Here is a 72,089-nt window from a genome sequence, read left to right on the forward strand (position 1 = left end):
AAGGCATGCAGCAATACTTCCAAGTGCTTGGAATACATTTTTGGGTGCCTGAGGAAGCCAGACACTGAGTAGGCCTATGGCACTTTTGCAGAGCTTTTGAAGAATGCTGCTTTCAGGTTGTTAACTCACTCCCAAGCCTCTGAACATACTGTAGTTACTTTGTTCATTACACTACTTCCCTGTGAAGCAGAGGATTGATTTTAAAATTCTGTTTCTGACCTGTAAGACCTTCAGTGGTCCAGTTCCTGCAAACCTACATAAGCTCCTTTCCTCACTTGCACTGCAGATATGAGTTCACTGTTCATCATCTGCTATTAGCTCTAATACCAAAATACCAACGAATTTTACAGTTTTTGCATTACACATCTGGAACACTTGGCCAATTTGTAGTCTGCTCACTCATGACAAGATTTTTTTACACGTGAATGCTGCTCTGGAAAGCTGCAGAATATACTGGCCTGTGGCTGACGTAATTACATTCCGATTGCTGCTTTTGTGATTTTGTTTTTCAAACACTTTAGTGTATATTAAAACAATGTAGATGAAATCTTAAGGTACAGTACAAAGATGAAAACGTCAAAACTACTCAGAGTTTTTTAAAAGGAAATACTATCGTCAAAAGACCTTTATTGTTAAAATTCTTTTTAGTATGTAGTGGTTAAGCAAAGTCACAACACACCACAGGCCTTTCTAGCTCTACTACACTGCTCAGCAAGAATGCACTTTCTGCTGAATAATTTGATTTTTTAGAAAAAAGAAGGAAATTCTTATTCACTATCAGAAAGCACATTTCAAGTTAGCTTAACTGAACAATAGAACTTCAGAAGTGACACAAGGCAGATAGGAGTGCCCTAAGTGGCAAGCATGAAGCCTACAAATCTATTGTCTTCTCATTTGGAAAAGCATGAGCTTTAGATAACACAAGTTTTTCATATCTATACATATATGTGTGTGTGTGTTTGTAGGTGTGTGTGGTGTAGGTGTGGGAACCAATATATGAAAAGAAATATTTTCATATATAGTTAAAATCACTTGCTCAGAATTAGAAAATATGAAAGATAGTTGCAGGGGGAGGAGGATTAATATCTAGAAAATCCAGGCCAGACTTAGGCCGTGTGATGATACTACACACACACACACACAAAAATGAATCCACAGGCTTTATACTGATACCATTCTGTTTTATGGCATGGTAAAACAAGTAAAACAAACATACTGGTGGCACAAACACAGTTTTTTTATCCTGATTTCCCAAGGAAATAAGTTCTACATTGTCTTGCAGTGTATCTGTACGCAAATTCGTATTGATGTGTGAATTCGCCTGTGTGTTTCTTGGTAAGTGCTTTTTCATTAAGTTTCAAACACACTGGCCTGTACCAACCAAATTAGCGAAGTAGAGTTCTCAAAGATAATTACAGTGCTATACGTTTAATGAAAATAAGTGGCTGTGCGTAGGACAGAGACGCCATAAATGCCCCAACTAGAAAAACAGTTAAAACAGAAACTTGCATTTTAGTCAAACAATCATGAGATAGAAATCCATAGGAAACCAAGCTTCATTAGCCCCACTATTCACAGAACCAGTTTAAATAAGCTGAGCAGCCACCTGCCTAAGTCAAAAGAAATGCCAACTAAATCCCCACTCACACATTTTTTATGCCTAAATGCATGTATTTTTACTTTAAAATGTTGGGAAGCTATTCTTGTTTTACACAGAAGATTCAAAATTATTTGTCTAAATAGAAACTGTCCAGTCTGACATACTCCCCCAAAAAAAGAAACTAGTGAGTCCTCTCTGGAATACATTTTAATAGTTTTATTACCGTTTTTCTTCAATGCCCTTTTGTGTGTCAGATTAGCCTTTAAGTGAGTATCTGATGTTCTTTATTTTACAGAAATGGAAAGTAGCCAACAAAATGGAAAGTTAAAAATTAACAGAACATACTGCAATTAAATTTGTTTTCATTCTTCCCTTCACAGAGAAAGTATGTTCTATTCTCTTCTTGCTATGGGCCCTAGTCTGGTAAATTCATCTATGTTTACAGGTCTGTATTCACCTATAGAGAAACCTGGTGATTTTAAAAGAACTTCACATAAAGAACTTCACATGACTTCATCTCAGATTTCCCTCCACAACCTAATAATGAGCTTCTTTACCTAGTGGGTATACTCCGATACCAAATACATGAGATATCCTAGTACTGGTTAGGGAAATTAAGCCCTATTAGTGCACTCGGAGCTCTGCCAGTACCAAGGAAAATACAGGACAATTATCAGGTGGCGGAAATTCCACCCAAGTTCCGGTGGTGAGTAGGGGTTAGGTTATTCAGCACGTGACTTAGACCTCTGAATGAATTTCAGAGCCAGTTAGACCTCTTCATTAACCAGCCAGAGAGACTTAGGTGGAATCTGGGCCATCCAAATGTGAACCATAAGATTTATACATACACTGTAAGTGATATATTTGATGTTTACACTTTATATCAGCTATTAGAAGTCTTACAAGCTCTGCTTCACTACTTGGAACAAATTCTTCTGAAACACCAGAGCAAGCAAAGGTGCTCTTCAGCTCTTCTATTGCCTCATAGTACATACATGCCATGAGAGGCAGAACTTTTATAAATCTAGAAAAAATAAATAGGAATATTCCTTTCTTTAAACAGCTCTTGTTTGTCCTTTCATGGAATAATAATGGTGCAGTTGGAAGACATTCCTTAAATACGTCTCTGTGCTTGTTCTGCAAGAACGCAGGTGATTTCCATTACACGTTAGGTTATGGTATATGCTAGACAGCTCGGCTCCTGGCATATTCTGGGATGTGGAGCTCTTACTCTTTCCAGTACATCTTCCTGCAACTTGCTCTAAAAAGCTACTAAGCAGCTGCAGGGTTTTTTTAGTTGGTAACTTGGTTTTTGTTGAACTAAACTCACGTTCTGCTTATCAGTCCTGTACCCTATGGGTTGTAGATGGTATTATTATATATACATATATTCACTGTATATTTCAGCAGCTCAGATACCTTGCTTTAACATTATGATGCAGACTTCTCAAACTGCCATTTGTATGCACTTCCACTACTTCCTGGCTTGCTTTCCACAGGTAGGTTTCTTGGGCACTTTGCTATGTGCGAAGTGAGATAAAATGTATCTCCAAATGGGTTTTTAACATTTTATCAGTTTCAGTCACTAGGACTTTCACAAAGTCACTGAAATCTCCCAACTCCTTCCAGTAGAGTACTCTCCTACAGAGAACTATGAGATTAGGTCTCCTTAGTGCTTGACAGGAAAAAAAGAGAATCTCCTTGATGGACGTTTTCCTCCTCCCTGTTTCCTTTGGATTCTGCCTTCATCTAGACCAAGATTACTGCCATATCAGAGAGTGCAGTTACAAAGTGGTTATTTCATGATATTGTTGTGATGGAGACCAGAAACAGTTGTGTTGTGGTCATGTTGAGCTTCCTTAAATTTTAGACTTACTCAGCTCATAGTAGTCCCAGTGATGTAAGGGGCCTGCTTCCATTCAAAGCTCTAACCGGACATGAAAGTGAGGATGATGCCTGACAACACTTGTTAATTGTGTCACTCTGTTAGATATCTTCTTATTAAATGTCATGGAGTTGATTAAGATGATAATGTCTCCCTCAGCGTCTGTGTATCCCTCTGCTGGAAGTTATTACCCTTGTAGCCAAGGCAGGAGAATGAGACTTGTGGCCTGGCCTTACTTCACTCATACTAAGTTCAACGGCTGATGAAACAGTTTGTCTTGAATCACAGCAGGTGAAATGCTCATCATAAAGAAGGTGGGTCAGAGATCAGCTCTTATAACAAGCTTAAAGAAGGAACCTGTAGAGATTGTAATGAAAATGTTCTCAGAGCTGGTCAGAGATGTGAATCCTGCTCCTTCCTGTAAGAGGAAAAAAGTCATAGAAAATTTTTCTGAACCCCAAATGGTGTGATCTTGGCATACCTGTTGCAAGACTGGCATGCTTATATCTACTTAGATCTAAAGCTGAGTTTAAGTCATGTTAGTAGAATGCATATTATGCAAAGATTTGATTTTTTCCTTGTAGATGTCAAAGAAACCTTGGTGAGGGAAAGGAAACGTAAGTCACAGGAAAAGAGGGTTTAGTGGTATGGAATAAACAGAACTGAGGGGCATAAAAGCAATTGAAAAATGAGACTGCATTTGACTCTCTAGAATAATGGCCAGGTACTTTTGGGAGGTCCTGCCTGTTTTCTAAAGAATGAGGCATATGTGTTTTGTTTAATCTAGCCTTGTATCCAGATGGCACTGGTAGCAAGGCTATGTCTACTCTGATGGGTTTCTTAAATTTTGCCAGCTGTGCAGTATCAGAGGTTCTAGAGTCAACACTAGTATAGGTGAGATGGTGCTTTTGTCAGCAGCACTTAATAATGCATGGTACAATCTTCTTTAGCTTGCTTGCTGTAAAGGTCCTACTCAGTCCATAGAAGTCCTCCTAAAAAATCCATTTTTGCATAGTGATTACAAATTTGGCCTCCTTGTTTTTGTGTGAATATTGATTATTTTTGTTTAACATCCTTTAAGCAATACTGGAATAAAAATACTAGGGCCCTAAAACCATGTTTGTTAGAGAATAAAGCCAACCCTTAAGCCATTCTGATTTTAGTTAACAGAAGAGCTATACTTGTTATCAATTTAAATTGCATGTTTTTTATAAAATACCACCAGCTCTTATCAGCAATGAAAACTCATGGCAAAGAGCTCCATAGGAAAATTTAGAATTTATTTTAAAAGATATACATCTTTGGGGGGGGTCTTAGATTCAGAAGTTTTAAATTTGTTTTGAATTGATGGCTTTCCAAGCGCATCAGATCTCCTACTGTTCATATATTAAGAATAAGATTAATGTTTTCAGTTATAACTCTATTTTAAGAACTTACTAATTTTCTTTGGTATTCTCTGAATATCATGAATATATGATTAATGGTTTAAATAGAATGCTTTTAGCATTTTTTACTTTTGTAAATTGACAATGCTCTGCTTTACTGTGCTGTATTTGCCACAAACTTCATTAAATTAGTGCCAATAAATTGTGAGGCCCAAGACTTGTTGATTAAACGATATGAATAGGCCAAAACCATCTTGTCTCAGCCCCTGGTACTATAATCTCTTGTATCTGAGTGGATTTCCTTTGAAGTCTTTTTTCTCTGTTTCTCTGTTGTTTTATCACGGTAATGTTGAGTGTTTTTTGCTGGGTTTTTCTTTTAGCTGCTACATATTTCAAAGGAACAATTAAAAATGTCAGAATGTCACAGTTTATAAGTCTCCATGACAGTTGTTAAGATGTTATTAAATTATCTTTTCCTAGGTATTTGTGTGTGGTGTGAGATTTAGAGTCACTCTGAATCCCCCTCTTGGGATTCTGTGAAAGGCAGGTAAAGTTAGTCAAAATACCAATAGATGTAGATAAATATTTTCTAAAAAAATACTATTTATCCATTCAAGCAGAATATTTGTGCTTCAGTTTCCAGTTCATGCATGAAGTACTGTGATGGTATGTTTACAATAGTAGGATTTACAAGAAAACTATTTTGCTAATTTAGTTATAGATAGGACAATTTAAAATTGCTCTTTTGGGATGCTGGAACATCCTGCATCCTGTGCATGCAAGGCACATCCTGTTATGAGGGAGGCTCTATATATAAGTGGACCAGGGATCAAAGGGTGAAATTTTTTTGTCTTGAAGAGCTGCTTAAAGGCAAAAACACAGTACATTTTTTCCAGGTCAAATGCCAGTAGCATACATCCTTTTATGCTCATGCAGGGGCAGTGCCACAATACAACAGTCACACTCGTTTTTGTGCTCAGGGAGGAGGACCACAGTCTGAATGAATCTGTAGGCACTCTTTAAGAGGCCATTTCTAGGCTAATTGAATTCTCTTAAGTAAAAGGCAGGTCTTTGTCCAAGTTCTGATATACACGCTGGAAGACATGCCATCTTTTGAGTACACAGCATAGGCCACTGGGCATTGGTGGACTAGGCTGCTTTCCATGCATGTCTTGTTGGTAGGCTGTGATCTCTTCAGGCTGGCTGACTGTGATCCAGAAACCTTCAGAATAACCTAACATATGTGAGGCAGAAGGTAGTTATCTTCAATTTCCCTGCCTATTCATCATTCACAAGAAGACAAGAGCGTACAAGCTCTTAGAGCAGTGCCACCTGCAACCAAGAGGTAGGGATCACCACCGAAGAGGGCCCTGCGGGGTCACAACACAAGGGTGCAAACCCTGAGCCGCCCTAGGGCTGCAGATGGAGAAGGGCCTGGCTTCAAGGCAAAACGGATGGCTCACGGGGGAGAACCGTTCCTCCACAGCCAGCGCCGCCCAAATGCGTCTGACCCAACCCGGGCTGTTTCAGCCGCGGCGCGAAGTCCAGGCGGGCAGCTCGGCAAAACCGGCCGGGGCGGCAGTTGGCCGGGGCGAGTCGGCTGCCGGCGGAGCGGGCCGGAGCGAGCCCGAACCGTCCCCCAACCGCCGCCGCCGCCTCGCACCGGGGGAGTGGCCGCCGCCCCGCCGCGCGCGCAGGCACCCGACACACCCCGCCCTCACCGCTCGCCCCGAGCGTTTCCGGGTTCAGCCCCGAGACGCAGGACGCGGCCGCGCATGCGCCCTGGGGATTCCGCCTCGCCAGCCCAGGTGGCGAAGCGGGACCGCCGGGCGCATGCGCAGAGGCGCCATCCTGCCTCATGGCTGAAGCCGCTCCCCCCTCCCCCCGGGCCTGTGTTGTTCCGCGGCGGACGCCTCCTTCCCGGAGAAGGATGCCGCTGCCCGTCTCCTCCCCAGCGCCCCTGAGACCGCCTGTCCGCTCCGGCGGGCAAACCGGCCGCACGCGCGCCCGGATGGTCATCCCCACGGCTCCCCCAGCTCCCCCCGGCGGGCTGAGGACCACCGCGCTCGCCCCGGCGAGGTCAGCGCTCCGGTGACCTCCCATGTCACGTGCGCGGGGTCACGCTGCCGCCCTGCGCCGAGCCGGCTGCCCGCGCTGCGCCTGACGGGGAGAGCGCCGCAGGCCGGCTCGCCTTCCTCCCCGGTGGGCGCGTTTCCTCCCCGAGTTTCCCTCCGCATGCGGGAAGCGGCCCGGCGAGGGAACGGCTAGCTCATACTGAGCAGCCTTGGTGCGCCGCGGCCCTCTCTGCACAGGCACTTCGGTGGGCAGCTTAGCTGGGTGTCTTGCCGGCGGGGTCCTGGCGTGACCTCTGCGGGGTGAGGTGTGCGCCGGTAGGAGCCGGCGCGCGGTGGTGCCTGGCGGGCGCTTGGCCGCCGCGCGGAGGCGGCCGGGCCGGGCGGCGGCGGATTTATGAGCTCGGAGCAGGGCCAGGCCAGGCCGGGCCGGGCGGCTGAGCGGCGGCGGCGGCGGGCGGGGGCGGCTGGAGCACCATGGTGAGCGCTGGGGCCGCGGAGGGGGCTCAACTGTGGCGGGCGGCGGCGGGCAGGATCTGGGACGGGGGCGCCCCTGGGCCGTGGGGGCTCTCGCCGCCCGCCTGCGCTGGGGCCTGCTTGCCCCTCTGCCCCCGTGTGACTTGGGCGGAGGTCCGCCCTTGCTCCCCCCCCCCCCCCCCCCCCCGCCTTTGCAGGATCTGCACTAGCTTTGAGGACGATGGGTGCGGAGTGGAGGCAAAACAAACCAGTAGAAGTAGTTTTGCAGCTACTACGGCTGCTAGTGTTCTTGAAGAAGGTACAGTGCCATTTTCAAGCTAAGACTTTATACTGGGGTGATTTTATGTCCCAGTGGCTACTTCCCTCTTTGCTTCGTTTCTACTGAAAAATAGGCAATGTTACTGCATTTTACGGTCTGTGTCATGTTTAAGGTGTGTTTTTTCTAAATAGGAATATGTGCACGTGACTATACATATATTCACAAGCTCTGTAGCCAAAACCAGAGCATTTAGTGATTTCAGTTAGTTATTAACTTGAATGTATCTAAAAACTTTATCAAACACTTTTGCTACTATTGGTTCATTTCCAGAGCTCTAGGATACATCAGTATATGCTGTGGTAGTATGTGAACGCATTGGTTTTGTGAGAATTGCAGCTTCAGATGACTCTTTGATAAGTGTCTTAGCACAAACACAAATTATGGCACTTGGCATAATTGGCTGTGAATGAGCTTCCTGTAAAATAGACAGAAAACGAGAGGAACAAACTTGACTGGTATAATTGCTGTTAATAGCATAAGCTTGTTGGATAGCTGTAGTTTAAGTAGCAGAGCCTTGAGCATGTTATGAACTAATCTCCTTTACTATAAAGAAAGATATGCTGAACTCTGTGTTCAGGTCTTAATTACAGCTTGCAACATCTGGGTTGGTCAGATCCACTTTTAGTATACTTAGTCTACAGATAAGAGATGTATGGGGCACCACTTGTAATAGAGATATATGTATGCTGGTCCATGTATGCTGCATATCTTCTATGTGCCATGAATGCATGCATTTCCTTTCCAGATGGGTATAGATACCAATACGTTATTTTAGCTATGATGGCACTACTGTTGTTTAAATGATGCAACTGTTGCTTAGGGGCCGTAGCTGAGAGTCTGGCTTTGAGTAAAACCAGATTTTTAATCTCAAACTGTTATAATATTTAAATATTGAATGGTCTGATTCTACTTGTTTATATATTACTTGTGTACATTTTGGCACCTGCAAGGAACTGTGTAGTCTTTCAGATTTTTTTCTCCTTATATCTTTTCCTCTTCCCTTGTTTTTTTTTTTTCTTTTCTATAAGGGTTACATTATTGAATCGAAAGGTCTTGAAACACTCATACCATTTGTAGAATACATGGGTGCTATCACCTAACATTTCATTTGAAACTGATTTTTGCAGGCAAATATAGCTTGTCTACCCAATGCAGATCTTAATAAATAAAAATCAAGTGCTTGTTTCCGTTGCCTGGTGGGCTTGAAAAACCAGAATCTGTTTTCTTTACTAGCTGCTGGAAGAACAGCCAAGTAATCCTTGCACATGATTCTATGACATAAGGAAAGAAAAAGTTCTTTTTGATGTTCTTTCTACTCATACACTGTTTGGAGGCTGTATTCTCCAGTTCTAAAGCAAGAGTAGAGTGAGTAGAGTTCATCAGTTTCTACTGGATTAGAAGGCTTATAAATTAAATCATCAACACAGTTTGCTAGCTGCAGTCTTCCAAGTTATGGCCGCCAGGGCTCATCTGTGTATGCCCATTAGGCTAACAACTCTAAATTCTGCACAAACATCCTAATACTACTGAAGGCCATGATGTTCAGACTGTTCAGCAGAGGTATTAAAGACTATGCTCTTATTTATATTTGTAATGATCCTTGTGATGGCAGAACTTCTTATTTAAAAAGTAAATGTTCTAGAGAGTGATAGCTTCCATAGTTCTTGTTCATGTGTTAATGGGGGAAATATGGGTACACTGGATTTTTACAATCTTGTAATAATAATAATAATATAATCCAACCTTGTTTTTTCCTTTTTAGTAGATCAGATTCTCTGGACTAGTTCTACTTGTAATTTAATAAAACACTGAATATGTATTAGCATTCCACATAATAGGCATTTTCTATTGGTTGCTTCAGTGATAATGATAGTTGTATGATTTAAAAAATGCCTTTGTTCCGGTCATGAGATTTCTACTGCAATAACTTGATTTGCCTAATGGTCACTAGCAGAGAGTTCTAAAATCTTTATGCTTAGAGAACTTCAGTGGAAAAAGAAACAGGACTGCTTCTGTTTAAAATACAGTTGACTGACTGTAATGTAATTTTGTTTTTAAACAAAACACCTTATCTCAAAGGGAGTTATACTGCTGTTGACTGCTTCCATCTAGCAGTTTGTTGCCCCCCACCCTTTGAACATATGGAGAGACACTGACTGGTCAAGAGGGAGGTAACCTTCAGGTGGGAGGACACATGAAGGTGAGGAGTGTAGTGGTAGTCCTGGATTCCTTGTGTGTTCTTGATGCCACTTTATGCATTTGTTTGGTCTTCTCTGCTGTGTTTTAAACAGTGGCAGGAGTAGGAAAAAACGAATTTAGGAAGACTTGGTCGTGAAAAATGGCGGTGGGTGAGTAGTGGAGAAAGCAAATTTTGAAGAGGCCGCTTGATGCCGGCATCTTTCCCAAAACTAGCTTTATGAATACTTGATGCTTACAGACCATGAGATTATAACTGCCTTAGAGTCCTTAAATATCAGACTGTCAACTGTACGAGATGATATTCTGACTATAGGTATTTTGTGAAATTAGTCTTTTTTCACAGGAAGCATTTATTTTAAGGCTTTGCTTAGTCTCTTTTCTTTGGCCATCCTACATAGTATCTTATACTGTGTAGTAAAACATTTTGAATTACATTTGCATTTCAGCAAAGCACTGTCTTCTTTTTCCAAGATGCCACTTAAGCATGCACAAATACATACGGAAAAAAGATTTTTTGCATATGGAAAAGTTCAATCTAATAGCAAGAGCAATAACTTCTCACTGATTAAATGCATTTCAAATATGTTGTATCCATTTAGCTTCTAGACTTTACAAATACCATTGCACTTTGGAGATTGTAGAAGATAGGAGAATTTGTTATATTCTTCTAGAGATCTTGCTGTTTGTTGCTAATGTAAAAGCTTTTTCACTTCTTCAAGATTCACAACCTTTTAGTATATTTGTGTGCTGCCATTGAAAGAGATGGATACGCTCTGAATTAACATCTATAGAATACTGCAATGCTCTTATGTAAAAAATATCTTGTTTTTTCAAGACTTGCCACTTCAAAAAGTAAGTGGTTGGCATTGCGCTTCTGAAGGTAAAGTTGTAAATTAAGTTCTACTAGGTGCTTTTTCAGGCCTGCAGTTGTATTGCTGCTGTCCCATTCTGCGGTAGTCCTGGTGCATACAAGTGATGAGCTCAGATTAAGGCTCTGGTCTTGTGGTGGCGGACATGGTTATTATTAGAGTGCAAGTAGCTTCGAAGTCCTGTCTAAGACTAGGTGTTGATTTATTTGTAAGATCTAGGTACGTGATAAAGTGAACGTCTGGAGGACAAAAAAGAGACCTATTATTGTGGGAGTATAATCTTGAGCAAAGTCAAAATGAGGAAACTAAAGTGGTGCCTTGGCATAAAACTATTAGTCTTGGTTATCTTTGCTTTGCTTTGCTTCTTTAAATCAATTTGTGCTGTAAAGAAAAATGTCCTTTAGGAAGCGGTACTTTTAAGAACTTGTTTGTTTTGTCATTATTATGCTGAGGTAGCTGTAGGTGTATTAAAAGTATAGTTTACTTATGGATAAGTGGTATTGTAACTTTATCTTAATTACTTATTCTTACTTTTTGTTCTCCTAATTATCAGCAACAATGTCTCCAGGTATGTAGTGTATGTAGTGTAAAATGTGTTGACTGTGAAAGCCAAAGTCTAAGTTATGCTTTGTTCAATCTTCTCCAATTGCTTTTTTTGACCTATCATCTTTTTTCAACGTTGTACAAAAGTCTCACTATCTTACCCTTTAATGTGGCTGATAGTACTTGTGTTGGAGACTAATACTATATGGAGACTGCTTCTCTGTTAGTTTAATTAAAATCTTTATTACAAAAAGTGTGTAGTCATGTTGCACAAGCAGAAATCATAGTGCCTTACTTATTAAGAAGGTTTTGGAGTTGAGCACAGTGCTCTAGACTCTTAAGACTTTCACCAAGGACTTTTCTCTGTAACAGAACTATAGCAAGATAGTAACTTTTTAGACAGTGTAGTCCCTGTTTGGATGTAGTATTTCAGGCTTATCTTTGGTGATGAGGTTGCTTGCCAGCCTCTGTTTTGCAGAGAAACTGAACTATCTTACTTAGTCGTCTCTTCTTTGGGCTGAGTGCTTCTCAACATTATATGGATTGACAGAAATGTCACTGTGATCAGCAAGAAGCTGACTTCTCTCTCCAGTGTCATGAGTTTGGATTTCAAATTCTGAGCTGTGAAGCTGAAGCATGCTAGGGACATGGATATATGTGAAATCAGAATGCTGAATTTCCTCTTATGAAATGAATCCAAATTCGTTTTCCCCAAACTGTTTGCAACTTTGGACAGTTTATTCAGTCCATGCAACAGTTCCTCATCTCTAAGAGGTGGATAGGTAGATTTCATTTTGAATACACTTCCCTTTAGTTAGATAATTATTTTGGGTAGTCTAATGCACACAACTCCAAGAAAACAAGAAAATGTAAAGTATTTAAAATTATACTTCAAGCCTGATCTTGATCCCTGGTGTTGATGACATGGAGCATAAACAAAGGTGTGAGGTCTTACTTTCTGAGGTGTCTCAAATTGCTGTGGGCGGAAATGTAGAGGAGCAATTGAAATTTCAAGGAGACATGAGTGGTTGGCAAACAGGCTTGAGAACTGAAAAAACTTCATGATATCTCAAAAAAACCCAAACGTTATTTCAGCTTGTAAAGAAGTAACAAATACTTCTAAATGATAGTTGACATTTTGTTATGGGATGTTTGGTAGTGTATTTATTTTAATTATTTACAAATGATGAAAATTTATGCTATCATAATCTCTCTTTCAATCATGTTTCATTAACAATGATACTGGGCATTGCCTACGACATTTGATTTGTCTACAATTTTCCCTAAAAACGGTGCTGACAACACCACTTCTGATTTATTTAAATGTAAACATCGTTGAAGGGAGAAAAGAGAAGAACTCCCCTTACTGCTGTGTTTAAGACTGAAGGGCATCCTGCCAATGAGGGGGAAGGGCATGAGGAGTGGATGGGTCCTGCAAGTCAGTAGTTGGTTGCACAGCTGGTGTCAACAACAGATATTTGGCTTTTATGACCATGGGGCCCTCTGAGGATTGGGGACTGCTAGGAAGAGACTGGATCCACCTGGCCAAGTGGGGCAAAATTATCTTTGCCAACGGTCTGGTGATGAAAGCTTTAAACTAGGCATGGAGGAGGAAGGAGATGATTCCTACAATCAAGTGAAAAAGTGGTGGATTGGGTTGCTAAGCAAAGGGTGCAGGGTGATGTGGACAAGAGCGACCTTGAAAACAGAACAGGGCAGAAGGGGACCCACTCAAGTGTGTGCACACAAATAAGGAAGTGCCAGGAGGCCAGTGTGATGGGGGAGAAGTGCTCATACCTTTGGGAAATCAGCATAACTGAGTGCCTCCATGAAGTGCCTGTACACTCATGCATGCAGCATGGGGGAAAAAACTGGCGGAGTCAGAAGTCTGTGATAAGTTGCAGGGCTATGATCTCGTTGGGGTCACACAGATGTGGTCAGGTAGCTCAGACAACTGGAGTGCTGCAATGACTGGGTACAGGCTCTTTAGGAAGGACAGGCTGGGACAGTGAGGAGGGAGTGGTGCTCTTTATGTGAGAGAGCAATGGGAATGCATGAAGCTCTGTGTAGGGATGGGTGATGAGCCAGCCGAGAGCTCATCATGCGGCCTCACCAGTGCTGAGTGATGAGGCGCATCTGGAGTGCTGCATCCAGTGCTGGGCTCCCCAGTACAAGAGAGAGGTGGATGTACTGGAGTGAGTCCAACGAAGAGGAGATGAACAGGGAAGTGGAGCATCTGTCATACAAGGAGAGGCTGAGAGAGCTGGGCCTGTTCAGCCTGGAGAAGAGAAGGCTCAGGGGGATTTTATCAATGTGTATAAGTATCTGATGGAGGGGGAATAAAGAAGCTGGAGCCAGGCTCCTCTCAGTGGTGCCCAGTGACAGGACAAGAGGCAATGGGCACAGTACCAGAAAATTCCACCTGCACATAAGAAAACGCCTCCTTGCTGTGAGGGTGGCCGAGCACTGGAGCAGGTTGCCCAGAGAGGTCGTGGAGTCTCCATGCTTGGGGATGTTGAGACCCCGACTGGATGCTGCGGTGGGCAGCCTGCTCTGGCTGACCCCGCTTGAGTGGGCTTTGGACTTGGACGATCCACCAGAGGTGCCTTCTAACCTCAGCAGTTCTGGGATTCTATGAAAATTGCTCTCTCCTTTTTCAGATTATCTGTACATTGAAAGAAACGTCTGAATAAAAAAATAACACCCTCCAAACATATGCTTAAAGTTCCTCCAACAGAGAAGATACACTAAGTGGGAAAGGATATATTGGAACTGTGACAGTATTGCATTCTGTGCTGCCAGTACGGTATTATCGGGTAGTGAATCTTTCTGTTGTGGGGAATAAGATGTAAAAGTTTAGGAAAATGTTTCTCAAATATATAAGCTAATCTATGTTTTATTTGCCATTGGTTATTTGTGTACTGCTTACATAAATGGAAATATGTTTTACCCCCGATCTTCTGTGGTCCATTGTATTAATATAAACCTAACAAAGTATAATTCTGAACTTCTACAACTACAGAGGGAAATGTTTTGCCTTTAAGGTCATTGTTAGATTACTAGCCAAGACTGATGTCTAGGAATGAATGTACATATAAACAGTCATATGCCACTACTTAAATGTGGTGTTTTGTGTGCTGCTTGAAAATGTGTATACTCCTTTTCATGAGAAGATGTTCTGAAAAACATCCATTTAAAAAGAAGAGAGGGAAGTTCATTTGCTGTCTCTTTGGTGCCTTTTCTCTTGCATGTTCTGGTAAATGTCATGTGTACATCTGTGTTCAGTATTTTTTCTTCTTACTATTGCTCTTGATGTTTTAAGCATGAAAATGTTATATGTAAATAGAGCGAGTATAAGGTACAAGGTTCATGCTGGGTTTTAAACATGGTGTTAGTATGAACTGATAGCTTTTCATATGCAAGATGGAGGTAATATGATGCAACACTTCACTCTTTGCTTGTTAACTTTAGACCTTTAGAGATGTTGCTTTATTTAAAAAGAGAAGAGAGCCCACTGCTAGGGTATACATGTTTTCCTGACCTTTAGACAAGGAAAAAGAAAAGCGAAATGTGAAATAACTTGTTAGCAATTAAACTTCTGTGGCACTACACTATTCTTTTTTAAACAGTCTGAATTAAAGCTTGTTGAATGACTAGGGATCGGAATGCTTCTGGCCCCTCTGAAGTTCCAGATCTTGACTGGTGAAGAATCAAACATTAAAATTGAACTATGCTAATTCCTCTGCCCCCTCTTCTCCCTTCCCTGACTTCAGTAAGGAGCAAATATTGTATACTAATAGAAAGCGGTAATTTTAAGACACAGATGTTATAAATTGTTAATTCTAGTAGGTCTGTGTAGTGTCAGCTGTTAGATCATGTCAGAATTGAAGAGACCACAAAAAGCAAGATTGTAATCAGTGATGTAATTTTAAGGCATAATGTCTTATGAAATGTCATGTCCACATGTGGCTTTAACATCTGTTAAACAGAGAAACTCTTGTATTTGCGAGCTGTCAGATAGTGCATATGTTACTAGCCCTGTGATCTGGCAGTGCCTTTTTTGGATAAGATGTGTAAGTGACTATAACAAGTTCCAAGGAATTTCTTGAAAACTGATGCAGTATTTTTTTCTCCAAATTTAAAACAAATAAATGTTATCCCTACTATAGGAAAGTGTTTAAAATATTTAAAAATGATATTTCAGCACTTTTTAAAATACATATTGACTTGTTATTAATTTATTCCTCTACAGGGTGTGATAGGTGTACAGTTGGTGGTTACCATGGTAATGGCTAGTGTGATACAGAAGATCATACCTCACTATTCTCTTGCTCGTTGGCTTCTCTGTAGTGGCAGGTAAGACAAGAAACAGTTCTTGCACCGTGTATCTACCATAACGCATTTATGTATTAGAGTACAAACAGCAAAACAAACTAATTCAGATGATGTTTTCTTGAAAAATAATTGATCTGCTATTCTTGAACATTGTCAAGATTACAGTATTGTGATATCTGATTTACAGGCTCAAAGTATAAAACAATGGTGGTATAAAAGAACAGACTTGACTTTGTTGCTACAAATCACGTCAGTCATAAAGTTAGCTGCTGTCCAGCTCTTACCTTTTCAAAGGCACAAGCTACACATTTTAATATTGAAAAACTAAACTGAATACAAGACACTGCAAGAATGGAGGGATTTTCTCTGTGTTGCCTCAGTATTCTTTATAATCCACCGGCTGATTAGCCTTGCATATGAAAAGTGCTTAGGTATTACTAAAAAATTACTAAAAAAAAAAAATCTTTTTTTTAATACTTCATGGGGCAAGATCAGTGTAAATTTCAATATACTACTGCTTCATAACTGTAGATCAAACAGACATAATGAGTTGCAAGGCAAACACTCCCTATGTGACTGTATCAGTAATAACTAAAACCAGCAGCTATTCTGCATATAAAGCAGTATCTTAAATATTAAAAAACTACAGACACTTTTTTTTTTCTTCCAGGAAGAAAAACACTGTCTTGTTAGAAGGTAGTGTGCTGTCTTTTATAATTGTTAAAATTTTGATAATGCCGAATCTTCACTCCCTGATTTCTGAAGGAATATCCTTGAATAAGTATGTGCTCCTTAGGAGTCTTGACCAGTGTTATGTAATTTTCCACTGCTTTTTTTTCTTCTGGATCTTGAAATTACCAACTTTTCTCTTTTTAATTTTCCCTGTTTACATGTTGGTTCATCTCCCAAAGAGCTGCTAATCAAAAATGGTTCTAATGTTGTTTAGATATGTGGTAGGTATTACTGGGTAGGTAGAATGGAAAATGTAGTGATTGACAGGTAGATAATATAAATAGGAATGATAGGCTTAATCATTGTGCAGCATCTTATTGTTGACCACATCTATAGAGTAATGATCACCTCTTTTGTGCTCTAAAAATAACTTAAATTTGTAAGTGAACTCTTGACAATTTTTAATGAATGTGAAACAGCCAACTTTGTTTATTTTTTAAGAGATGTGCAACTACCATGGTATTTTTTATCAGTGATATTTCAAATGACATTTTCTACTTTTTATTGTTCTATTTAACACAAATAAAAAATTAAATATTTAATTGCTTCTTTTAGAGAATTTTTCAATATTATGTCTATATTCCTCGTTCTTGTGAAGTTTTCAGTTTCTGTATCCTCGTTTAAGGCATGCCTTTTGCCAATGATAGGGAAAAGTTTGCTGTTCAGATGTTTCTCTTCAGCATCCTTTCCCCTTTAAATCTTTGCACACCAATAGTTGATAAATACATAAGGCATGATTTGTGCACTTTTGCTTACATAATTCTGCTCCCCCTGGAGTCAATGGGAGTACTATTGCCTTTCATGTTAGTAGCCTTGAAAATCTCACTATTGCTTTGCAGTGTTCTTCTGTTTACCTGGTAATTATTCGAGTGCATTGTAATTTCAGTCATTGCGGATAACCCTCTGAATACAAGGACTGTGTAAAGATTCAGAAATAATTCTGTGTTCCAAAAACAAAAACAAGTCAAAGTTCACTGAAACAAGAATCTGAATCGTAATGGCAGAAAGAAGAGCACTTCTTTTCTTAGTTTAGCTGACAAACAATCTTTTATGTTAACCCATTTTCCATAGTGCTGTCTTTTTGCTAACAATGTCTTCTTTGATAAATCTCTGTGGGTGGAGTGCTGGAGGGTTTCATACGCTCTCACTCCTACTTCACTAGGTATACTTCGGTTAGTCTTTGGTTACCAAAACTGGTTTAAGTTATTTGGCTTAAGGATTTTTTTCTTGGTAGGCTTTTCTAGGTAAGGCTGTCTAAAATATCTATATGGGATAGAGGGGAAAAGGGGAGCAGGGATAAACACATTACCATTTAAAAACAGAAAAGCCAGCTGATTTAAATATTACTACTATGTGTACTTTCAAAGCCCATTAAAAGGAAACACAGACTTTGAAAATTTAAAAGAGTTGTTAGAATAGATATAAGGTAATTATTGAATGAACAGATCATCGTTGATTGAAAAGCTATTTACCTAAATTTGAAAGCAAATATAAACTTTCAACACCATGTGCTGTTTTCAAAGCTTGAACAGAATTTGAATATTCATGTTTATTGAACTCAGTTGGCAGCTCAGGTATCTGTGTAGGCCTTTGGATTTTAACAGGTAATCAGGCTTTACCAACATACTGCTTTTAGGTTGCTCAGCTACTTCTGTCCTTCTATTTTCAGTCCACTTTGGGAAGAGAGGAGAAGACTGATGTTTTGCTGTGCATTCATTAATGACCTCCATTCAAATTAACTAGGGCATATCTGTGCTACTGTTCGTCACTTGAATATGTCAAAGCCACAGGGCAACCAGTTCTGGGACCTCAGCTTAAAACAGACATAAGCTACAGCAGATATCAATTACAAATTTTTAACTCTGTCTTTATTAAAACATTTGTTCAAATCTCCTTGTTTTAAGATTCTAAACACAAGGTGTGTAGGATTTATTAATTAAAAAAAATTGAGGCTTATGTACTGTTAGCTTTCAGTATAACTCACTTGCAACATAGTCCTGTTGAGAAATTAAGACCTAGTTGTGATTTAAGCATCCTTGATTTGCCCTGGTCCTTTACACAGAACAAGAATTTTGTCTATGCTGCTGTATTAAGTACTATTTGTCCATCTGTGCAGGAAAGATTGTGAAAAATTAGCTTCCAACACAAGTGAACTTTTTCATACTTAAGAGATCATCATTACTTGTACTGTCAGTATGTAAAGTTCAAATCTGGGAGATGGTGAATGACAAAGCAGGAGACTATTTTTGTGCTTTCCCACACTTGTTTCTCTAGATCATATAAGGATGGGAAGAAATTAGTATCCCTATAGTTTGTCATTTTGAATGAAAAGGTAGCTGCTTTGATTTTTATTTAACTCTAGATCTTACAATGTCTCTGTTTTGCATTAGAGTTCTTTTGCAAACAGAAAATGTTTCACATGGGACCACATATGATGAAAATGAATGAATGAAATAATTTTCACTCTGCCTTCAAAAAAAAGTCTCCTCACCCCACAAAATCCTTGTTTATGGAAAGTGTCTAGCTTTTGCCCTTTTTCAGTGTTTCAACTCATAATGAATTTCTTCAGGGGAAATTTGTTGTGCAATGTTTTGAATCTCTGTAGTATATTAGCTTGTGCTTTTTCTCTTGATCAGTTGATGCTGGGATTTGTTCATGTAGTTTGTGTCAGTAGGTACTGTTCTGCTATATGGAAACCCCTGTTAGCCATAATACATTCTATATAACATAACATTACCAGCTTGCACTCTTAATTATCCGTTAGGTTTGGTTTTTTTAATTATCTTAAGATGATGTCTGTGAGTTCTGTGCAAGTGCCTGTTTAACACTTCATTATGCCAGCAATCAGACTTCTGAAATTGGGAACTTTTCCTGTAACGTGTATTGTATTTTTGCCATACTATTGTTATTGTTCCCATCAGTTTAGTTTAAGTTTAGTCCAGTGTCAGAGAGGATGTCAGGACAGAGAAGCTGTGTCTCCTGTTGATAATTTGCCAAGCAAGCATATGCGCAGCAATACATACATTTATTCTACCTATTCTTCCTCCTGGTCTTTATCTTTTGTCTCTTGTAGCACATGGGTATGCGCACAGTGTCCATGCCATCATAAGGAAGATTGGAAAATGAGTAATATTGCTTGTTATGGCTGCCTGGACTTAAAAATGTTTCTGCTTTTCAGATGGGAGTCTCACTGCAGTGGACCTCCCTCTGTATTTGCGTAGGCACTGTTGCATGAAGAACGACAATTTTTTTGTGCTTACCCAAAAGTCCATATTCTGCAAATATAAAAGATCTGTGGATCTGACTTCTGCATGGGACTGGCAGCCTTTCCCAAAGAGAGATTGAAAGTGTTACCCAGTGACAGGTTTACTTCCGTTTGATGATTATTTCCCAAATTTGCCTTGCCATCTTTTTGAAAGGGTATTTAACAAAGTCCCTCATTCAGCATGTAGGTTTGAATTACCCTACTTGGTGAAGTTTTCTTAACTTGGGAAATACTGACAGTCATGGATTTCCTTACTGACTCCAATTATCATCCTATGCTAAAAGCTGAACTTTGCATTGCAAACCAGTGGCCTTCTACTTGAGAAAAGGACTTCTAGGTAAATGCAGATAAGCTTCCAAGGCTGTTCCCATTAATACTTGGACTCCTTTACCTCAGCATTTCAGAGTGGAAATGAGAGTAACAGTCATCTTTCCTCTGAGGGGCAACACTCCCTTGCCATATGTGGTAAAGGCTTTATTTCAGCTACTAAGGTTCTTGTCATGCTTAGAAGGTAGGGTAAAATGTACCACCTAGAGACTTAGCCATCTTCCCCCCTCCCCCCCATTGAGAATTTCCTTGCCACTGCTTGTCTCTCAAATAAATGGGCAACATGATGGAGCATTTGCTTGTGAATGTGGGAAAATGTACAACTTAGCTGCATATAAATTAATGACTTCTTACTAGTGTTTAAATATTAAATTCCTAAAAGCGATAATGGAGCATGCAAATGTTTTTCTAAGTTACAGTTAAGTACCTTTAATTTACAAATATCTATGCTTTTGTTAGCTGTGGTGTTCAGTGTTTCCTCTTTCTAGTGAGAGCTGAAAATATCACTGAGGTGTTGTGTAGGACAGGATTGTAAATGTTAAGAGCATGTCTGTGAATGAAAAAAGACAGGTGAAGGTTACTTGATCACAGCTATTCCAGATCCTGCAAAATTACTGTTTTTTGAGAAGAATAATTATCCTTAAGAAAATCATTTAGAATATAGTTCTGATGGGTAACTATAATATAGTTATTTTAGTGAACTTTTTCACTAAAATAGGTACAGCGTTATTTGCTATATTTGTTGGCAACTTGAAAAATCGGAGTTTTAAGAAACATGAGCTTTCACTTGAATGGTGTGTTGATAGTGGCAAACTTTTCTGATTACAACTATCTTGCATGCTGAAGAGAATTGAAGTTCAGCTGTAATTGTTCAGTTCAGAGCAGTGTTGGTACTTAAAAATGTGTTTTGGTTAGGTGCTGCAAATGACAGATGTTTTAATGTGTGTATGTGTGTGCTGTTATATAGATTAAAAAAACCCTCTAAATGCTAATATTGACATTGTTTTACTTGAGGTTTTTTTTTCTTTAGTTTACGATGGTATCAGCATCCTACTGAAGAAGAACTGCGGATTCTTGCAGGAAAACAAAGAGGGAAGAGTAAAAAAGATAGGTAAATACTTATTTTAAGGTGTGGGGTTTTTTTGGTTGTTTTATAGCCTAATCCATATAATAACTTTACAGGATAATTTTTTGTCTTTGTGTGAGTCTAAAACTTTTTGTTGCGTGTGCATGCCCTGCTTGCTTTGATTGCTGCAGCTCTGTACTCAGCTGTATTCTTTTGGTTTAAGCTTAACATGGCCGAATTGTGCAGGACTGTATGATTCCCAGTCCACAAAAGTGATCTGTAAAATTGTTAATTTGGTGGCGAGATTTTTTTAATGAATGTCTTCATTTGGATGAAGACTGAGAATAGCAAATCTTCTATAGGATTGAAGCTCTTCATCTGGAAGCAAGAGAAGAAAGATTTGATTATATTAGTTGAACACAGGATTACTATGAGCCACCACTCTTATGCAGCTGTGAAAAAGGTAAATGTGCTCCTAGGAGGTATTAGGTGAGGTATTTCCAGTAGAAGAGATAGGGAAATGTTAATCCTCTTGCACAAGGCACTGATGTAGAACTTTATCTGGATTACTGTGTACAGTTCTGATCACTCATGTTCAAGAAAAATGAATTCAGACTCAAACAGGTGAAGAGAAGGGCTGTTAGGATGATCCAGGAAATGGAAAGCCGATCTTACAAGAGGAGGCTAAAAGAGCTTGACTTGTTTAACCTAGCAAAAAGAAGGCTGAGAAAGGATAGGATTGCTGTGTGTCAACTTAAGCAGGAAACAGATTCCTAACCATCAGGCGTGAAGTTCTGGAACGGCCTTACCAGAAGGATAACTGGGGCAAGAACTGAGGCTAATCTTGAGGTGGTAGAGCTTTCAATGTTTATGCATTATTTCTGAATCGGATATAGAAGGGAAAAAAAGTGTGTGTGTATGTGTGTGTGTTCTTTTTCTTTTTTGGGACAGATTTCTTTTAGTCCTTTCCTTTATTCCACTATGAACTACTCTCTTACAATTCTTAATATCCAACTTTTATGTTAATCCACAGACTGCATATATTGTCTATTCCTCATAAAATCAAAGCAAATTTTTTCAATTTCTTATTTCTTAAGCTACATGGGTAGCAACCTCATTTGCCAAATTTTGGGGTAAAAAGTAAGTCTTTCCTTTTAATATTTAATGACATTACTTGTTTGTCACAATACTCTTCTAAATTCAGAAACTCATTTTATCTAATAGTTCTGTAACAAATTGAAGTAAAATAGTTAATGTGAATAGCATTATAATTTATAACTGTCCATTTAACCAGTGATATTTAGTCATGCATAAAATAGCTTCAGTTACATATCTATAAGTGACACGTTCCACCAATATGAGCCTTAAACAGAAAAACACAATCACATTACCAAATAATAATTGTACTCTACTCCTAATGCCTTCCTTCTTGTTTGTAATGAGGTAAATTTTATTTATGGGTACGGGACTTCAGAGAAACCAGGATGGTAATGTTGAGACTTAAATGCTGCTTTCTTTGTTTACCTATTATAACAATAGGATGTGTAATAACCTGACTTTTCAGTCAATGAATATACTTCTTTGTTCTTTGAAGCAGCTGCTGTTATTGGAGGAGAGGCCTGTTTTAAAGTAGGAATTGTTCCTATTTACTTGTTTCGGATATGCTTTTTTAGGTCGCATGCATTAGAATGCAGTGCTCATTTGAGCCAAGGAGATGTGAGACTGAAATAAAGGTACATCTATTGACTTTTCCCATGTGTCCTCAAGATAAAGAGTTTGATTTTTTTCAAGCCTCAAATCTAGTAAAATATAATACCTGCTCCTTACTTGAATACTTTTCCAAATTTGAATTAATAGAGAAATGGCAAAAGGGGATCCAAGGACTTGCTTGGAAATTAGACTTGGAAACAACTGTAGTTTGAACTTGTGTCTTACTAGTCCATTTTATTCAATGCATACTACATTTCAGTATATCATGCTGTAAGTTATAATAGCACATGAATATTAAATAGTTTTTCTATTTCAGAATGGTTTGTTTTATATTAAATTGTTAGGCTAATGAAAAGGTCCATAGCTACTATGAATTACTCTGAATTAAAGAATGTCAGTGATGCTAGGTATGTTCTGAGTGTCTCTTGGATTATGGGTCCCTTGGGATAGTTAAAGTATAGGAGCACCAAATTTTGTTGAGCTGAGATGACTTCAGTTATCAAAATGCTCATCTCACTCAATATGATGGTACTCCTGGGTGCACACAGGAGGAAAACATAAGAGTATAACTAGGGGAGGAGGGGGAGGCACAAAAAAGTGCAGATATTCAAGTGGCTATGCAGTGCTTGGGAATTCTAACTTAGACTTAGACACATGAATTTTTTGAGTAATTCTTTAGGCTTTTATCTCATTTTTGTGAATTTGTTCATTAAAAGTTTTGTGCTTGAGTTGGGGAATATTAAGAATTAAGATGATGTGAAAAAATATTTATTCATGCTTTATGTTGTATTCTCATCTTACACATTAGTTGGTAGGACATCATTCTTCAAGAATAAGTTCACAATTGATTGAAATTCATTTTCATCCTTATGTCCTGATGACAGTTTCTTTCAATGGAAAATCCACCCCTCTTCTGATTTCAGAGATACTATTCTAAAATGTGGCAGAGATTGCTGCTTTTCTAACTGTTTAGAGCTTTTCAGTCCTGTTGCGTTTGTGTGTGGGGATTTTTTTTGTTTTTTTGCCTGTCAAAACATTTTCTGGTCTGCTTTAATGTTGTGTTGTTGTGTGGTGTTTTTAACATAGTAGTGAAGTAAGGTGTTTTTCGTTTTTTTTTGTTTTGTTTTCTGTGTGTTTTTGTTTTTAAACCTGGCTAGTAAAGGTGATCTTTCAGATCATTTCCATACTAATTAATTAATTACCATAACAAGGATATAAATTGAAATAATTCTATTGTATTTTTACACATTTCCTTTCAGATTGGAAAACTATCTTAAAAATATCTTTGCTTGATGGCTAGTAGGATAGATCTGTCAAGGATCTAGGTTCCTTCAGCTCAGGTGACATGCTTACTAAGCACTCTGTTGTGACCAAAAGACCTAAAGCTGGACTTTGGAAACTTTGAAAATTTAGTTAGGTTTTGCCTAACCACCTCAGTTATCTTCTGAGCTGGATTACAGTTTGTTAATTGCAGTACATGTTCAATACACTGACACTCCCAAGTCTTGCTCCTTTCAGTCCAAAGACTTTAACGCAGCTGCCTTTTAGTGTCCCGGCCTAGACCTCAATTGCAAAGTCTCGATTTAGCTTTGATTTTCTTGTATATTTGTATGGCAGGCTGGATATATTCTGCACTATACCTGCAGTTGTATCACGAGACTCTTGAGATTGGGGGAACCCGTTGAAACACCCCTATAGGTTATTGCCTGCCTGAACTGAACTGTGAAGTTCCCTTTCAGAGGAAACCAGTGTGCTGGAGTAGAGGGTGCCCACCTGATACTGCCCTAATACATGCTCAGGATGTGGCATACAGATGCTGTTTAGACCTCTATGTGTAACAACAGTAGTATTTCAGAGCCTTGTGAGGTAAAGCTAATAATTACTGACATACCCAGTTGTTTCTCAAGATATGTGCGCGTTTGAACTTGAGTTGATGCTTTTTTACCTAGATAAACATGTTTGCGTTTGGGGAAAAAGTGATCTGCATGCTTCTTAAATTTGAAATGTCATTATATAATTAAGAAGTTGATTTTGTTGTATCCGTGTGTTTTATTTACCTTTTTACAGAAAATATAACGGTCATATTGAAAACAAGCCTCTAACCATTCCAAAAGACATTGATCTTCATCTGGAAACAAAGTCTGTGACTGAAAGGGACACTCTAGGTAAGAGTAAGTGGATGCAGACAACAGTATATTGTGTCAAATATATTCTGACATTATGGTACATTGTTTTCTATCAAGTGTTTATTTGCAATAAACACTGGAATATCTCTTTTGATAGACAATGAAGGAATAAAAGCACAACTGATTATAAAGTGAGAAGGCAAGAATTAGGGTTAAATCTCCTTTGTTGTTCCATGGGTGACATCTTAATAGCAGTGTTACAGAAAAGGATGAGTAGGTGAAATCCAGCATAAAGCACATCTATTGTTGCATCAGGCATCCCTAGCAATATGAGACAACACCAAAAGGATCACATCACTCAGTGTGTTTGAAACAGACATAAAAAAATGTGATCATAGCTTTGTACAAGAAAATGACAACTGGCAGATGTCGAAACATGCGCTTTCTTTTCAGCTAAAATAGGAAATGTACTGTAGCATTGAAACCTAGACCTTTCACCCACACATCTGAAACTTTGAAGTAAAATATTTGGAAAACAAAAGTGACACTGCAGAAATAAGCAGCGTTAAATGTTTGGAAAGTTAATAGATGTTTTTATAATGCTAATTTTTGATTCTTTAAACATAACCAATTTTCTGTTTCAGAGAAGTCATACATGGATATGTAAGTATGTGTGATACGTATTTTCTCCCTAGCTATGTTTTTACATGCATGTGTTGTATGCATGAATATGGAAAGATAGCATAGTGCTGAGCCAGAGATTTCTCAGCTTAAACTATCCAAAACAGTGCTGAGAAGACTTAATCTGTAACAAAAATACAAAGCTTTTTGAAACTAGTGTGTAAGCAAGCAAAGCATTCACAAATTTCAGTTAGTGTTAGTTGCTTCAAATAATAGTATTAAAACCTCTCCCTGAGAGTAAAACAAGCATCTGCTAATAGATACTGATACAGTGTAGAGTTTAAGTTATCTTTAAAAAGCTTTATGTATACAAATATACATTAAATCTAACCAAATAGTTGTTTCAAAATAAATACCAGCTTTTCACTGAAATACTAGGATTCAGCCAGTTTCTTGTTTTTGGCATCAGGTGCCTTGTAGACAAATGAGAAATGATTAGTAATTTTTTTTTTTAAATGTGGTTAATACAGAAAGCTGTTTGAGACGGTCGGACTGCACTATATTATCAAGAATTGGTCTTTGCAGTTCCTAGCATCTGTGGGAGACAGAAAACTTTTCTCTTTGCAAACCACCTGGCCTGCATGGGGCACAGTATGTTCCCCAGAATTTTCAGGATGGAGTTTACACAATAATTTATTGCTAGACGGGAGATGTGAACAGAATCTTGGAGAACAAACCATCAATGTTTTAGATTTGAGTTTTTTTTAAGAAAAAGAAGCAGCAATTATATATAGTACATTAAATGATTGTCAATGGGCTTTTAATCTTAAACAGAGAAACAAAATTCTTACTTTGAACTGTAGTTAAATTTAAGTAGAGGACCATTTTCTACCTTGAAGTTGAGATCTAAATTAGCAGGTTGATGTAGAAAAGCTGAAACAGTAAAACAGTAATGCCTTGTAGCCTCATAAACTGCTGAACAGTAATCAAGTATCAAGCAACAGGTGAGGAGCGAAGTTCAGGTTGAAAGAAGAGGTTGCTGAGTGAGGAAAAAAAATGTTGCACTTTTTGCTGTTGCTCTTAACTTGGATAATCTAGACCTCAAGAAGCAGCTTTGAAAATAATTTGTAATTGTCACCCCTTTCTGTATATGTCAGTAATTTCCTTTAAAATATCATTATACTTCTAAGATTTGCAAATTTATATTTTTCAGCATTGCATTATTTTCCTGAATATCAGTGGTTGGTGGATTTCACTGTTGCAGCTACAGTTGTCTATGTGGTGACTGAAGCCTATTACAGTATTGTGAAGCCCTCACAAGAAATGAATATCAGCATAGTGTGGTGTCTGCTTGTCTTGGCCTTTGCAGTGTATCCTTTACTGTTTTCTTGACTCAATCTATCTGTTCCAAATAGCTCTTGCATCATTCTGCAAAAGCTATGTATTGATGATTTGCAGAATAAATACATGTTTAACATTTGGATAAAGGATATGTATGCTAGTGCTGATGTCAGAGCATGTAGAAGTAATTCATAAATCTTAATACCAGACCATCTATGGAAGAAAATGCATGTGAATGTGAAAAAAAGTCAGTGCTCACCTGTAATATGTATTACAGTTATAAATTAATTTCGTTTTGCCCATCTGGACAATCAGGAATGGATTTTTGTACCTGCAAGTACTTAAACATTTGCAGAAATTTGCAATTTACCACACGCTTTTTGTTTTTGATATGTTTAGTATGATACTTCCTTAGCTAAATAATCACTTATTGCAAAGATGCATGCATACATTCATATTTTTAGAGGAAATTCAAGATACTCTTATAACGAACCTTATAGGAAAATAAAATGTGTAGAGTTGTAGGAGCTGAAGTGGTGCTAGGTTTTCAAAGTTCATTGAAGAGCTCAACTGTCCTCTGAAACTGAGGGAAACAAACGCAGAGTATTTAGGAAAAAAAGCAATATCAGACCATAGAAAGAAGCAGCTGGAATGTTTTTATGTACTGGAGAAAGCAGTATTGGACATAGATGCTTGTGTGGTAATTAGCTGTTTTTCACAGACCAATCCAGACTTATACTCTGGGGAGGAAAGTAGCCTTTTAAAGATGTGAGAGGTGATGAATTGACGGAATTGAATAAGGGCCTGGAGGAAAGCAGATTGTGGAGAGGTGAGTTAGAAAATGAATTTGTCCAATTCTTTTGTACCCTCAACAGCTAATACCTGGATGAAGTGCTAAGTTAGACTTAATATAGCACTTGAATATTCAAAATTGATTCCTCTGTGAAAACGCCTCTTCTTCCATATAGAAGATCATATTGTGACCTTTTTTTGGTGTTGAGCACTAACTAGTGATCTCCTGTAAAACCCTTGACTTCTGATGTCTGGTTAGATCTGTCTGACAGTTCTGGATATGCTTACAGCTTGTCTGTGCCTGATAATTCTTAAAGTGTGTGCTGCCGTTACAGTAAGGACAGTAATTCCTTTTCAAAGTAGCTTGCAGTATAAATGAGATCTAGAATTTTCCTGGTAGTGAGTAAGAACTTGTTAGATGGGAGAATTGGCTCACATTATGAAAGAACAGTGTTTGGCAATAGCTTGCTTTCCACACAAAGCATTTTTCCATTGACTTTTATCTGTCAGTGGACAGAACAATGCAAAGGTGGTTTTCTAATCTACTAGGTGGTGACAAGAAAATTAGTGCCTGACTCTTGCGCACTTTAAATGATACTATACCTATGATTTTAAGTAGCCTTTATTTTACTTCTTGGAGTATTTCTGTTTTATTCATGACATAAGGAGAGAGAGAGGCAACTACTGATTAAGAAATCGAGATGAAGGCCAACACCTTCAAATCCCATTTTGAAAATGAGGAAGAGGTTAATATAACTCATGGAAAAACAAATTTAAGACACTATAGCCATAATATGTTCTTAAAGGTATGGGTGGCAACACCCTCTGTTTGCTTTGGCTTTCAATAAAGTCTTGGGTGTAACCAACTTAAGGAGTACTACAGTAATTGCAGCTCTAGGTGACAGAGTTGTAAGTTATTTATTGGCATGGATTATATGGGGAAATGGACTGAAGCATTGCTTTCTTACAGTGGTATTTAAATGCAGTCCTAATCACAGCTTTCATTTGGTCATCTATTGGTCATGCATTCAGAGGCAAAACCAAACTCAGATATTTAAAAGGATTGAGTTGCAAGCTTTCTTTTTCAATAGCGTGAAAATACAAATAGCAATTAGGGTCTTTTTCTGATTCTTTCTTTCTGACATGGGCTGCATTAGGCAGAGTGTTTCCAGCAGGTCGAAGGAGATGACCCTTCTACTCAGCACTGGTGAGGCCACATCTGGAGTGCTGCATCCAGTGCTGGGCTCCCCAGTACAAGAGAGAGGTAGATGTACTGGAGTGAATCTAGCAAAGGGCTACAGAGATGATCAAGGGACTGGAGCATCTCTTGTATGAGGAGAGGCTGAGAGAGCTGGGCCTGTTCAGCCTGGAGAAGAGAAGGCTCAGGGGGATTTTATCAATGTGTATAAGTATCCGATGGAGGGGGAGTAATGAAGCTGGAGCCAGGCTCCTCTCAGTGGTGCCCAGTGACAGGACAAGAGGCAATGGGCACAGTACCAGAAAATTCCACCTGCACATAAGAGCGAGGAGGTGTTTTGTGAGGGTGGCCGAGCACTGGAGCAGGTTGCCCAGAGAGGTCGTGGAGTCTCCATGCTTGGGGATGTTGAGACCCCGACTGGATGCTGCGGTGGGCAGCCTGCTCTGGCTGACCCCGCTTGAGTGGGCTTTGGACTTGGACGATCCACCAGAGGTGCCTTCCAACCTCAGCAGTTCTGGGATTCTTGGTTACCTCATGGTTAACATTGTAGATTAGTAATATCAGTATAAAATCTCTCTTATTATGTTAGCAATACTTTCAGGAAGATTTAATGACAGTATGTTCCTTGGAGGCAGCACTTTAGTAGGCCTGCTGTACCAACCTATATTTTGTGTTTTTTGAAAGGTTGCAGGAAACTCTGTCATTTCATTGATGGTTTTTCATGGTGATAGTCTGCACATACTGCACTGTTTCCAGTAGCTAAAGAGGAGAAGAAAAGATACTACAAAAGTCTTGAGTTTTTTTTATTGATTATCAGTCTCCACCTGCCAAATGTGAATTTTGGCTTTAAAAATGTATTTTGCAATATTGCTTGCAAAAGTAGCTAATGTTTGTGAGAACTTACTGTGTTGTAGGTCACCTGTTCCGGTTACTGAATTCTTTTATTCTTGCTATACGGTTTTGCTGCACATAGTTGCTAGTCAGAGATGGCTGATTTCCATTATTTTGAAATTTGGAATGGTGGCTTCTTGGCAGAACAAAAATTAAAAATTAGTGAAGTAAATAATTGTTCACAACTTTAAATGTAGCAGTTGCAACCAGGTTGCTTGTGAAGGGATGAGCTTGTAAGATAACAAAGCACTTTTCTGAGGGAGGGAGAAGGGGGAGAGATGTGTGAGGATAGAGCGAAGGTGGATAGCTTTGAGAGATGATCCATCTTAACAATAGCATGTGTTTAATTTAAATTACTCTGCTTATGCAGCTATTTAAGATTCATCATTGAGAGCAGTTGAATGACATTCTGAATCAGTTGTCTATCTACAACACACAAATACGTGACCTTACTTTAATTTTTTTTCTGTTGTAAACCTTTAAATAGTGTTGTGTACAATCCTTTCTGTTGCAAAGGCAAGGCATTTAGGAAAATTAATGCAGAGTAGGAAAAGTAATGTATTCCTCAGGAAGCTGTCTGTCATCTGAAAAGATTATCATTAGAGTTACCTGGTTAGGAATATTGGGAAACTTTACTGGCTACTTTTGAAAAATGTCTTTGCATGTAGTTATATCAATGGGATAGAAGAGGAAAGCAATAGACATTTCTTCAGCTTGATTCAAGATTGTAGGAAAAGTTATTATCAGACCTCAATATAACCTCTGGAATCCTTAAACTCTGTATTTTTTTCTACATCCTTACAATTAGAAATAATTTAGATGGTTTTATTTGGTTTTCTATTGTGAATCCAGAAGTTCTAGCTATCTTACTAGACATGCAAGTGGACCTTTTTAATCATGCATAAATACTGATGGACTGTTTAGTAAATGATTCAAAAATTCTAAAATTATAGCATCTTAAATAAGAGATAGCATACATTTACTAGAAATCTATATATTCTACAAGTTTACCACCTTTTGTGAAATAAATGAAATAAAGGAAAAAAACCTACTGACATAGCACTCGTGGTTTATTTCTTCAGTAGATCCTGAAACATAGGTCGAGCATTGAAAGGAAGTCATAAAAATAACTCAGATTTCCTTGAGATAATGCTTCGACTTTTCTCCACCCCTGAAATAATAGTGATGGTGATTATTCACATGTGACGTGTACTCTCTGTTACGTGGTTTGCATAATCCTTAATTTGTCTAGAGGTATCTGAATCTGCACTGTAATTGGAACTTGTTATCAATGTGCTTTCTTCTTCCCAGTTACTTTTTTTGGATATTTTAGGCATAATCCATAGTTGAAAATATGAAGTATCTAGGGGCCTTAAGATCTGTTTGGAGGTCACAGACTGTTATGAAATACTTTGTGTAACTTCAAGATTTGACTTTAATATATTTTTGATTTGTGCTCAATGTCCCTAACTATGTAAGGATACATAGTTTAAGAGTAAGATATTTCACCAAAAATAATACAAAGTTACGTTTTGAGAAAAATGTTTATAAGGGTAGGAATTATCTTGCTCATCCTAACGTTTTTTTAATGGTCAGTGTAGAGAAACGGACCTTTTCAGAACACAGTCTATATGAGGTATTATGTGCCTGTTTTTAGGATGAGGTAAGCATTCCTTTAGAGATGCCCATTCTTTCTGTTAACTATAATGGGAGCTTAAGCTGATTACTGTGAACTTAAGAGTCAAGTTAGATGCTGTGGTTAGGCCTCTGTAATATGCATACATGAATACTTCTCTGCATATAGGTGAAATACAGCAATACATATACTAAATGTGTGCTGCTTAATGAGGTATAGTATTGCATAATCATATGCTTTCATGAGAGATTAACAGATGGCAGTTGAAATGTTCTATTGAATAGATCCCCTAAAATGGATTTTCACGTACTCTGCATCCTAAAATACACTTCCAGTATTTAAAAAAGTACAAATATAAATGACTATGTTATGATGTAGTGGGAAAATGTGTATAGTTTACACAGTCTTTTTTTTCCCTCTTCCTTTTTTTGGTTTTTCAAAGCAAGTAATATCTGGAGCGATCTCCAAGTATTTTATTTAAATATGAGCTTGATACCACTTGCCATTTGGAAAAAAACAATTATAATAGGCTGCAGATTATATTAATAAGAGTTGACAATGTATTATGAAAAATGTACTGTATAGTTTTGGAGCTAATTATGTTTAGAAATGCATTAAAAATGAGAATATTCAATGAACGTTTTTTAAACAGCTCGATAACAGAGCAGGCAACCTCGTAGATGTTCATATTGTGGCGCTGGGGTTACATGAAAGGGCTGAAGGTATACCAGAGCATATAGTCTTTTTTCAGAATGGGAAAGGAATAGATTGTATTTGCTAGATAAAACTAAATGTGCTGTTAGTTGAGTGATTAGTTTTGATAGCTGAAAGATCTTAAACACATGCACATGAAAGTAGAGAAACACAAGTTTCATCTTTTCTTATGTTTCTTAGGAAATAGTCACGTAACAATCTAAGCATCAATGCCGTGCCGCTGGTCTCTGTTTCTTATAAGTCAGGTCTGCAGTCCCTGTGAAGAGAAGTTTTCATATTTAAGAAGTTTTAACCTGTTATTGCTAGAAGTGCCTGTTCTCTGTACGCCTGCTGTCTCCTGCCCTGCCTCTGCAAACACCGCACAAAGTTACTCTATCTGCTGCTTGAATATCTGCAGCTGTCTGAGAAAACTCTTTGTGTAAAAACAGAATTTTTTTTTTTTAAATAAATGTCAGGAAAAGACAAAATAGATTTTTTGTTTTAGAACCACTGAAAGGTTAAGTTTTTGCTGCTTCTAGTAATCATCATGGTCTGAAGATTAAGAAAAGGAAATCTAATTGAAAGGATACAGACTTTTATAAGACAAATCAGAGGTTCATCATTTAAGAAAGCTCAGCAGACATTTGAGAGAAAAGCTTTTGGGTTAAATACTTTTTGTGTGTTTCTGTGTTTCTTTTTTTCCCCTTAGTTTATAAACAAACAAGCTCTCTGTCCTCACCTTAAGTCTCATAAAATGTCTAGCCTTTAAACCAGGAGGGAGGACAAAATTCGATGCCTGAATTTTTCAGGGAAAAAATACTGGGATGTGTGTGAGGAGGAACACCTTTCTACCTTTTTCTTCCCAAAGAAACAAAAAGCTCGTTTTGTTATATACATGTATTTTTGTGTGTGGGTGGATGTGTATGTCCACATTCACATACAGTTAACTCAAGATTGAAGCAGTGTTTTGACCCAAGTGATTTCAGTAACAAACATGCAGTGATTTGAATGATGCTGTATTTTTGCTTTTGAACTCTGGATTTTTGTTTCTGCAGAATCTTGAATGTACCCATTTGGGGTTGTGAATTCTGGCAGAACATGAATAGCTCCACTGTGGTTTAAAAAAAATAAAATAAAGGAAGTGAATACATACCTGTGTTCAGTGTTGTTATACTCAAAAGTAGTGTTTTGAATTTTGAAATTAAAATACATGAAATCTTGAGTTGTGCAGCCAATGAAATATTTTTCATTTAGCTTGATGTTTTATATTGAAGATGTACTTGTCTTGTTTTGGTATAACTTCTGTAAGTTATTATAATTATGACATAACTGGTTTAATTTTCCCTGGTTGATAGTGAATGTTGTCATATTTGGCTATCAGTGAGCCTAAATCGAAACAAAGCTATATTCCAGAATAGTGTATTCCTAGCTATCCATTATGTGATTGTGTGTCTCTGCTTATTAAACTTTCCCAATACTGTAAAGCGTAACTAACCTCAGATTGCCCTAATATGTATTTTTTTTTTTTTTTTAACATTTGTGCATCTTGGAACAATCTTAGTATAGCTGACCAAAATACAGTGTTAAAATTCTTAAATATAGTTATTTTATAAATTCTTTTCCTTGACCTTTTTCTTGTATAGTAAGATACTGTTTTCATTGACCACCCATTATTTCAAAGTAGAGGATGGAGGTGAAAGATCAGTGTGTGTCACCTTTGGCTTTTTCTTCTTTGTGAAAGCAATGGCAATTCTGATTGTGACAGAAAATTATCTAGAATTTGGACTGGAATCAGGTAACTACTTTCTTCAGTGTTTGCAATAGCGCTATTGATTGCATGTCCTGAAAATTTAATTTTAAGCCTTTAGGTGTGTTTGAGAATATTTGTATTCAAATGAACCCTGTGATACACTTTTAGGAAATCTTGCTTTGGAATATGGATTCTGAAGGATATTCTATATATTTTCCCTGCTTTGTTTTAAATAGTATAGTCTTTGCCTAGATTGCTTGTTTTGTTAATTATATTTGCCTTCTAGTTTTATTTTTAACCCATTTTGCTTTGCATAGTAAAGTGAAGCTCCTCTACAGAAAAAAAAAATATGTTCTTAAAAAAATTAATGTAAATTTTATTCACGTTCATGAAATGTACAAATATCAAAGAGATGTTTTCAAAGACTGCTCATGTTAATAACCAAGTTTTATTGCATTGTGGCATGCTAATTAGCACATGAAAGAGCTATGCTAGACACGAAAATTTGTTTCAAAGATGCTAGGTAACAGAACATTTTATTTCAAATAAGAGATTCTGTGTTTGTACTGTGATTAAATACATATAATATATGTCTCTCTGCAGGATTCTCAAATTTTTCAGAAAGTGCTATGCAGTTTCTTGAAAAGCAGGGTTTGGAATCCCAGTAAGTTTCTGGAAATATATTGATTTTCATTATGTTGCATTAATAATTGAACCACTTGGATTTTCTTAGCAAGCATTTGTGTTGCATGCATTGCTTTCATATATGCTAGTACTCTTGTGTTAATGTGAAGGGGTAGATTAATGAAAATAATCCATCAGTATTTGCAAATAACTTAAGTTCCATACGTCTTTTCTCTTTTTAATTCTGATACAGTTTCTATCCTCACAATTTGATTGCAGGCCATGAAGTATAGTTCAAAACTATGAACCTCTTTCTCATCGTAATTCTTAAATAGTTCCGTCTTCTTTGAGAAGAGTGCTTAAATCAAGAGAGAATTTTTTTTTGCTGTTTGTGGTATGCAAGAGCATGAGAGGGCAAAAGCCTGTGATGGAGCCTGTGATAACGTCAGAATTAGAAGTAAATGTTGGCTTTAAGTCATGTTTTCAGGCGGTAATAGTATTTTCCTCTTAAGCAAATACATCTGCTTGCTATAGTACATCCAAGTTTTGCATAGACTGACAAAGGAATGCTCCATAGCTTGTGATGTTACCTATATGTACAATCACTGTCATAGACAGCCTATGTATGTTGTAAAACTGACTTCTGTTACAGTCTTTGCCTTACACGTGCTCTAAAATGCTTGTATGGGATATGTCATCACAGTGGGCATACAACTTTAAATTTCTTATTCAGAAGTTCTCAAGTATTGTATAAGAATTACAATTTTTTTTTATTTGTGAGGAACAGAAGTTTTAAATATATATAATTAGAATAGTTTGTCATTTATAGATATGGAAGTTTAATCTACTGAGGAAGAAGCCCTTAAACTGAATCCCATGTGTTTCTTAACCTTTCTTTGCTCTGTTTTTCTTAAACTATTCAGAATTTACTAACTTCTGTATTAATTTTCCTGTTAGTGCCTGTTTTCTCTCAAACTTTTGCAGTGCTTTGGCTGTTTACAGCAGTGACTGAGTTGACGATATTTCCTCTTGTTAGTTTGAATGACACAGATTAAGAAAGAATCTGAAACTTATGTGGGTCACTAGACTTGGTTTTATTCCTCTGTGATCTGTGTTTGTTATTTGCTGCTTTTTTGTCTTTTGTGTAAACAGTGGTTATTAATTCAGTAATTCAGTTGATCCTGACTTTTTTTTTCCAGTTCTATTATGTACTGAATGGATAGTTCATTAAAACAAATGATATTAGGTGCTTGGAAGAGACATGTTAATTAGTCACATGTATGTTATCAAATATGTGGATAATGGATAACTGGATTAATAACAGTTTGATGGAGCTATTTAATCAGTAAAGGTTTAATGCAAGAAGCAAAAAAGAAAAAGGAAATCCATTTTTGTCTTTGAGTAGTTAAAACTTGCCATGTATCTGTTCTTTTATTAAAAATATCATTGTTAAATTCATTTTACTAGCTAGTTTTATTAAATAACTCATTGTCAATTACAATATTACAATATAAAATTTTTCATTTTTGCTCTACTAACAAATTTAACACCTTGTAAGAGTGAGTTTAGGTTTATGTCTTCCTACACTGAAGAGCTTTCTGTTCTTTTTAATAAATAAATAGGTGACTTGATTGTTTTTTATTTAAATTTCCTTAATTGGTTATAATAATGCTAGTATTCTAGAGTAAAACCATAGAATACTGTTTGCTTTTTTGATTAAATATTAGATAATGTTAAGTTGAAAGTAGTCTCTGATTTGCCCACCCCAACTCCCCCACCCCCCTCAGAAAATGCTTATTTCCTTTCTTTTCTTTTAGGGGTCCTGTGTCTAAACTAACCTTCAAATTGTTCCTGGCTGTTCTGTGTTCACTTATTGGTGCTTTTTTGACATTCCCTGGCTTGCGACTGGCTCAAATGCATCTGGATGCTCTGAATTTAGCAACAGAAAAAATAACACAGTAAGAGAAAATATACACACATAGGTATATGCTATCCAGTCTTAAATCTTTATTTAATGTCTGAAAATAAACAAAGCAAACTATTCCAACAAGAAGGTAGTGACTGACTAAGACTTGTGTTGCTGCCTGCTTTTCATATATCCAGCAGACTTGCCACCTGCCTCTTTCTGCTCAACCTGCCCTCTGCCAGTCTGTTACATTCTTTGCCTCTTAACTAGAGTACTCTAGTAAAGTACTAGAGTAAAGGAGCACTCCTTTCCTTTCCTCCAACATGAGTGTTTCTGCTCCAACATGAGTGTTTCTACTTCCTGCTTTCTTTTCCCCATCATATTTTTTGGGAAATTCAAATAACTGTGTGGAAGAAGAGGTGCAGCCCCAACTTTTTTTTTTTTTTAATTCTTCTTTTTCCAGGTGAGCATCATGTCTTTGTTGAGGAGTTTAGGGTAAGATCCAGAGGAAAAAAATGAAAGGGAAGAAATAGCTTCAGAAAATCAGTAAACTGGAAACGCATTTAAAGGGATTCTAAAACTCAGTAAAAAGTTTTGTTAATAAATGTTGAAATTAAGTAGCATATAGGAAGCGAGTTCAACTGTCAAAAATTTTTGTCTTTAAAATGAAAGGTAAATTAAAATTGTCCTTTTCAGTATTTCTGTGTATCTTGCATTATTATGAACTAAAATATATAATAAGGGTCAGAGGTTTATACCAGCTTAAAGGAACATCTTCATTTTCAGCTGTTCTAGAGGTTGGAAATAAAATGTTTTCTTATATTTAACTATTTCTCTTCAGCATTTTCTGGTAGAGGGAGCAACTCCAAATGTCTTTCATAAATCACAACCTCTAAATATTTAGTACATGTTAATGACATTCTGCAGCGTAGGCCATTGCGATCGTTTAGTGTAGCCACTTCCATGAAACCTGTTAGACTTTCTGATGTGAATTTGTTTCATGTCCAATTATTTCTACTCAAACTGAAGTGTGTGTACATATACACACATAGTTACCCCCACCCCCAAACGCCCAGTTTAAAAATTAATCTGTGTTCAGAATGGATCCTTCAATCTTGGTAGATTATTAATTAATTAATTACTCTGTATTAGACTTGCACTCTCATTGTAGCTGAATGCATCCAGTTACAGCTGCAAACTGTTGGCTTTTGTTGCATCTGCTCCTAAGTTTCTGTCTATGTGTAGACTGTGATCAAGTCACCTCTTTAGTCTTTTATTCTTTCACCTAAGTAAATTAAACTCCTGAGCTTTTCATTTTTATAGTGTTCAGTACTTTAAAAGTTCTTGTGCCTTTTCTATAACTATCCTCTAATTTTCCAACGTCTGTCTTGATCTGTGGATCCATATCACAGGATTCTAGATCCTAGCAGAAATATAAACTGTCTGAAACAGGGCTTTTTAATCAAGAACTAAGAGGGTAATTAATATCCAGTAGTTTGGGTTTATGAAAAAAATTTCGTCTAACTTAATTTTTAGGGAAAATTGGAACAGGTTATTAAAGAAAATATTGTGCAGAACCAAGCAAATTTTTTTGAAAGTCTACCAATACTTTGCCTATTCAACTGGAACAATATAAAAATGACATTAAATGGATTAAAACTTGGTTAGATATCGATGTAATTGGGTAATACAATTATAAACAAAGAATCATTGCTGAGTGATTGTTTCTAATGGGCTCTGAAGAGATCAGTATTTGCCCTAAGTGATGTGTTTTTATCAATGAGTAGATCATTATTGACTGTTTGCAGTAGTTTGACAGTGACTAAAGGGGAGTAGTAAATGAGGATGACATGTCATTGATACAGAGCTCTCTAATTTGGGTGCAGGAAAACAATGCCTTTCCCTGCAGTCAAATATAAGGTCATACATTTGTGGACCGTGAAAGAGACAAGTCATAATTACAGAATGAGAGACTTAACTTATAGGGAGCAGTGACCAAAAAAACTGGAGGTTAGGTAAATGGTAAAATTTCAGTTCAGTAATTTGGCCAAAATGATAACCATGATTCTTTCTTACATAAATATGCAATAAGTTTTTGTGCACAATAAAATAAAAATAACCTGATGTCACTCTTAATTCCAGTAGCCTGTTTGATTTTCCTCTAGCAGCAACTTTCTTCCCTGGATGTATTTTGGAGTTCTCTTAATCTATTCGTACCACTTCCCTACACATTCACTCTTTTTTCTGAGCATGCTTCGAGTGTCTTTCAGCCTTTCTTCCTCTACTCAAATAAACAGAAAGCGATTCTTGCCACGCTTTGGCACATTCCAGTCCATTAACCCGGTAGGAGGTCTTAAATAAGTAGAAGCTCAGGTAAAATCCTTTTGCAAGTTATTGAAATGCTTTGGACTGTTCCTTGGTGCTGTAGTGTTCCCTAGCAACACTGCATAACTAGCAGTGCTTCTTTTTTCCTATGAAACCAATGATTTAAACTGTGTGGTGACATCTTCTGAAACATGCAAATATTTTAATGGGTTTAGGAAGCTTGATAGTTTGAAATCAGTAAGGTCTTGTGTTTTTAGAATAATTTGATTACTTCATTATTTTCTCTATAGTGTGGAAGCAGTCTGGCTGGAGATGGAAATATAGACAGGCTGAAGCTGTTAGTGAGGAAGTGCTACTAGCACAACACCATATCTGCAGCACTGAAGTCTTTAACTGTGTTTTCATTTCATTTGAGTAATGCAAAATGACAGGGATGTGGGATTCAAATGATAGGGGTTCAGATGAAGAAGGATGTTAATTTCAAGAAAAACTACAGAAAACTATTTCCTCTTTTTAAATGCTAATGTCTGCTTTGTACTTAAAGAGCTTCTTCTGCATTAACTGAGTAGTCTAATATATGGGGAATACAGTGTTTTTGAAATGGAGTAGCTCTTTCTTTCTTTCTCTCTCTCTCTCTCTCTCTCTCTCTCTCTTTCTTTTTCTTTCTTTTTTTTTTTTTTGCCAGAGTATTTTTAACTGGACGCAAGTACCAAGTTCCCTTTAGTCAAGGTTCCTACATAAAAATCTTCAGTAAACTGGAAAATCTGACCTGTGAGAAGTGTTTCCCCTGGTCTGTATAGATAATGGAAATTAGTATGAGTATGTTTTTAATTAAGCAAAAAAAATTTCATTAATATAGCAGCATATGTTCCATAATTATCCATTTGAGATACTGACCTAGATTAAAATTTTAATGGCTACTGCAATTCTGTGTTATGCCATCGTATGCAAATTTTCAACAGGTGACTCTAATGTGATAGAATGCGTGTAGTTCCTTTTGGTTAGTTTGTTGGAATGTCTAAAAGCTTGATTTATTCCAAAGAGCACTTTTTTAACCACAGCCAACGTGACTTCATAGTATGTTATATTCCTGTTTTTTGAGACTTAAGTCCTACTTATAAAAATAGGAAAGTAATTTTCTTATTTTACCTTTCCTCAGTATTTTAAAATTGGACTACTCCTTTTGAATCTGTACCACCAGTTTCAACAGAATGGTAATTTTCTGTATTTAATAACTCCCCTTTCCCTTCCCTCCCCTTTTTTTCTTCTTTCAGAACATTGCTACATATAAACTTCTTGGCGCCTTTACTTATGGTTCTACTGTGGGTAAAACCAATCACTAAGGACTACATTATGAACCCACCTTTGGGCAAAGAGAGTGTTCCTTTGTAAGATTCCCTTTAAAAATTCTTTCTGGAGTGTTTAGAATAAAACCATGAGTGCAAGTAGTATTCTGTAAAAGTTATAACAACGCAAGAGACTTAAAATTCTTGGTGTGACTAGTATCCATCTTGAAAGGTACTGCAGAAATTCCAGCTGAGCTGTAAAGGGCTTCTGTAATTAAGGAAGAATGTGAATTAGTTGCAGAGTGTTAAACCTGATTAAGAAAGGTAAGGCTATGGTTCCCAAAGAGCTGCTGTCTTCTGGCATCTGCTTGGTGGAGTTCTGCCCTGTTCTTTCTAGGGGCAGAATACTACTTTATTGCCAGCATCTAATACCTTACATCTTACTTAGAGGTGTAAGAGAGAAGTCACTTCACTGAAGACAATTGAGATACATTGGTATGAGAACTGACCTAAGGCTCTTAGTACCATGAGATTTGTCTTAAGATCTATGTGTAGATGAAATGCATATGAAATTTGATAGCTAAAATATTTAAAAGCATATAAGAGAGAATTTTCAGGAAGAACAGTATCTGAAATTAATATTGTATAAGTAGCATAGGTGATTGTCATTGTCATTTTATTAATCTAGATAATTTAATTCAAAATAGTAAGACTACTGACTTGAAACTAATGTGATTGGTTGTCACTTTTATTGCTTTCTAGGTTTAAAAGATGCTTTTAAGATAACTCTCTGACCACTGAGCTATTATGTAAAATGTTGAAAATGTAAAATTTTTGTGTTTCCATTTCATTTTTCAGTTTTTCTTAAAATGAGAGTTGTGCTATAGCAATGTATCTAAGGTGGCTGAAGTACGCATCAGGTATCTACAAGTATATATCTCAAAACTTGAATTATCTGAAAGAGCTTGTTTTTAGCATCCTGTCTTCATTACTCAGAATTCAAGCATTTAAGAGTGTTCTTGTTTGCATATTGCATACAAATAGGTACTAATTTGGATCCAATACTAAAACAGGGCTACCAAGAAGTACCAGTAAAAGGGGGGGGGGGGGGGTGAGTATTACTTGCACATGAACTCCATAACTGTGAATTGTGTGTTAAGTATTTTTGACATTATGCTTGAAGATTTCTTTACAGATAATACAAACAAATAACTCTCTAGTGGTAGGTGACCTTTGGAAAACAACAGTACCGTTCTTTTATCCGCAGAATGTCAGAAGATATGTTTGACACCATGCGGTTGTGGATTATAATCCTGTTGTGTGCTTTACGGTTGGCTATGATGCGCAGTCATTTACAGGCCTACCTGAATTTAGCACAGAAATGTGTGGATCAGATGAAAAAGGAAGCTGGCAGAATAAGTACAGTTGATTTACAGAAAATGGTAAGTGTAACGGCATTAAGCTTGTATGTATTTGGAATGCTCTGTCTGTGCAAATTTTTTTAATAGGAAAACAAACAGCTAGTTTGTTGTGTCTTTGTGGCACCAGAGCTGAAATCTGAATGAAGCTTCCTAAACTATATCCCTTATAAAAATGGCACCATTACAAAGAAATTCTGGAAATCAAAATATGCAGAGATGTGTTGTCCGTATTATACAGATGCTTTGTCTTAAGTTGTTCATCCATTGTTGTTCTAAGAGATCCCTTCATGAAATATTCTTTACAAATATTTTGGCAAGCCTTGTACTTATCTTGATGATTGCTTCTGCTAAGCATGAATAGAACCTGGCTAGTGTGTAGGGTGAGTGGTGATTTGTAGTTATAGCATGGAAAAAAGCCCAGGTTTTGATAGAATTGCAAAATACCTCAACTGTGATTTTTAAATTGGGGTAAAGTTTAAGATAGGATGGTTGTATTTTGGGATAAAATGAGGCAGGTTTAGTTCTGTAAGACTGCTCTCAAATGCACCAGCCTAGAAACAAAACTGTCTGCCTATCTTGTTACTGTGGCAAGTAGTAAAAAGGAAATATTTGAGTTGCTAGGTTTTTTTGTTTTTTCTTTTTTATCAACAAGCTGAATAGGCAGAATTTTTTTTTTTTAAGCTTGCTATAAAATAATAAAATGCTGTTGCATGTTGCCTGCAAAATAAACTTACATTTCTGGTCTTTCATGATAGTGGTACCCGATAATCTTTAATCTTGCTGAGTCAGAGTATGTTTCTGAAGGAGTATAGAAGTATGTCATAGGATGGAGCTTCTTCTCTGTTTTTAGATCCTCCCTACTTCTTATAATCTTATATTTGTCTCCACAAATATGTTAAGGTTGTAAATAAACTGTGCAGTAGTTATTTCAAATATTTATCTACAAACAAAGTTGACTAGCACTGGGCTTCAGAAAAACAGTTAGGAAGTACAGCTAGCAGCAGCTGGCTATGACAGAACTGTTGTAGTTGTTGTGAATGCATAATTTAGTTTGGGGAGATTTCATGTTATCTAAAAAATGGGAATGTCTTCTCTATGTGGAGCTTCCTAAATCTGTTTATCCAGTAAGAAGCCCAAGGCCACAAAATCCTGTCTTGTTTTACTAGCTTTCTTTTCTTCTGATGCTTTTGCCAGTAAAGTCCTTCTTATCTGTCTGTCTGTGCTGGTCATTACTTTCCTATTTGCTCTTGTAAAATAATTGATGCCATATGATAAAAATATTTTTGTCTCATGCTTCTTCTGTCAGTGTTTTACTACTTTGTTTTCGTCATGTTAGTTTTTGATGCTTGCTCATCTCAAAGCCCTTTGAGGTTTTAAAGCTATTTCCAAAAATGTCATGTCTGCCTTCATCTTTTTTGCCACCCTGTATTCTGTTCTTTTCTAAAATCCAGTTAACTTTATTTCATTGCTTGCTTGCTATTGATTTTATGACTTTTTTTCCGTCTTTATTTGATCTAGTCTTTTAGGTCAACAGCTTATATAAAATATGTAATGTAACAATCTTGAGAAAGATGGAACAGATTGGGAGCAGGAGGAGGGATAAATCTGAGTGTGTTTCAATGAACCATAATGTGTATCTGAAATAAAGACCATTTAAATGCTTTGTTATTGATTAACTACTAATGAAAAATCCCCTTGTCTTTGTTTTTAAAGTATTGGTATTTCACATTTGGAAATCTTACAAATACCTCACTTTGAAAAGGCATTGGAATATTAACCAAAATTCGATTTACTTTTGATGAGGCTTTGGGCTGTGACTACTACTTCATTTCTGAAATGGAATTTGAACTCTAAAAATTAACCATATATTTATCTTTGAGATGGCTTAGCAAAATTCTAAGTGTATTGAAATATGAAGCTTTGAATGATAATTTTTAGTTAGCATAAGCAAAATTAATCTTGTTTAACAGAACCTGATATTTGTAATTATTTTCTTTCAGTATTTCCTCTTAGGATTTCACGTCCTGCAACTAGAACTCATTTTAGGGATAATTTCTTTATTAGGCCTTTTAACATACCAAAACATGCTAGAAAGCTTTTAAAATAGTTTTTGTTTTTTCCATAGGAATATTTTTTAAATAATTACCTGTTTTTTCCTAAACATGTACATAAAGGTTTGCTTTGGTCGCCCAGAATTCATGAGTTACTTTTTTCTGTTTTCCCAGGTGGCTCGGGTTTTCTATTATCTTTGTGTTATTGCACTGCAGTATATTGCACCGTTGGTAATGCTCCTTCACACAACTCTGCTATTAAAAACACTAGGTAGGCAAAATTTGATGAACAAAAATGTGTTTTGTTCTATATAGGGCTTTTATATTTTCAGTCTGCTAAAGAGAATTGGAAGGTATGGGTACTCATAACAGGGAAATACTTTGCTGTTTCCTGCCATTTAAAACTAACTGACAAACAACTTTTAAGCTGTGCTCATCTATTGCTGTTTTTGACATCTTTCAACAATATGCTAATTTGATTTATTTCTGATAAGTTATTTAATACAAATTAATACAAATTAAGCTGTTTACCTTCATTGAAATATTCATCTGCTTAAAAGTACTTTAAAAATGAGCTATGAAGAGCATTGTTGATTTAACCTTGTGAATATCTGTTAATTGTTTTTTCAATTTTTCAATCTTCAATGAACTTTTTGAACACAAGCTATAAGGTACAGGGTTTATTTCATTATTGGGAGATCTGCTGTCACTCTGGGTTTTTTCTTCTCTTTCTTGTGAGGGATGTCTTTCACAGCCTACCACGCAGTGGTGGCATTCATTTTGCCAAATGTCAACAGAAAGAAATAGGCATTATTAGGCTGTGATTCATTCCATCCTAAAGTAGACATCTACAACTGGTGAGATGAATCACACCCAGCACTGACAGGGGTCCCAACGCAACTGGTTCACATGTAAATGTCAGGATGTCAAAAGGTAAGATGAATCCTACCCTAATGGCTTGTTAGTATTAGCAGAAAGCCATGTGGATGGATACAGTTAGTATTTACTAAGTTATGAGTAAAATTTTCCAATTTTTATATGTGGAAAAAAATATATAAGATGATCTATGGAGTTGATAGAAATAGCAGAACTTAAAGTCTAGTTCTACAAATATCTTATCTGTCACTCTGTTTTTTAACAGGTAACTATTCTTGGGGCATCTATCCAGAATCTAATTCTGACACTCCAGTAGAAAACAGTCCACTTCCCAGTTCGGTTTATTCTGAGTCTCCATCTGCTGATGGAAAGATGAAAGTAACTGTAGTACAGATAACAATGGCTTTGGGAAGCCTAAAGAATATTTTCACTCCTCTCCTGTTCCGGGGACTCCTGTCTTTCCTCACCTGGTGGATTGCTGCTTGCCTCTTTTCCACGAGCCTTTTTGGGCTTTTCTATCACCAGTACCTGACCGTGGCGTGAACTGAGCAGCTGGCAGAGCAAGTGTGAGGTCAAATTCTAGATACAAACCCAGGTACCCAAGAGGAGATGAAGAAAAAAGAAAACTATATATGAAGAGAAAACATATCAGAATTTATTCTTAAACACTTCCTCTGCGTTCTCAGGGTGAATATTCTTACAATGTTTAAAATCAGAACTGGGTTTGTTACTGTTGTTACCCGAATGGTAGGTAACTCATCGAATTATGGTTTGGGGACTGACTAACATTATTGTGTGGCTGGTATCAGTGGGCATGTTGAAAAGATAACACCTTTGAGTATGTTGGTTTCCACAAACAGCAAGCCACCCTCAAAACTTTGTATTTCAAGAATCGGAGTCAGTGTCTGAACTGTGCTACTAGGGTGCTGGCTCTGCTGATGGTGGCTGCCTACTGAGTAAAATCTTGAAACTGAGCCATAAGGTGAAAGGGGAGGGGGAGAGGAGATGAAAAGAAAAACTTCTGTTGGAAAGCTATTGATCACTTTTCCCCATGGAAGATGAAGTAATCCAACAGGACAGGAGAGATACTGTATATTACAGTAAAGAAAGTTATATAACATTTAAATTTAGCATAGGAAGCGATGTGTAGATCGGGCAGGTATTGCTGCCTAAATATATGCAGGAGTGCTTGTGCAGTGGGAGAGGTGTTATAAAAATATATATTTTTGCAGTCCCTGCAGTCATTTTGAAGTACTGGCCGTGTGTATTGGTGCTAATATTGATCCACAGATTCCATTTGGGTCTTTTAAATTTCTTCTTTTCAGGTAATAGATAAATTCCATTGAATTCACAAAATAATTGAAGTAGATTAGTGATACCAGTCAAACATTTCAAAACAAACCAGTTTAATCCTGCTGACTGAGAGTGTATGTATCTGTGTAATGTACATATAAATATATATTATATATTAAATATATAATATATATATGAAACCTATAAAATATTGAATCTTTATTTTAAATTACTGAATGTATGTTACAAGGCAGTGGGACAGGGATATATGTGTATCTAGTAATTTCAAGATCCCTTTTGAAATGAAAATTAAAATTTTTTTGAAAGTTCAGTTTGAAAGGGCTATTTGTTTTTGGTGCCTCTACAAAGGTACTTAACTATACTAACTAACTTTTGCTATTTTCGAAGAAAAGATCCACTTAAACTGTTGAAATTTCTGCTCTGTCAGATCATCATCTTTTGCCAGATTAATCTTTAACTTGGCCATATAGTAACGACTAATGTCTTTTTGGCTTCAGAAATAGATTTTCTGTACAATAAAACAGATATAGTAAGGAGGAGCAAAGCATCGACATTACAAGTTTTGTTTAGTTGATAGGATAGATACTAAGTATAGAAACATTGGGAAGCAAACTAGAATGACAATGTTTCGGATGTTTTCTGTAATCAGAAAACAGGAATGGAAACTTAAATGGAGTAGCTTTTTTTTAATAAGCTGATGGGAGTTCTTGGTGTTTTTAATATTGCCTATTTTTTATGTTACTGTTCTTTTTCTCTTGAAACTGTGTAAAGCTTTGGCATATAATAAGCATTTATAAATGGAAAAGCTTAACAAGTATTTAATCTGTTGCAAACCTACCGTATGGGAAAACAAAGTGTCAATGGATGCAGAAAGTTAAGGATGTAAGTTGGTGATAACTGTCCTGCTACTTTGAAAGCCTTTAAAGTTATTTATTAGTTTATTAAATTGCATTTACTGATACTGGGAGAAGGCTTGCATACACCAGCTAGTACCTAGTGCATGCGTTTGGGATATCTGAGAACACCTTGCATGATTCTAGCAGTTTCATTGCAGTATAGTATTTCAGTGCTACTGGTGCTGCAAGCTTCATTTTTTACACCAGCTTTTCATAACTAATGGTGACGAAGGCTTGGCTGTATGAATTGGCTAAATAATATTTTACTTCAGAGATTCAAATCTTGAAACATTCCCAGGAAATGTCAATTCAGATTAGTAGAATGTTAAAATATGACAGGTTCAGCAGTACTGGACCTGCTTTCTGTTAGTTTGAGATATTAATTACATTACTAATCATATAAGGCCAGGTTTTTAAGTGGTTATAGTTAGGCATCCAAGTTTTGTTCAGCGAAAATACCCACAATATAGTGCAGTTTTATTCTGATTGTGAACTTTGCCCAGAAAGCTCGTTAGATTAGATGTAACCTATCATTGCAATCTGAAGGATAGAAATGAACTGTAGATACTGGAGAAAATTTCAAAATAATGTTAGGAAAGCTACTTTTCTGTTAAGAGATACGGTTTCTGTTGCTATAGACTTTTTATTTTGAAAGCTCATAATTGAAAACAAGCTGTATTTATATAAAATCAGCAAGTTTTCAGCAATTCAGCAAAGGTAGTTGATTGTGTTGTAGTTGAGCCTAACTGAACTTTTGATAAGTATATATGCTGTCTTATTCTTCAGAGGTCATGCTGATCATACTGCAAATACGCACCTGGATGTTGCTGACATTAAGATCATCACTTCTGGCCATTGCTGCTCCACAGAACTTAATCGTTGACCTTCTGGTCAGAAGTTGGATCTGAGTAGGAGATGGTCGGTCTTTGGATTCATTTAATCCTTACATGAGTCCAGGAGGCTTATTTAAAAACTACAATGTAGCAATAAACGTCTTTGAAATGTGAGGTGACACAGGAATTAGAGGGAGAATACTGCTCTGATGGTGAGCAGTACTTTGTACAACTGCCTGATATGCTCAGAAGTGACTTGCAAAGAAAAATAGCAGGCTTGATAGTCCTGACTTCACATATATTATGTAAGCTTCAAAGAAGTATCTGCTCACTTCTTTAGTAAGTTACTTTAAAACAGCAGCCAGCAAATGCGTTTTTCTTTCAGAACTTTATCAGCACAAGGCAGGGAGAGGGAAGTAGCTTACAGAAATGAAAAAGCAGGTAAAACCTGATTCAGAAGGTGGTAGTTTTTATTCAGGATTCTTAAGCAGTTTGTTTTGCTTTTTCCCCCACTGCTTGCTTAATTTCTTAGAATTTTTAAAAGAAAAGATGCCTTTGTCAAAGAATCGACATTTCTTCCTTCCTTCCTCCATTTCAGTCTCCCTTTCTCCCTCCAGTAATGTGCTTGTTAGCCTGACTCTCTTTCCTATCCACAGCTTTCTCTAAGTTAGGAACTCATTGTGGTTTAGAACTGACCTGGCTAAATTAAATTCTATTTTGATTTTCATTGTTTTGGTTTTGATTTAAATTAATCTGTCTGTGAAGGATTAGTTCCTTCAAACAGTTTAAATAACTTTGAATTCTAGCTGAAATATGAATAGCTAAACACAAACTTGTTATCGGTTGGTTACACACTGCACTCCGATTTATAGCGGAAGTCCCTTTAGACAAAGTATTAGGATAGCGATAAATCCAAGTCTTCCAGCAAGATTCAGGGAAGGCCAAACATAATCCTGGCTATTTCTGAGCTTAGAGAAAATGATTAGGAAGAAGAGAAGGGATTGCAACAAGCCTGTTCTTTCACTTTGTGGGCACTTTTCAGTATTCTCAGGTAGCACATGTCCTCTTTTGATACCTTACCAAGCCTTAGGGTTTCCTAGTTGTTGAAGGGACTGTGATAAATTCAGCTGCATGGTTTTTTTTCCTATTTATTTGTCTTTCTGATCTCTCTTGCGTAAGAATCAACAGATAAAGCAACAAGTGAAAAAGCAAGTAGTATCTCAGTGCAAGGGAACATCCCTGTACAGAAGGACATGCTTTAGAAAATTCATTTATATGGCAGTTGTTCTTCAACTTTTTGGTCACAAATACTGGAAGACATGAGAGCAGAGATGCCTGTTTTCCCAGATTATAAAGTCAAACTCATCTGTGAACAAAAATGCCATCGAGATGTATCAACATTGCAGTTAGCTAACATAACTTCAGAATGTAATGTGGTTAGTGAGTACAGAAATTCTAACTAACCTCACAGGAATAATTAAAAGTTTTGCACTTTGTCACAGTAACTACAGCTAACTGCTAATAGAGGTCTTGGATTTAATGCATAAAAAATAATAAAAGTATATAGTCCTGAAACCTGTTATTTAAGTCTTAGATATGTTGGAAAGCTCTACAAAGTAGAAGGCCTTATACCTTTTTATTCTTAAAGGCCTCCCTTTTCCTGTTGAACATTAACCTGGTCTTCCTGAGAAGATTTTTGACCAGATACAAAATGCTATACTTCATGTTTTGAAATACGACACAGTTTGTGCATTTATTTGTTAGTTGGAAAAACTAAATTCAACCTCACACTTAATTTTGTCCCTACAAAGTTACTGAAATATTTTACTTAAGATGAAAAAATTAAGTGCACAGTAAAAATGGAAAATCTTGAATAAAAACGAGGCCAAAGAAAATAGTGTGTTCTGTTGGAGAAATCTTTCTGTTATGTCTGAGTAAAATCTTAACAGAGGAAGGCAACAGCAGGTCACTTGTATCCTAAATCAAACATTAAAGGTGAATGTTTACCATAATGAGTAAGACTTATTTTCAGCATCTGCAGCCTAAGTCTTAAATCCCAAATGATAAATTAAGAGCAGTATTTTGACCATACTGATACTTACTCCAGAGAAGGTACAGGCAGCAAGTATTGCAGCCAAATGCTAGATATAGTTAAGCAAGCTGATGTAGGGTATCAGTCTATACTTCAGAATTACATTTGTGCAACTTTTACTTTAAAAAGGTCTGCCATGCTTTGGGGCTTTGGCAGTGCATGTGCTGAAGTTGGTGGCATATCTAATCTTCATTCCTAATATTAGACAGAAAGGTCTTCATCCTCTGTGGGGGAGATGGTGAGGCCAAGATGTTACTCGAAGGCTGCTTTTACTGACATCTGTATATGCTGTACTTAACTTTTTGAAGTATCCCATGTTGACTGCCAGGAGAGTAATGCTACACTGGACATTGTTTTGCATGCCAGTGTGTATGTAGTTTTATACCTTGGTTTCAATGGCATTTTTAATGGAAATTATTTTTAATTCTGATATCATGGATCACCTTTTCATTTTTTTAATTAATATCAGTGCCTGCAACTAGAACTCAAGTATTTCTACATTCAGATTTTTTTAAAACTTGATATTCATACTGAAGTGTTACCAAGTATGCAGTTTTATATTGAAGTGTGGTATCAACCTGTAAATACCAGACCTTTTTCAGATCACACAGCAGTCAAGATTAAAGGAGGAAATTCAGATTTGCAGTATTTCTCTCAACAACATGCTATCCTTATGACTCTGCTATTTAGAAAACTCTAATGTTTTAAAGAGTAGCTTTTTTCAAACTTCTTAGTAGTTAGCTATTTTTTATTTTATGATGCTGCTAAGTCTGTTTTAAACCTGACTTAAAATATCTTGTACTTAAAATCAACCTCTTTTCTCTTCTGTTCTTTGTAACTTTGCTTTCCTCTTATGTTCTAAGTTTCAAGAATGCATATTTACAGTATTTTTGATAAAAGGCTAGGATGAAGAAAAAATGCACCAAAAATTCTATTTTGTAAACACAATTCATGCCCATGTCATGATGTGCCAACTAATTGTTTTTCCTGTCTTCAGTCATGCCTTTGTCCTATTGTTAATGATCTTGCATGTTTTCAGTATGCAAGTTTTTCTAGGAAGAATGTAGGTGGGGAAACAGTCTGTAAATAGCAATCATAGGAAACTTAATCTATTGTTTCAGTTTTTCCATCCATTGAACAAATATTAATGTAAATATGCTATTAAATAATTTAAGCCTAAAATTTCTCTTAAGGTAGACTTGTTATAAATTGCACAGGGTACATGCTCCAGGCTGTAAATATTTTACTTTAAATATGTCTCTCTGTTGCTGGGAACATACATAAATTCAGTGTTGTTATTCTATTGTTAATGGTCTTTTTTTGTCTTTTTAAGCAAAGAACACATAACACTTCCTATTCTAGATCAAACCTAAGAACAAAGGGCTCCTCTCCCTTCATTTCAAATGGGAAGGACTCTGATTTTATTTATGTAAATTATAACTTCTTGTTTCTGCTAAATTGCTGTAAAAAATGTGGTTTTTATAGTTCCAGTTTTACAAGTATTAAGACTGGCATGCTTCACAGTGAAGATGATATCAAATGGATATTGCATTATAAACACTTGTTCTGACTAGGGTTGCGTCACCTACGATTTTAAAACAAATCTTGTTTGTGCTATGCTTTAGAGGCTCATTGGAAGTTATGAACAGGAGAGAGCAACCTCTGTCGGAAAAGCCGCGGAGCTGTTGGATTTGGAGTTGGGGTTTTGTGTTTTTGTTTGTTTTTTTTTGTTTGTTAAGCTAGTGTGGACAATACTTAGGTACAATTACTACCAATAATAAACAACCTACAGAAAAGTTACAGTCTTTGTGTACATCATAGACTAAAGTGCCTCTAGATGGTCTCTAGAAGGCATTTTAAATTCGTGCACCTACCTTTGTAGTTACCTTGCTAAGTAACAGGAGGTTGTCTTTGGAAAAGAAAAAGCAAGTGACTGCTAGACCTAAAAATGGGGCTTGCTTTGAAACTGTTGTTTTCCTAGTTTTCTGTATATAGAATGCGCATATGTGTTACGGGTTATTATGCGTTAGTGGCAAATAGGATATTGTAGAAATGTTTAATTTAGTTCGTATTACTTTAGTGATATTCTAACAGCTGTGCCCACTACCTTTTTGGTAACTTAACACCCCACTTCCACCTACATATTAGGCTTTCTTCCATTTTTTGAGTCCGAAGGACTTGCACAGCTTTGGAAGGGCTGGCTTTGACAAAATTTTGTAGTGGCAGCCTTGATGTTGCATATACCTCCATTCTGCAAGCTCATAGGTAACTTTAGCCCGGTAAGTAGTTCTGCTTGAGCTCGGAAAGACTGAAGTTCACCACATCCAAAGGGATGCGGGGCACAAAGTGTATGAAAGAGCCGGATTGTAACATAGCTGCCTGGGACTGAACAAAGGGGATCCAAAACAGAAAGCACAAATTATAAGTTGTATCGGTTTTTTAGAATGCTATAGGGTATCAAATAGCAAAACCTTCCCTACTTTTCAACTACTGTTTTTTTTTTTTTTCTGGAGAATGGTATGAACTGAAGATGAAATCGACTGTTCTGATTCAGCAGGAAAAAAGTGATGAAACAGTAGGTGTCTACTCTCGAATTAATTATGCATTCTAAATGTGAAGTGCTTGTAAATTGAGTTATTAATTTAAATCTACCAAAGGAAACCTTCTTAAAGGAAGACTTATAAAAACACATTGGGCTTTAAGTTCTAAAAAGTGGCTTTAGCAATCTGTACTGTATATAGTACACTGGGAAAACTTGCTCTAGTAAGCTTACTAAACGTTTCTTTGCACTATGCGTAAGAAATTATGTTGCTTATTATTTTACTGTAGAGCATTTAAGAAGCTGCTTTTGTCTTGCTTAGTGTTAGTGTATGTCAGTCAGCAGTTTACTAATGTTGGCAAAAATAGTAAGAGTTAGTTTGTAATCCAGAAAATCAAAAATCCTTTAATGGCATTAAATGCTGCAAAGTGAGAAGAGATTATACTTTTTTTTTTTATCCCCCTAGGCATTCTGTTGAGATGTTGTAATTTAACTTTGTTTTCTTTATAAAGCACAGATTATTTAAATGAAATTTAGGTTAGTTAGGTACTAATGGTATTACCACACTGACTTTAAGAGAAGCTCCAGATATTTGCTGTGTATCAACTCCCCCGTCAAGGCGCTTGGCTTTGTAAAGCATTGATCTGTGAGGCATTTCACGTCTACAGCAGTGATGATGACACAATATTTTAGCAACCGTACACCTACTCTGCATGCATTGCATTTGAGCACTGTAAAATGATGGTTTAAACTGTTTTATAGCACTTATTCTAGGTTTAAAAAAGCTTCCATTATTTTAGACAGTATTTCCCTTATTCAAAGTAAGACAGCTTCTAAAGCTGAAGGATCAATAAATGGTTATTGTATATCAGTGTAATTTCTTTTTTGTATGCTACGTCCCGCTTGTCATATAAACTTTATCTACTCAATTTCTATACTAGTCCAAAGTGAGGTGTTTGGAAACCCCTGTGGGGAATGTTTCCCCTCTTTGTTTGGAATGCAGCAGTGTGGGCACAGTCTTAATCCTATGGATAGCTGTTTGTCTCAGAAAATTTTCATTTCTGAGAGTTTCAAAATTAAATTTAGGAAATAATTTACTTCCAGGGGAAAAAGGTCTACTGTGCATAAAGGTGAGTGGAAGAACTTCCAAGTTTGACAGTGTACCCATTGGTGGATTTATCTATCACCATTCTTCTTGACTGTCACCCTTCCTGATAGGTAACCACTTAAACATGGGTTGTATTTGTAATCTTAAATAACTAAAAAAGATAAGTAATGTGTTTAAAACCACACTTCAAGGTCTCTTCTATCCGTGTCATCTATCTATCACTGTGGGACCTCCTCCTAAGAATATTTATTCCCATCCCAGATAATAGGGTGAGTTTGAGATCATGGTTAGGAGTAAGGTAGTGAGGTTTTTGTACAAACTGAAAGGAGTCCTCTCAGCCATCTGCTTTCTCCACATAAACTGTTAGGCTGGCTTGAAAACGTACAATCCTTGAAACTTTACAGGAGAACAGATGTTTAGCATTGCATGTTTGTCTTTTGGTTTTTATAGCCCATGTTTCTGTAGAGTTGGAAACTTTGAATAATGTTTTGAAACTAGTTTGCTACTTCAAAGTTCAAGGTAATTGGTAGGTGCCAACTTATTGTGGATGGTTTTCAAGGCTGCTTCTAGGCTAGGTTTCTGTATCCTGGAAAACATTTTGTGTTTAATCTTCAAAAGGGCTTTTGCCAGGGCCATATTGAACACTTCCAGATTACTTGGGCTGTAGACTCTACAGTGTCTTTTCTGTCTGAGCCATGAGCAGGATGAGTGTTCAAGTGCTGCAGAGCTTGGACGGTCAAACGTTTGTCTGGGGAGAAACGTCCATCCCTGCAGAGCTGCTGGCCATGGCCCTCGTTATCACAAAGGTGTCCGCGCTGCTCCTCCCGCTCTTCTGTTCGTTTCCTCTGCAGTAAGAAGCTGCTATGAACGTCTTGTCAGCATACTCTCGGAATAGAAGTGAACCTTTGATTTCAAGGATTATATGAAATCTTGCTTGTGAACCCATAAGTTTGACACTCTGTCTAATGCCCTACTGATTTAAAAGGCCATCAGTGAGTAAAACTTTAGCAGATCTGCTCTCTGTTGTAAAGGACAAGCATGTGTGATTCACTGTAGAGTTCAGTGTAATATCCTAGGGACTATCCAACTTTTTGAAATACTAGTTTTAATTTTATAAAAAATGTAGTTCTGTGGTAGAGGTAGGCCTGAAAGTGTAGTCAAGCCAAGACTGCAAGCATCTGGTACCTGTCTGATTCTAACTGTTTTGGACCGAATTGAGAAACTAATGAGAGAAGCTGTTGCCATTTTGGTTCAGATGTTACAAAGAATTTTCAAAAAAGCTATTACACAATTATTGTTGCTTGCATGGTAAGACAGGCTATTAACTGCAAAAGGGGCACAGTAGAGACTGAATATTCCTCAGAAAAAGCGGTCTCCCAGTTTTCCCGTAAAACTACCTAAACATGGGATAAGTCACAGCAAATGTGTCCTTAATTAAACTCTCCAGCAAATAGAACAGTTTTGTGTTTTCTGGATTCTATCTAGAAGAGTGGTGATACATACAGTATTTCTAAGACTCAGTTACCAGCTAACCTTTCCAAAGAATGCAAAGCCTCTTTCCTTTCCCTGAGCCCATTATATGGGCTATTAATCTAAGTTTCATGTTAGTAGAATGTAATTTCTTACACGTGTTCTGGAAGTGAGTCAACCCTAGAATATTTTCCGCTTCTTGTAATACCTGTTCATTTAAAGACCTCTCTGAAGCATCATTCTTAGAGGATTGGCCTTGACTGATCTTTGTTCTTGAAGAATGGAGCCAGTTTTAAATTCTCGATCTCCTGAAAGCTGAAAGGGAATAAAGCATCACCTCTGAATTATGAAAGTCACAAACTACTTTCTGCAACTCTGGATGGGCAATCCTCCCTGTGTTCTTCCCAACTGTCAAATTTGAAAGCCTTTTATCGATGTTGAGCTCAAGTCATTTACTGAAGTACTCATCTTTATAGATGGATCAAGTATTGTGCAAGAAGCAGTCCTGCATTCATCAAAAACTAAAAGAATGCAGGCTCTTAGTTGGGGCTAGACATTGTAGTTGTTGTCTAAGAATTATAGATGTCCAGTTGCTTCCCATTCACTTGATTTACGTTGGGAGCAGGTCAGAAGTAGACAGTTTGGTCCTGAAATCCAATTTTCTTCCTTGTGTGACCACATGCCATTCTAATCCTGCCTGGTTTTTAGTATCAGCTTGATTAGAGAGGTAAAATAGGAAATCTTCAGCCCAAACATCTCCTATGTATGTTGCACAGAGAGACAGTTCCCTTGGCCTCTTGTTACTGGAGCGGGATTAACCTGGGATCGTGTCAGTGCAGCAGAAGGCTCTGACCCTCTCGGCCTGTAGCTCCCTAACAGGTCAGGGGCACAGAAATGAGGAGCGGGTGGTAGGGACCGTGGCAGAGTTGTATAACAAGGAATTTGGACTCTGTTTATAGAATGGAAGACATGGAAAGTAGTTAATCTGGAAAGGGGTTTAATGGCTACAGAGAAGTACAGTATGATGAACAGGCAGCTCCATATAGGCTGCTTGAACAGCAGTCCAGGAGGTGAGAGGGTGAATGGGGTTCGTGGATTTGGGAACAAAAGTGGTGGGTTAAGGCTTGCTTGTTTTGTGTAAGCCGGGATAACTTGGACCAACGCTGTAAGACTGCAGAGAGATCTTTATTTAATGTGAAAACCTGGAAACGCTGTGGAGAATTTGAGGACTAGAAAAATGACTTTTAGTGAGAAACATGAAAAGAATCCTCTCTGCAGAGTATCAAAAGAAGATTCAGAAGTTAAAATACCTTAATGGGAAATAAAAGCTGCATAGAGAAAGACTCTTTAATCTTACAGAGGAAGGCAGGACAAGAGCTAGTGGCTTGAACCTGACACTAGGTAAATTCCAATAGTAGAAAATAGACAGTTTTAATAGAGTGATTCACTAATTAGATTACAACCTGAAGTGATGAATTCTTCACTGGGTCTTCAGGCATTCTTTTTATGAGCTGCTTTCAGTAAGCAAGTCACTGTTCTCAAAAAAGGGTAATCTCTGAAAATGTTCCTGAAGTGATGGGTCACTAGTCTGTGACATTCTTTTGGATTTCGGCCCAGAGGAAGGACCTAGCCAGCTAATTGCCAAATTCTGAGTTGGTCACTAATTGTGTTCAACTCGTTTCTTAAGCCCTCACACATTTTTTTTTCTTGTGACTGCAAAGAAAAGCTAGAAAAAGTAATCAGGATGATAATGTAAGTAGTCAGGATGATAATGATAACCAGGTGACAAAAAACTAAACCACTGTTTAATTTAGCTTCATACTAAAGATGAGAATTTTTGAACTTCTGGATTGGCGCTGCTCTAGCTGGATTGCCACGTGACTAAGAGGAGAAAAATCAACATTTTTGTAGTGTGTCTGAAATCTGGGCAATGTGTAGCCATTTTGTAGGTTGCGTAGGTTTGAATGCCTTTGAGAAATTGCAAATGGTCAAAGATTCTAAAATAGAGCTTCTGCTGGTATCTAGCAGAAGAGGTCATATAAATAGGAAATACAAATGTTACTTTTTGCCTTTTTAATAGCATACCGATACCTTGGAAGAGAGAACTTTCTCTGGAAATTCTTTTTCTGAAAGTTGCCGAATCTAACTTCATGTTAACGGTAGAGTCAAACTTTACTCTTACAGAGTTAGAGGTGCAGATCTTTAGTACTTTAACTTTTTGTTTGACTGCTATGATTTTATGATTCTAACTTACCAGCCGAAAATAGAGCAGACTCAGGTTTCTTAGGGAAGCTGCTAGATGAGAGAACAAGAACTGATACTTACATTTTAGATTTTTGGCTTTCTAAGTAGCAGAAGCTGTCAGTAGGAAGAGATTTCCTATTGCAGTCACGGGCTCCAAATCTGAGCTTGAATTTACGTTCCACTTCTTTTAAATGCCTGGAATTAAGGACCATTTTATTCTTCTATACTTTTTTTTTTTTTTTTTTTTTTTTTTTGAAGATTATATACTTTTTGTTGGCTACAGGCTGTATTACCAAGACTTTTGTGCCACAGCCAAGAAACTCTACTTTGGAGATGTTTCCTCTCCTTTTCCCCTGCAACTTCATCTCCTCACCAGAACTGTGCTTGAGAAGTGGATGGCTAGTGATGGCAGTTTAAGCAGGCTGCTGCACTTGGCTTTGGATGTTTCTGTAGGAACTCAGTGGTTCCCTGTCTGCTACCAACTCTCTATAGGCTGGATCAGATGATCTTTCTCCCTTTGTTGCCTCTATTTTCTCTAAATTGTTTTTCTTGAATACTGTTTTTTTCCTTTCCCACCTCAATTTTCTTTTCCCTGTGTAATCTGCTCTGTAGAGCTTAAACACAGCTTTTTGGTGAGAGGTGGTGTTTTCAGAGGTGGTGGTTTCGGCTGAGCAGCCCACCAGTGCTGGCTGTGTCCGCACCTAGAGATTTCAGGTATGAGTTTTCTCATATCCTTGTGCCTGCAAACAGGGACACCAACTTTATCCACTCCCCCACTTATCTATAGTTACAGATTTAGCCAATTATTACTCACTGTACCCCTTTATATACTTGTGAAAGCTATTACTGTAGTTCTTGTCTTTTTTTTCCTCCTGCCATAAGCCCAGTTCTTTCAAACGTCCCAGATAATCACCTCCTGAGTATTAATATGACAATCCCATTAATATAATCTCAGAATTGACTCTGCCTTTTATTTAGCAAGAACTTTGCAACACTGCTTGCATTTGATCTACCATAATTCCCAGATCCTTTTCTGCAGTACTGTTACTAGGCTATTATTTCTTATATTTTTATTTATACATTTCTCTAAGTGTAGTACTTAGCATTTTGATGTATTTTTATTTTAGACCATTTCTTCAGTGTATCAGTTATTTTAATTTCTAACGGTCTTTCAAAGTAACTGTAACTTGGTGCCCATTAGATTTGTGTGTTTTCCGCTCATGTATTAAAATGCTAATGAAAATATTGAAGCATGTTGTCCTCACAGGAGCACACATAGATATCTAGATATGTTTATATGTAAATGTCTCCCCTCCATGCTCTCTGTTTAATAGTAGATGCTTGCTTTTGCGTACACTGTTTTACTGGCATGTGCCTGCTTAATCCATATATCCTAGTTTGCTTATGAGAATTTCGTGCTGGTTTGCCTCAAAGACCTTAATAAAGCCCGGAAAGATAGCATCTCTTACCTCCCCCTTTCCCATCAGGCCAGTTATGTCAAAAGAAGGAAATTAGATTGGTTTGACATGATCTGTCCTTGGTGAATCTGTGTTAGCTTTCCTTATCGCTTTACCCCCTCAGAGGTTACAAATTGATTAGTAATCTGTTTGCGGTTTTTGTCCAGGTATTAAAGTTAGGTTGGGTGGTTTAATATCCCAGTCTACTCCATATTTTCTAAAGGTGGACATTATATTTCCCTGTCTTCAACCCTGTGAAACTTCTCATCCTCCATGAAATTTCTGGAGCTGGTTGATAATTATGTGGCGATACCATCAGCCACGTAGTAAGTACACCGGAGGATTTCATCATGCCCTCCTGATTAAATACATCTGACTTTTCTGAAGTCTGTAGTTTTTTCTTCCTGTATTCTGGCCTATCATTGTGAAAATTAAACAAGTTAAGCAGTAGTAGACTGCTATTCATCTTTCCTTCTTATTTGCTTTGCGCCTTAGACATTTTTAGCTTTCTTGGTTTTGTCCCTATCTGCCTATTGTAGCCTTTTTACACTGCTTAATTATGTACTGTTATTTGGTGGTTTCTATTTTCAGTTTCGTTATGAAAGAATTCCATCTTTGTTTCTTACTCTAATTACTTTTTGTGTTTTTGTTATGCTGCCATAATTTGCCATTCTCTCTTAAGTCTTCCTAGCAAATTCAGTTTTCTTAAATTTTTGGGGAAGAGAGCTGTTGCAGGAGTCAAAACATGCTAAGTCACCCTACAGCATGAATTTATCCTCTGGTGTAAGTGTGTGAAATCAAGCTTTGTTGCCATTCGTAAAAGTCTCCAATCTGTTGGTGCCACAGGTTCCAGATGTTTGCCTCTATAGAAAACAAAACCTGTTTAGACTCAAAAAAAAGTTTTATTACAGAATGAAGAAGTACTTTTAGTGGGATGATCTTTATTTTTGCAAGACTTTGATATGCTCAGTCTATGTTGTCTTAACATCTCAACAACATAAAAAATTGAAGCTATTTTCCTCTCCATTGTAGAGCTGTAGCAATGAAGGGAGTAACTTTCTGTGGAAAGCATTAAATAGGAGTAAGCATGCCCAAAGTTAAGCCATTAATGTTTCTGATGCTGTCCTATGTTAAGCAGAGCAGCAGCTCTTCAGCAGGGCAGGAGAAAGTGCCCTAGAAGTTGGTGGAGAGCTTAGCAGCTGCAGGATACGGCAGGCGACGCGAGAAGGTTGCGCACTAAACGCTCATGCTTGTATCCCTGCATTAGGTTTTGGTCCTCCAAATAGAAATGTGTATTTAGTAATATTTCTACTTTTTAATGTTTCAATTAGGTTATGTTAAAATTCCTCAAAAATTCTGAGAAATTTCAAAGTGGCCAGGGCACGTGTTGCTTACATAAAATACCTTTCTTCAAATTCTCTAGAATCCCGCTTTTTCTTCTGTCGTCCATGTCTTCTGATTCAGGTGCATAAAAGTGTAAAAGGCTTTTTCGTTTTGTTTTGTTTTTTTGCAAACTCTGCTGTGAGAGGGATATTATATCTGAGAAAATGACTGCGGTAAACGTTTCACATACAAATGTTTCAAATACTTCATAAAAAATAAAATTGTCAAAACATTGAAAGAAATTTTTTCTGCCAATGCTTATGTGTTTCAAAGCATACTCTGTTGTAAATGAGAATGCAACTGGTAGAGACTGAACACGTATATTTACTAATGGTTTCATCATTCTATATTCAAACAAAAATGCCAGGTGGCAGCATTAGTGTGAAAATACTGAGTTTTAGAAGCAGCACCAAGAAAGCATGTTTTGCTAGTTGTTGCAATCAAACCCGAAGAATACAAATCCACTGAGGAAAGGGCAAGGTACTGATGAAGAGTATAAGGAAAGGAGGTTTAAACCACATGCTGAAGTATCCCCCTGAACAAAGGCAGCTCCTTACACACTGCCTCCCACCATAACCTTGCTGTCTTGGTTTTCATTTTTTCAACAAAGGATTCGGCAGTGTGAGGAATGGTGAATGCCCTTCACGTTAGGGGACAGTCTCCTCACTCAGTATCCTGTCGGAGCTAGATGCGCAGCGTGCTCCATGAGCTTGCGAGCGTGAAGGTGGCCTCTGGAAAAACAATACAAACATTACAAGTATTTATATCCCGGTTAAATTCTATGGTTGTATGTGGCTTGTCTCAAAGGAGTTTCCTGACTCTGTGTGTGTGCAATGCGTGAATATGTCTCTTGGTTTGTTTTGGCCACCGTTTTTGGCCACCTCCATTTTTACTGACGAGGGCACGGATTTGCTGTTTCACGCAGTGCAGTGGAATAATCCCCCACAGCAGGAAGCAAAGGGGCCGGTGGGTGGACGAGGCTTCAGGAGGAGTGAGGCTCGAGTGCAGGCGCCAGCACTAGGGATGCAGCCCCAGCAGTCTCCACGCTCGGACAGAAAACAACGTGGGCTTTGGGGTGACTAAGTGCCTTCGGACAAAGTGGATCTTATGCAGGCGCTCGCGGGGCTGCGCTGCCTTTCGCCCCCTGCCCCGGGAGGGACGTGTGTCCCTGCCTTCCCCGCGGCTTTTCCTGGACCTCCACAGATGCCGGGGCTCGCCGGCCTGTGTGCCCATGTGCGCTGCAGGCTGGTGTTGCTGCGCCTTCGTGTCGGGCCGCGAGACCAGCCGTGGCACGAGGGCCCTCGTGAAAACTCCCAGGTATCGATTAACCGGGTTTTTTCCTGCCCAAAATGATTTTCCTGGGCCGAAAGCCGTGGTGTTGTCACCGAATGATTTGCAAGAAATCTCTTGTTTGTGTATTAGTAGTTTATCACAGCTTATTTTGCTCCCCTGCCTTCTGTGGCGTGCTCTGTTTGGGGGCTTGCAGGGGTTTGCACAGCGACAGCAAGAGAAAATGAGGCAAAGCTGTGAAATTATCAAGTACAAAATCTGAAACTTTGCACTCTTTAAAATGCCTTGAGTAGAGTTCATGGCTGCAGTGTCTCCTCAGAGCCGTTACGGGCAAAGTGCTGTCTGCTACCTGGTGTAAAATTAAATGTGAGCGAGTCCCAGGGAGGAAGGGAGCAGCAGAGGCTGAAGGTTGAAAAATGGCTGGTGCTGTTGCATGTGAAAAATGATCGCTATGCAAATGACCTTTCCTTAGGAAATTTTAAAATAATGAAATCACTTTAATATACTTCTAGCAGGTCATTCAATTAAAAAGGTTTTAAAATTAAGTTTCCGCTGCTGAACAAACAAAATTGCAATGAATCTGAATTAGCAATGTAAATAGTTTGTTTAGTGGGTAAATATTAGACCACTATGTAGTTAGAAACATGAAGAGGGAGATTTATAGGCCAAAGTTTTCAAACCTGTCTGCCTCAAGGTAAGCGCTTGAGTCTGTGCGGAGGCCCTGGTCTTGTTTTTTCTGTACTGGTGACTTTTAAACTTGGGCGTATGTCCAGCTGGCTAAGCAGAAGCAAGTCAGCAGTGGATTTAGATGCAGCAGTGTTGGGCCTATTCTGACTTAAAATTTGGGTTCTCCATTATTTTTTTTAGTTTTTTGTTTTTTTTCCCCTCTGGTGTGATTTTAAGACACCCTGGCCTTAGTCTGGGGCTGGGCTTTGCCCCTGTGGCGCGGGGCAACCCAGAATATCCCACAACCCCCTCTTCTGCTGGGGGCCGAGGTGGGGGTCTTGGGGTGAGACCTGCGCTGGGAGGCAGCCGTCTAACACGCGGGTCCTGGGCATGTCCCGTCCCTCCGCAGCTGGGGGAAACGCCGCGGCGGCAGCCCCTGCCAGGCGCTTCCCTGCCGCGGGACCGCTCACGCTCGTGAAGTCCCTGAGGGACGCTCCTTGCTGAGGCTTGCCTCTCGCTTCCCTTCAGGCAGCCTCCTGCGGGACTCCTCTTCTGGCCCCGCTTCCTCCCGAGCTTTTTCTCACATTTAGAGCGAGTTTAGCCACGGTAACGTGCTCTGATGCCGCTTCCCTTTCAGCTGTATGTCACCGGAATATGCGTCTCCTCACGCTGTGTATGTGGAAGCTCTGTAAGGTGAGCGGGGAATCCAGGGAGGGCTTCCTCCCTGCTGCAGCGAAGGGGATGGGTCTTGGTTAATTTTAACGTGGGAAGAAAGTTTAATTGAAGCTTTTGCAATTTAGTGACAAGTTTATTGTGTCGTTTGATGCAAAATATAGTTCCAGAATTAGTGTGAAATACTAGTTTTAAACTCGCTTGTAAAACCCAAGAATAAGCACATTTAAAAATTGATTAGAGCTGCATGAAGCTGTTCCCAGGAGATTTGAACTCTGGTGCATATGCCCTCCGAGCTATCTTACTCAGTGCTGTTTTGCCCATTTAGTTTGCAGCTAGCTCACCTTGTTCATTTATGCTGACCTAGTTTATCTGATTACTTTAGCTGGCTACGGCAGAGAGGAGGAGGGGGGCAAAGCTGCTGCTCCCAGCTCTGGTGAGACACGCAGGTTAAAAAAAACTTTTTTTTCCTCCCCCTTGCAGCCATCTCTGCTTCACATTTTTTTTTTCAATGTCAGATCGCTCGTACACCGTGCTGCAGTGCTGCGTTATAACATGTTTTAACTGGACGTCTCCCTCCAGCCCTGCTCTCGTGGAGGTTTCTCATGAGGGAAACCCACACGTGGATGCCGGCTCTCACACCAAACTTGCCCGGCCCCGGGCAGCCGCCTCCGAGAGCAACGCGAGGCCTCGCCACGGCCGGGCAGAGGGCAGCGACACGAGTGTTTTCGTGATAACGGCGTGTGCAGAAATGCATATACTTGCCCAACATGTGCGGGCGTGTCAGTGGCGAACAGCATGAGGGCAAGCGATGTTTTAATAAGAACCAAAACCCAAAATAATACACTGCTGGAGGGACTAAGAATATTTGTGAACTAAATGAGTAATTATGGCAAAAATTCTTGTGGGTTTTTTGTTTGTTTCTTTTCCATACAGAAGTAGGAATCTCTTATTCAAATGCCTTTAAAAAAAAAAAAAGTGTTTAGGATTTTTGTAGCTGACCTTTCTAGTTGAGGTAAAAAAATATTTTCATGTTATTTGGAGTTATTCTGAAATTTCCCCTCCCACACACCAATATTCTCTTGGTTTAATGGTTAAAGTGAGATTTCCATTCTTCATACAACTTTCTAGTTATGAACATCTGACCTAGACAATTCAATACTGCTCTCTGCTGTGTGGTGCGAGTTATAGGAAAAATGTTAAGCTTAACAGATATATTATATGTCTTTCAGTACCCAACAGAACATGCTTTGAGTGTGCATCTTTGCCCTGCTCTCCCCACCATAAAACACTTTCACTGTTAAAGGAAATCTCTCTGGAGACTGTTAAGCCCCTTCACGGATTTTCTTGTGCATGGGATGGATATTAAAAAACAAAAAGTCTATGATAGCTTAGCCAACCTTGCGTAAGATAACTGTGATCTTTTTTTATCTACGAAGTTTTTCTTGAATTTTGATTACATAGGAATGTAGAAAATGGATTTTTTTTCTTGTGTCCTTATGACCACTTTTTTTTTTTTTTTGCACTCGGTGAATAACAAAAATGACAAGGGAAAAATACAGAACAATTTCACACCTGAGATTGAAGGAGTTGATTACCGTCATTTTGATGATGTGCCTTTTATACGTTTGCAGTGGTTAAGAAAGACTTTATGGTTTGGAGCATGAGCACTTTAGAGTGATTCAAAATTATTGAAGAGCTACAAATTTTGTAAAGTGCTTCAATTTGTTAGTGACTCAAGCGGCATTGTAGTGAGTTTTGTAGGGCTTTTAGTACAGTCGTGTATGCACAGCCTATAAATGTTCTTGTAATCTTCACTGGGTTTTTTTCCCCCCTTTCCATGTGTTGGTGTTCTTGTTCATAAGACTCCCTCTGCTGATATCAACATTTCTGTTCAGTAGGTGCAGGTTGTGCCCAGCCCAGGTGATGGGAGGGGACCGTGGCAATGCTCTCGTGAGAAAAGTAGCCCCATATTGGTGTTGGCATCAGTCACGTTAAAGGCGATCAGCCGCTTGCTGTGCAAAAGAGGATGCATTTTTTGCTCTCACGTGTTTAAAGACTAAACAGTTTGAGAAACTGAGATCACAGAAAGCTTGTTATTTTAAAAAATAGCCTAGCACGCTTTAAAAAAAAGTCTCTACCAAGTTGTCACTGTCTTACTAACTCTTATCGGCATGAAATTACTTTTGCCGACAATGGTCAGAATCTTATTCAAAGTGGTCTCAGGTATTCTAAGGAAACTCTCCTTATATGATGACATGATTTGGTTACTTTGAATGTAAATCATAGCTTTTGTGCATGCTTTCCCTCATTTTTTCCCCTCATTTTGCAAAGCAGCATGAGAATCGTTCAATTTGCTTTGCAATCTCAACTGCTAATCCTGGTAAGGCTGGAATGCTTGAAAGTTGTGGTTTTATGGAACAAAGGCTCTGCCTTAAAATGAGGAGGCAACATTCATGTGTCCTGTCAATAGTGCATTTCTGGTTCAACATTATGCAGAGTAAAGTAAAAAATTCTAACCTTTATACTGAATGTTCTGGAAAAACTTGAATTTTCTCAACATTACACATTTGGAATGACCTGACCTTTGTCATCTCTTTCATGTATTGTTTTTGCCCTCTGAAACCCGACATCTGCTTTGTTGTAATTGGTCATAAATTGCATTTTTCTTCTGAATGCACATGGCTCAAGATCATAAACTTCCTGGTCTGAATCCTCATGGCAAGTGAAACTTAACTTTGTCTGTCTGGGGGTGTGTACTCATTTTCTTCGGGATTAACTGGAAGCAAGTATCAGCAATTCGGTTCTCTGACAATCAATGAGAACTTTTACCCAAGGAAAAAGTCATTAGAATCTGAACCAATCTTCGTATAAAACTTGCATCAGTATTCACCCAGCTCTGCACATAATAATGAGCCTAAAGAATTTCTTCCTTAGAGCGTTATATGTTATATACGTAAATACGTTAATAAATTAATATGTGATTACAGATACGTCATACTCAGCACTGTTATATAATTCTGAAATAGCAGCAGCAAAGCATTGGCAGGCTGATTTTTTTTTTCTTTTTCTTTTCTTTTCTCCTTCCTCCCTCCCCTCTTAGAAGTGCAAAAAATCCAAACTTTCCACTGGAAGAGCCAGAAATGGCCTGTATTTGTTACTTTTGAGACATATGACCTTTTTAGGACTAGATGGGAAAGCAGTTAAGGGCAGTTACAGAACTGCCGTAAGTCCAGAGTGTTTGTCGCCTGTGTTACACAATGAACAGTTGAGATTTACGTGATTAAATCTGGAATAAATCTTGGTAGTTTAGACTAATAATTAGCTGCCTTTAAACAAGGTGATGCACCTAAGAGTGAGTATAGTCAAAGTATATGGTTATGAACCTCCTTTCTCTTTCCGAAATGGTAGTTAAGATCTCCCTCCAGCACACCCAAGCTTCAAAGCTGTCCATAAAAACAAAAAAGCCTCGATCATGAAGTTGCAAATCCCAAGAGATTTGAGACATTGCAGCTGATTAACTAACAGCTTAGTGAAACCAGAGCTGAGCCAGGGGTTAGTGCGCTCTGAAAACCCCACTCAAAATGCACTCAGACCCTCATGTAAGGGGTCTAGAGATTTGGCAGCTGGAAGGAAACAAAGGCACTGGCTTCTTTTCTTTTACTTTACAAGTATATCAACCATTCAGTCAACAGGTGCCCATCCTGGGCTTGGGCTGCCCACTCAACACTTGCAATTTGCATTAATGAAGTGTCGTATGCCGTAATGAGGAGGGGAAAGACCTGGGGAGAAAAGGAGAAAGAGATGGAGCAAGACCAGACGAGAATACGTGATGTATGGCAGCGCGGACAAAGAAATAGGGCTACACTGAAGAGGTGAGAGAGCAAGATACTACATCATCAGACGTGCCACACGTTTTTTCATAATGAATGCCATCTCTCTGTGGAGGTAACGGACAGCAGACTTGCAAAGTCTTGCCCCTCCACAAGAGGCTTTGTCCAACAACCTGATTTTTATGGATCATTCTACACATTACATCTCTGTGGGCCTTTCTTCCATCGCTTTTCCTCTCTTCCCTCAAAATTATTTTCTACTGTTTGTCTTTTCTAGCTTGTCCAGGTTGCTCCGCGTTGTGGCAGGAATCCCTTGCCACTTTAGAGCTGTCACTTTTTCTTGTATGACCATTTTTCAGTAATTGGTAGCTTCGTTATCATTTGGAAAAAGTCAATGTGGTCTGGTGACGTCTCCATCGCACCCTGTTCCCCCGTCCCTAGCACCCACCAGTCACTAGAGCTGTGGCAGGGCCTCCCTCCACCAGTTACTGCCTGTTGTCATGTCTGCTCTTGGATCTTGCTCCCTTCCAAAATCTGTGTGTGTCGCGTATACATAAATAAAAAGGAATTGCAGGGGCAGAAAGCATAGTCAGAAAAATTCCTCACCTCTTAACGTAGTGCTCTGTTTTCCCATCCCACAATCCGCCTTCCTCCTCTCCGGAGGCGCAGGTGTTTCACCGCTTCATATATCTTCCTGCAACTTTGTCCAAGCGAGTTTGTCGCTAAATTCTTTTCAGCCTGGAAATCTCTTCTGGAAGTTGGTGAACTGTGGCGTTAGCGGCAGGGTTTGATTGATAGATGGCTTGTTTCCCACTGCGTTATTCAGCGATGCTTATGCGCTTGGTAGTGGTGATGCCCAGATGATATATATGTGTCTTCCTGCATGAGGATCAAGCTATCTGTTTCTGAGCCGAGGTAATTTAGCAGCCCACACCTGGTCTGAAGAGCGCCTGAATCCCAAGCCGAGGACGTGCGTGTAGCAGGAGGCTCCCTCGCGCCTGATTTTAGGCCTAGTTGCTGGGTTGTGTCAAGCCTCGTTTCTGCTGCCATTTTCCATTATCCTGCTGATCAACACGGACCAGGGAAGCACTTGCTGGGACTGTGTGGTGGCAGAAGGAGCGGGAAGGGAAAGGCTTCAGCAGTGTCAGAGAACCAAAGCCAAGAGGAGGTGGAAAAGAGTTAACTCTTTTTTCTCATTGTAGGTAATACTGATGTCAGTTTAGTAAGCTAAAGGCATGGAAAGTGGGGGAAAAAGGCAGTAAAAATGTATTTATAGTAAAAAGAGTAGGCAATATCTTCACCCACATTGTTACAGCGACTCTTTTAAATATAAACTGCAGCAGTGGTTTTTTATTTAATTAGTGCAGGAACTGACAGGAAGATATTGTGTCTCTGACTCCCGTAGTGAAAGACATGCCTAATCCTCCTTCCCCTACGTTGGCGCAAACCTAAATGAACTAGTTTGGCTGTGGCAGGCGCCTCGCGTGCCTCACCTTGCATGGGGGTCCTGCAACGCATGCCTTTTATTTTGGGCCCAGCAGGTCCCCCGCGAGCAGCAGTGCGAGGACAGGGCTGCAGCCGGCGAAGGGCAGCACCGAGCACGGTGGCGCCTCAGCTGCAGCCAAAGCCGGCGCTGAGGCATCTCCATGAGGTTTCTCTTAAGTCATCGTGTTGACCAAACTCCGAGATTCATTTTAACAGTCTTTTCAATGAGACTTCTGGCTTGGCTATGCTGCCATGGCGCTCTAAGTTGTTTTGTTAACAAAGTACATGGAAAACAAACACAGGTGAGAGGCAAATAAGAGGAGAAGGTGTGGCTTCAGAATATTTGGTGTTACCTGTTAGTGCTAAAATGAAACTTTTCTGGAACCTTTGCCAAGCTGCTAGAACTTAAAATGGCATTTATTTTAATAATCAATTTCCTGTGACTGGCTTTGAGATGTATGGCTCAGGGAAAGCCTTTGATAAGACGTTTTATGCATAGATTACCTTCCTTTTACGAAAAAGATTCTCAGAGGCGTAAGCATGAATAACCTTTACCCAGAATCTGATGCTTGAGTATTATACAGTGATGCCTAAAAACTAACCGTGAGAGCTCTAGGTGACAAATTACACTAGAACGCCTAATTTAGGTGGTCCAAAGCAGCGGGCTTTTGACAATCGGAGACGCGTAGAATAATTGGTTGTCTCTGAGTAATTTTTTTAAAATTATATCCTATGTCACTTGTTCAGCCCAGAGAAGAGACAAAAATTTCTGATGCCTAGAGTCAGAATCTCAGCTAGCTGTGACTGCCAGGATCTTGTTTAGCCAATATATAACTTAATATATTGTCTCACATTACAAACTGCTCTACATTCAACAGGTTTTTATTTCCAGAGGTATAGGCCCTTGCTTGTAAGAGAATCTACTATGTAGCCTCCAGCTGAATAAGGTCTTTTGGCTGGACTGACATTTTCTCTAGGAATTAGCTGGGAAATGCACTGCTAATACCTCTCTAGTACCCTACAAGTGACTTAAATGTGTGCATTGATGAAGGCAACTCATATGCTTAAAGTTAAGCATAAGTAAGCATGCTTAATTGAAATATGTTTAATTAAGTATAATTAAGTATGCTTAATTAATAAACTGAAATGCCTTTGCATCAGACTAATCAAAGGTATTTTGGGAGAATCAAATAATTAAGATTCTTATTTCTGTACCTATAATCAGCTATTTAACCAAATAAATTTCAAACAAGATCTGTCTTATCAAAATGGAAAGACTTTTCAGAATATTTTGAATTGTATAATTTCAGTACATCGCATCTTTGTTGGTTTACTGTTTCAAAAAATGACAACTATAGACTAATTTAGCTTTGCAATGAGAAAACTAAATAACAACTGTTAAGAAGAAGAGAGGAGGTGGAAAGCTGCTTTTTTTGCCTTTTTTTCTTTCTTTTTTTTTTTCTTTCTGTGGCTGCCCTGTACCACTGGCAGTAGGGCTAACCCCAGCAGCGGGTCGGCCCCTTACGTGTGTGTGCCATGGGAAAGCCTGGAGCAATGCCTGGGGACCAGTGAGGGGCCACCTGAGAGCTTGTGGGTAGCAGGCAGCCCAACACGGGTGATCTTGTAGCGGGTGTCTACTAGAGACGGCCTGATCAGGAAGAAGTAGACAAGGTTGTCTTCAGATGACTGGAAGAAGACTCATGTTTGCAGGCACTGGTCCTCACGGAGAACCTGACCGCCCTGATATCTGTTGAAGGGACATCACGGCAGGGCACTAGCAGTCCTGGAGGTTTCTGCAGTGTGCTGATGACAACTTCCTGACACAGGGGGTTGAGGAGCTGATGAGGAGAGGTGTGCTGCTGGACCTCCTACTTACAAACAAGGAAGAACTGGTTGGAGATGTGGATGGAAGTCAGAGGCAGCCTTGGCTACAGTGACCATGAGATGGTAGAGTTCAGGATCCTGTGAGGAGGGAGCGGGGCAAACAGCAGGATCACAACCCTGGACGTCAGGAGGGCAGATTTCATCCTGTTCAGGAACCTGCCTGGAAGAATCCCCTGGGATACAGCACTGGAGGGAAGAGGGAGTCCAAGAGAAAGCTGGTATTCAAGGATCACCTCCTCCAATCTCAGGAATGGACCACCCCAACAAGCAGAAAATCAAGCAAATGTAGCAGGAGGTCTGCCTGGATGAGCAAGGAGCTCCTGACTAAACTCAGACATAAAAGGGAAGCATACAAGAGGTGGAAGCAGGAACAGGTGACCCAGGAGGAACATAGAGACACAGTCTGAGCGTGCAGGGATGGGGCTAGGAAAGCCAACGCCCACCTGGAGTTGAACCTAGCAAGGGACACAAAAGGCAACAAGGAAGGGTTCTATAGGTACATAAGCAGCAAAAGGAAGGCTAGGGAAAATGTGGGCCTGCTGCAGAGTGGGGCAAGGACCCAAGTGACAAAGGACACAGAAAAAGCTGAGGTACTGAATGTCTTTTTTGCCTCAGTCTTTACTGGTAAGATTTTCTTTCAGGAATCCCAAACCTCTGAAATCAGAGGGGAAGTCTGGAGCAAGGAAGATTACCTTTAGAGGAGGAGGATCAAGTTAGGGGACACTTAAATAAACTGGACATAACACAAGTCCATGGGCCCTGAGGGGACGCACCTGTGAGTGCTGAGGGAGCTGGCCAGTGCCATTGCGAAACTGCTCTTGATTATCTTTGAAAGGTCGTGGTGATTGGGAGAGACACCTGAGGACTGGCAGAAAGCAAATGTCACCCTTATCTTCAGGAAGGGCAAGAAGGAGGATCTTGGGCTATATTAGGCAGAGCGTTGTCAGCAGGATCCCCTCCCTTGACCTGCACTAGTGAGGCCACATCTGCAGTGGGGGCTCCCCAATCCAGTTCTGGGCTCCCCAATACAAGAGAGACATGGAGCTACTGGAGCGAGTCCAGTGAAGGGCTACTAAGATGATTAAGGGACTGGAGCATCTCTCATAGGAAGAGAGGCTGAGAGCGCTGGGCCTGTTCAGCCTGGAGAAGAGAAGGCTCAGGGGTTTTTATCAATGTGTATAAATATCTGACTAGGCAGGAGGAGAAGATGGAGCCAGGCTCTTCTGAGTGGCAGAATGAGAGGCAACAGGCACAAACTCAAACATGGGAGCTTTCACCTGAAGAAAAAAAGTACTTCTTCACTGTGAGGGTGGTTGAACACAGGAACAGGTTTCCCACAGGGGTTGTGGAGTCTCCATCTTTGGAGGTATTAAACCCCTGACTCTTCATGGTCCTGGGCAGCCTGCTTTGGCTGACCCTGCTTGAGCGGGAGACTGGACCAGATGATCTCCAGGAGTGCCTGCCAACCCCAACTGCTCTGCGATTCTATTGCTTGTCGTGAGAATTCATATTTTTAGGTGACTTGAATATTTGCCATTATTAGCAAATAAGTGGCATTGATTCTTTTTTTAAGCTGTGTCAAGATCGTGGGAGATTGCATGGGGTCTGTAGCCTCTATGTTATGCAGAGGCGTAGAGGGTTCCTTTCATCATTTGGGTTTAGACTAATACTTGTAGCATCAAAGTCTCTTAAAAGGTTGAAGTAAAAGCTTGGCTTTGCAAACAGCTAACGGGTAGAAAGAACATTTTTATAGACAGTGCTCATGCTAATCCAGCACAGGACAAAACAGCCAGACCTAGGGGGATGTCTATTCAGTTGCAACGCTGCAACTGTAAAACATACTGGTTAAATTCTTGCGGTCTGTTTTCTAGTAGAGGTGTGCCTATAGCTGAGTAAACACCAAACCTGGCAGTAGGTAACACACTTTTCAGTCTAAACAGAGGCTGAATACACATAGGACAGGAAGTTCCCCCAAGCAGCGGGAACTGGGAATTGCCTCCAGAGATTAAAATTACTTCCTCACTTTGGGGAATGTTCCTTGTGAACTGTGGGCACGCCAACATGTGTGTGTGTGCATGGCCTGTACTTTGTGGGTAAAAAAATTCCAGTGCCCCTTGTTGTCAGTCCTGTACCTTTCCTGGGGACGCACTGTGACTTAACAAGTAAAAGGTGCATTTGCCAGCTTAAAGAATTCTGTCACTAGCAAATAGTTCTGCATATAGAAAAAGAGCCCTCAGAAACAGGGTAATAATATACACTCAATATTTTAACAAGGGGATCCTACAAAATTTCCTTTTTTATCTCATTTGCCTTGTGAGAAGGCTGAATGCATTAGCTTTTTAGGAAGGTTTGCGTTTGAGAAACAGAAAACTTATAAATAAAAATAAATGCTCTCTCATATGGCTGGAAAGTAGCAAGCCTGATTGCTAGAAATGTTCCCACAGTCTACAGTGAATCCAGTTTGAGTAGCAAAATCAGAGGTGGAGATAAAGAAAGTGTATCACTTTTACAAAGTCTTGTATGTTCCACAGGTAAAATGTCTCATTCTTTTGCAGTGTTGTTGTTATTCTAAAAATACAGATAATTTGCTGTGGGAGGCGAT

The 72,089-nt window shown here is 38.5% G+C and overlaps 1 protein-coding gene across 5 annotated transcripts; it reads left to right on the forward strand.

Moving 5' to 3' along the window:
• Positions 1–6,930: 6,930 nt before the first annotated feature.
• LOC112991859 (transmembrane protein 161B) lies at positions 6,931–52,861 on the forward strand. 5 transcript variants are annotated; one of them, XR_010386233.1, is made up of 13 exons: positions 7,190–7,422; positions 15,602–15,705; positions 21,039–21,119; positions 24,852–24,949; positions 26,745–26,901; positions 33,726–33,877; positions 34,436–34,496; positions 36,274–36,414; positions 39,962–40,075; positions 41,241–41,415; positions 43,620–43,716; positions 44,587–45,008; positions 47,318–52,861. XR_010386233.1 is itself a non-coding variant. In XM_026114668.2 (12 exons), the coding sequence occupies exons 2-12, from the start codon at positions 15,632–15,634 to the stop codon at positions 44,862–44,864; spliced, it is 1,428 nt and encodes a 475-aa protein (XP_025970453.1). In that variant the 5' UTR covers positions 6,931–6,949; positions 15,602–15,631; the 3' UTR covers positions 44,865–52,861. The 5 variants fall into 5 exon arrangements, 4 of the variants coding, with proteins under 4 accessions (XP_025970453.1, XP_025970463.1, XP_025970472.1 ...); XM_026114668.2 differs by lacking the exon at positions 7,190–7,422 and adding an exon at positions 6,931–6,949 and having other exon boundaries at positions 44,587–52,861; XM_026114661.2 differs by having other exon boundaries at positions 44,587–52,861.
• The last annotated feature ends 19,228 nt before the right edge of the window (positions 52,862–72,089 follow it).

This window comes from Dromaius novaehollandiae, chromosome Z (assembly GCF_036370855.1).
Source record: "Dromaius novaehollandiae isolate bDroNov1 chromosome Z, bDroNov1.hap1, whole genome shotgun sequence".
NCBI lineage: Eukaryota > Metazoa > Chordata > Aves > Casuariiformes > Dromaiidae > Dromaius > Dromaius novaehollandiae.

Bases quoted from the DNA above. Each gene is read 5' to 3' on its own strand.
- LOC112991859 (XM_026114661.2), top strand. The intron at 26,902-33,725 runs GTATCCTTTACT...TTTCTTGTATAG, and splicing joins CTTGTCTTGGCCTTTGCAGT to TAAGATACTGTTTTCATTGA. The intron at 43,717-44,586 runs GTAGGCAAAATT...GTTTTTTAACAG, and splicing joins TCTGCTATTAAAAACACTAG to GTAACTATTCTTGGGGCATC.